The 72,089-nt window shown below is 39.5% G+C and overlaps 1 long non-coding RNA gene across 2 annotated transcripts; it reads left to right on the top strand.

Moving 5' to 3' along the window:
- The first annotated feature begins 12,270 nt into the window (after window positions 1-12,270).
- LOC138739141 (uncharacterized) lies at window positions 12,271-44,066 on the top strand. 2 transcript variants are annotated; one of them, XR_011342036.1, is made up of 3 exons: window positions 12,271-12,356; window positions 21,259-21,464; window positions 34,392-44,066. It is a non-coding gene; the product is annotated as an uncharacterized lncRNA (long non-coding RNA). The 2 variants fall into 2 exon arrangements; XR_011342035.1 differs by lacking the exon at window positions 12,271-12,356 and adding an exon at window positions 12,745-12,887.
- The last annotated feature ends 28,023 nt before the right edge of the window (window positions 44,067-72,089 follow it).

Raw genomic sequence — 72,089 nt, 5'->3', positions numbered from 1 at the left:
GCTATGATAGGTATCTATTCTGAAGTCCACCTTAAGATCAAATGAACTGAGTTTAAATTAGGCTCCACAGTGTACTGCTATTGATCTGTAAATAGATTCATAACATTATCCCATGCAAGACACCTTGAAAGGCACTGCTGTAAAATTGTTGGGAATGTAGAGAAGACTTGATCCCCAAATATGGGTTAACATCAAGGCTCAGATTTTCCGCAGCAGATATTAACAAATACAATCTCTTTTGAATCTGCCCTTGACACTTGTAATGTGTTGTCTCAAGAAGGCAGCCAACATCATAAATGACACACATCACAACATTTTCATGTTGCTACCTATGGCGGAAAAGATACAAAGGCCAGCACCTCAAGGTTCAAGAACAGTTTATTCCAACAGCTTGAACCTCCACATTACAGTGATCATAGACCACTCTGACACCACAATAAAGCTTGTTTGGACCACTTTTTTTGTACAGTGTTAACAGTGAATATTTATGATCCATCTATCTTTTTGGCATGCACTGTAGTAGAAAAAAAATAAATAGGCAAACTATTTTTCAAATGGGAGAAAATTGTAATTACCCAGATGCAAAGGGTTCTGGGAAACCTCGTGCAGATTAGCCTGAAAGTAATCTTGCATGTTGAGTCAGCGATGAAGAAGGCAAATGCAACGCTGGGATTCATTTTAAAAGAAATCGAATATAAGAGCAGGGATGTGATGTTGAGGCTTTATAAGGCACTGGTGAGAATTCGCTTGGAGTATTGTGAGCTGTTTTGGGTTTCACATTTAAGAAAGGATGTGCTGACATTGGAGAGAGTTCAGAGGAGGTTCACAAGGATGATTCCAGGGAAGGGTTATCATATGAGGAGTGTTTGACAGCTCTTAGCCCATACTCATGGAAATGTAAGAGAATATTGTGGGGTGGGGTGGGGGGGGGGTGGGGTGTGGGAATCTCATTGAAACATTATGAATGTTAAAAGGCATGCACAGAGTAGATATAGAAAAGTTGTTTCCCATGGTGGGAGAGTCTAGGAAAAGAGGGCATAATTTCAGAAATGAAGGGTGTCCACTTAGAACAGAGTTTTGGAGGAATTTCTTCATGTGGAATTTGTTGCCACATGCAGTTGTGGAGGCCAGGTCATTGGATGTATTTAAGGTAAAGATTGATAGGTTCTTGATTAGCCAGGGCTTTAAACATTATGGGGAGAAAACTGGGCAGTGGTGCTGAGAGGAAAAATAGATCAGGTCATGGATTAAATGACAGGGCAGACTTGATGGGCTCAATAGCCTATTTCAGCTGTTGTGCCTTATGATCTTAATTACATTTAATGTACGCTATTGGAGTTGGTTTTTTTTTAGAAGTACCGGTCTTGCGGCACCAAAATAAGAATTTTGGTGCATCTTTTCAATGTAGATGACAATATCATTATCATTCAGTTCAAGACTACTTTCAGATTTGGAAACAATGTTTTTAAACAAAATGAACAAGGGGGAAACCCTTACAGGGAAATTAGATGGTGATGCACTGTAATGTTGCCAGGGTAGTCAAACACACTGAAATGAAGAAACAACATGTCTTCGCTAGTGAGCTTAGTTATTCAGATATCACAGCATTGGGAGTGATGAAACTGGAAATTTAATGAAACCAGAATATCTAAGATATATCTGAGCCTTGATGCTTAAAGTAAGAGATTAGCACATCCTAGCTTCCCGCAGTGACTGTGCTCTAATTATGAGGTAGTATTTTACTATTTTGCAAGTTAAATTCAGAACAAAAGAATGAGAAAAGAGCCAATTTGCCAGTAGCACTGTCAGTCTAGTTCTGTGGAATAAATCTTTGCAAGCTTGCTGTGTAGAGGGTTGTGGGTTCAAATTCTTTGAAAAATTGTCCTTATATTGACTACATGAACTGCAGAAAGCAGTTTGATTGCTGCTGGGTATGATCTATTACAATGTCTTCCTTGCTTCAGTAATTGACAAAATGAAGCCAAGTGCACTTAGTATTTGCATTTTAGTTTACTTATTCTGAGGACCCAAGTATTGACTGTTGCAGGCAGTGATTATTTAGAAGTTTGAACTTTCATTTTGCACACATTCATGCAACTCGTGCTTTGACATTATTGATGATTGCCTCAGATTCTCCCTCTGCATTCCTGGGGTGGATAGGCTAGAAAATGGCACTACTTGGCATCTGATTTCAAGCATAAACAATATTTCTTTGTTGTCATGTAATAATAACTAAAAGAAATAAATAATTCATAAAACAGCCAAGCACATGCAAAGAGCAGCCTGTGTTGGTGTGAGACCTATTGTGAAATTTCTTGGCCCCTGAACAGCCATCCTAAACAGCATCATGTTTTTCTAGCAACACTGTGATGTCAACCCAGTTTAAGATAAATGCTGTGAAGATGTGGAGCAGAAGCACATTCTCAAAACTGTAATAATTTTGACTTGTCTCCCTTCCCTTCTCAATCATACCTCCTTCTGCAATGTACTTGAGTACAGCTAACACCAAAGTTACTAACTCAGAATTGATTCTTCATAGCAGGAGATGTGAAAACTCTTTCTGAATATGAGTGAAGAATTAATAAATAACTTCCAGATAATGCTGAAACCTTTGGGTGTGCATGCAATGCACAAGTAGAACTAAGATGAGACTCCAAAGCAGGCCCAGGCTAATTTTAAGTTGTGGCCTGTGGTAGTGATTTGTCCTTTAGGTGACAGGTACAGTAAAAGATGTATGGTCAGGCTTTCCAGCTGTGCAGCTGAGATCAATCGTGTTTGAATAAAAAACAATGCTAGAGACCCTCCTCAGGTCCCGCAGCGTCCATAGGAGGCAAGGAAATATAACCAAAGTTTCAGGCTTGAGCCCTTCATCAAAGTACAAGCAAAAAGCAGACAGGCACAAATAAAAAGATAGGGGGAGGAGGGAAAAAGAGGCACAGGCCAACAACCAAGATGGAGAAGGATGGGTGGGCAGGAAAGAAAAGGTGGGAATTTAACAGGGGAAGGGAATAGCTCTGTGAATTTGGAGTTGGAAGAAAGGAGATAGAGGGATACAGAAAGAGCGAGAAAAGGGAGGGAAGCTTGAGAAAAGGAGACATAGGGATAAGGAATGAGTAAGGAACAAGAGAGACACATGGTGGGGTGAGGGGTGGGGTTTGGGGCTAACAGAAACTGGAGTTGATATTAATGCCATCGAATTGAAAGGTGCCCAGACGGAATATAAGTTTATGTTCCTCCAATTTGCAGGAGGCTTCAGCAGGGCATTGAATGAGACCATGGACAGACATGTCAACATGAGAATGGGGCAGGGAATTGAAATAGTTTGTCATTGGGAGTTCCCCACTATTACAGCAGTCAAAATGAAGGTGCTGAACAAAGAGATCTCCAAGTCTGCATACAGTCTCTCTGATGTAGAGGAGACCACAACAGGAGCATCAGATGCAGTAGATGACTCCTACAGATTCTCAAGGAAGGTGTTGCATCACTTGGAAGAACTGTTTGGGGCCTGAATGGTAGAGAGAAAGGAGGTGTGGGTGCAACTACAGGATTTTCTGCAGAAGCCTGAAAGGGGAGCAGAGGGGAAATTGTGTCTGGACTTTAAAGGTGTGGAGGATGCTATTTTACTTATAGAGGCTGGAGGCATGGTAGGTAAGGATGAAACCAATCTTGACTTCCATCTGTATTCACACACATCTGTTTTCCAGGAGTGGCCTCTTAATTATTTGAGAGGTGGTTTTGTTTTATGAAGAGACATTGAAGCCACTGTTAGAAGTTTATAATTCTCTCAGCTAAATTGTTCTATTAGACCAAGGGCCATCAATGACCTCACTTTTGAAATTATGATATCACATCATTTTATAAAAGATATTTGCCAAACACCACATAGTTTACTTGCATATACTCTGTGCACCATGAGCATCTAATATATAATTTCAATTGTGAATCTAGATATGTAAAAGGACTGTTTGGCTTGAGTTTGTCAGATGTGTTCAGGGAAGTTTTCTAAATCAATATAAAGAGGTACAAATGAGAGAAGATGCATTACTTGATCTATTAGGGAACCAAACAAGTCAGGTAGAAAAATATGCGTAGGCGAACATTTTGGGTCCAGTGACCATAATGTCATTAGTTTCAAGTTAATTATGGAAAAGGATACGTCTGGTCCTCAAGGTGACATCCCAATTTGGAGAAAGGCCAATTTTGTGGAAATGAGAAAGGATCTAGGAAGAGTAGATGTGTTCAGTAAGTGGAAGGCCTTCAAATGAGAAATTTTAAGAGTGCAGTGTTTGCATGTTCCTTTCAGGATTAAAGGCGAAGTTAACAGGCACAGGGACCCTTGGATTTCAAGGGATATTGGCAATCTGCTAAAGAGGAAGAGAGAGGTGTATAGCAGGTTTTGGCAACAAGAAGCAAATGAAGTATTAGAAGAGTTTGGAAAATGTAAAAGAATACATAAGCAGGTAATCAGGAAAGCAAACAGAAGACATGAGGTTGCTTTGGAAGATAATGTGAAGGTAAACACAAAGGGTTTCTACAAGTATATTAAGAGTAAAAGAATAGTAAGGGACAAAATTAGTCCTCTAGAAGATTAGAGTGGTCATCTATGTGATAAGATGGGGGAGATTTTAAGCACATTTTGTAACAGTATTTACTCAGGAAACTGGCATGGTGCACAAGGAAGGAAGGGAAACAAGCAATTGTGGCATGGAACATGTAGAGATTAATGAGGAGGAGGTACTTGCTGTCTTACAGTGAATAAAGGTAGATAAATTCCCCAGGCTTGACATGATATTCCCTTAGACCTTGAGGGAGACTAGTATAGAAATTGCAGAGGACCTGGCAGAAAATGTTTAAATATCTTCAACCATGAAAGATTAAGGGTACCTCATGTTGGTCCATTGTTTACAGAAGGCGCCAAAAGTAAACCTGAAAATAACATGCTGCTTGACATCAGTAGTGGGTAAATTATTGGAGGGTGTTCTGTGAGATAGGATTTGGACAGTCATGGGCTGATTAAGGATAGTCAGCATGGTTTTGTGCATGTTAGGTTGTGTTTAATGAATGTTATAGAGTTTTTTTGTCAGGAGGTTACCAACAGAGTAGATGTGGATGTTGTCTATATGGACTTTAGTAAGGCCTTTGACAAGGTTCCATATGAGAGGTTAGTTCAGAAGGTTCAGACACTAGGTATCCATGAAAAAGATATAAACTGGATTTGAAATGGGCTGAATGGGAGAAGAGGATGTGGTAGAGGATGAATGCTTTTCAGACTGGAGGCTGGTGATTAGTGGTGTGCCTTAGGGATCAGTGCTGGGTCCATTGTTGAAAGTTGTCTATATCAATTATCTTGATGATAATGTAATGAATTACATCAGCAAGTTTGCTGATGACATTACAATTGGAGGCATTGTGGACAGCAAAGAAGGCTTTCAAAGCTTGCAGAGGGATCTGAACCAACTGGAAAAATGGGCCAGAAAATGGCAGATGGAGACAAGTGTGAGGTGTTGCATTTTAGAAGGACAAACCAAGAAGAACATACATAGTAAATGGTAGGAATCTGGCAAGTGTGGAGGAACAAAAGGATCTGTGAATACAGATACACAGTTCCCTGAAAGTAGTGTCACAGGTAGACAGGATTGTAAATAAAGCTTTTGGCACCTTGGCCTTCATAAATCAAAGTACTGAGTGCAGGAGTTGGGATGTTATGGTGAGGTTATACAAGACATTGGTGAGGCCAAATTTGGAGTATTGTGTGCAGTTCTGGTCACAAAACTACAGGAGGAATATCAGTAAGATTGAGAGAGTGCAGAGAGATTTACTAGGATGTTGTCAATACTTCCAGGGAAAGATTAAACAGGTTGGGACTTTATTCCTTAGAGTGTAAGAGAATTAAGGGATATTTGATAGAAGTTTACAAAATGATGAGGGGAATAGACAGAGTAAATGCATATAGTTTCTTTGTACTTAAATTGGGAGAGATAAATATGAGAGGACATTGTTTTAGGTTGAAAGGGTAAAGGTTTCAGGTGAAAATTAGGGGGAACTTCTTCACTCTGAAAGTAGTGGGAGTTTGGAAATGGCTGCCATTTTACATAGTAAATGTGGGCTCATTCTTAAGTGTTAACAATAAATTGGATTGATACATGGATGGGAGAGGTCTGCAGGGTTATAGAATGGGTACATGTCAGTTAGACTAGAGGAATGATGTTTCAACACAGACTAGAGGGCCAAATGGCCTATTTTCTGTGCTATAGTTTTCGATGGATCTATGGTCCAATCTATTGCAAATAGTTAGATTGCTCATTTTTGAAGAAATACAAATAATTTAATTTATATATAGCTGTTGACCTCGAGAGATCCCACAGTATTTATCAATCAGTTTTGAACATAATCTACTTGCATAAGCAAATTCATGCAAACAAGAATAAAATCATAATCAGATAACATTGTGATGATGAGGTTATTATTTTTATTTTGGCCTGGATATTTGAAACTCTCCTGCTTTTCCCTGAAAAATATTAAAGGCATTTGGGAGGGCAGAGATTTCTTGGCTGAACCAAAAGAAAGCATCACCAATGCTATAGCCTCCAGTAATACTGCTTTGAAGAAGCAGTCTCATCACTGAGCTCCTGAGTAATGCCTGAAATGAATTACATGCACCTGAAGAGCATATCTTGAGAGGATTTCATCATAATACCACAGAAAGTACATTTAAAAACCTACTTCCTTCTCCACTTGCCTAATTTTATAATTTGAAATTAATTTTCTTTACCTCAAGAACAGTTAAAATATGCATCTTCATCATAATCCTGTGTTTCCTTGTTGCATTTTTGACATTAACGAACCAATTGAATTATTGGTGGCTATGAATTTGCTTTATTGTCAGTGAATCTGACTTTCCACAACACAAGATCAATGCAATGCTTGAAATTCATTCCTGGTTGCTAATTGAGAACAAAGCAATCCACAGTCAGAAATGATTGTTCCTGCTTGAAGTGTTTCCTTCTCTGTTGAATACCCTGTTTCAGAGCTTTAACAAATAAGGTCGCTTCAGTGAATCAGAAAGTGCCATTATATTCACACTGTGCTTCTGTCATCATCTGAAAAATTAGTTCAGCTGGTCGGATGAATGGCTTGTAGCTGACTGAAGCTGACAGGTAGTTTTGGAGCTTGAATTCACATTGGCACCAGGGTTATCAATAAATAAGGTATAGCACTGTGAATGTGATGTTTGGATCATTTCTTTTTCAGTAAATCAAAAAAAATTTACTCAGTTTCCAACATTGTAAAAAACATCATTTGAAATCTGGAAAGCTACTTGTGGAAATATCAAATGCTCAATCATATTTATTGTATACTGGTAACAAAGTACAAATAAACACCACAAGGTGGGGAAATGAACAGTGTTTGAAACTGTTTTAAACAGAGATGATTATGGTGATCTTTGTTGGTGAATACTGAACCTATTTAACATGGTCACAAATTCTACCTGGAAAATAATGAAGAGGCAAAATATCAGTTTGGATTTAACGTATAAGAAGTGGAAATCTAAAACCGTTTCCTTAAAACACAACTGAGACTAACTCATTTTAAAAATTCCAAAACTGATAGATATTATTAAGGGTTTCAGTATCAAAGCAGATAATAATCACTTGCTCCGGCAGCTCGTACCACATACTGATTACCCTCTGTGTCAAAAAGGTGCTCCTCAGGACCCATTAAAATTTTTTTGACTCCCACCTTAAATCTATGGCCTCTAACTTTAGAGTCCCCTAACCCAGGCAAAAGATCATAAGTTCTTATAAACTGCAGCACCTGGGTAGCCCTCCTGGGACCCAAGTCCAATTACTGGAGCAAAAATGCTAGAAGCATCTTTTAAACTGCAGGGGGGGGGAATCGACCCATTAAATTGCCAACCCTGAGATTTCAGGGGGATCCTACCCCCACAATGACATGGTAATTAAAGCATTGCACACTCACAGGGACTATTGGTTAGTCTTCCCTGCCCCCCCCCAATGGCCATCAGTCACCACTCCTGTCTGTCGATCCCCCGTTAGTCACCAAACCCACCGTCAATCAACACCCACCCCATCAATCGTACACCCGCTCCCTCAGCAACAACTCACTGCCATGAACATTGAGCTGTCACTGTGAACCAAAGTGACACTCGCAGCAGCAGTATTTCGCGGACCCCCACTCTTCTCATCCCCATGGCAGTGACCCCTTTCCCCCAGTGGCAGTGACCCCTCTGTCCCGATCCCTCTCCCCCCTGCAGCAGCGACCCTCTCTCTCTCTCTCTCTCCCACCACTGCAGCAGGGATTTCAGCCAGGTGTTGCACTGTGACGCCTGCACGCAAGCGCGGACATCACAGGAGTAACTGAGTCGGCCATTTTCCTGTTCAAATTGCTGGCGGCTGCAACCTAGGTAATTTTAACTGGGTTCCCTGACTAACTCTAAGGTAGACCAGGGACCTGGTTGGATTAGGACCAGGCTGACTGCCGCATAAGTGGGGGGCTAACTGGGCAAATTGTCCAGTTAACCTAATTTTACATGGCAGTTTGAAAGACCCTCATCACTATCTACCTTATCTATGCTATTTATAAGCCCCTCCAGTCTCCCATGCTCCAAGGAAAAATGTCCTAACAATGATGCCATTCTCGATCACGTAGCCAAGGATAGCCAGATGTTTTGTCCTGAACACACACTTGTTAGAGTTGTAAGTGAGGTTCGCTGCATGGAGAAATCTCTAGCAGTTGGCGTCACGATCTTCCAAGGTATGGCCAACGATGATGATGCTATTGACGTAGGCTAAGGTAGGCTTTAACCCATACTCATCTACCATTCTGTTCATTTGTCTCTTGAAGATAGAAACCCTGTTAGTGATACCAAAAGGGACCATCCAGAATTGTTAGAGTCAACCATTAGCATCAAATGTCGTATATAGATGTTCTCGGAACATATTGGGAGCTGGTGATAAACAGCTTTCAGGTCAATGGTCGAATAGACCCGATGCTGTGCAATATCATTCACTCTATCCAAAATTCAAGGGAGGGGCTATGCATCCAGGAGTGTATACCAATTAATAATTTGACTATAGTCGATTACGAGTCTGGACTTGTTTACCCTCTTAAACACTACAACTTGTGCTTTCCGTGGGCTGGTGCTCGGTTCACCGAAACCTTCGTCAAGCAGACGTTATGTCTCAGACTTTGTGAAATCTTTGTCTGCTGTGCTGTAGCTCCTGCTCTTGGTAGCAATAGGTTTGTAGTCAGAGGATAGATTCAGGAAGAGAGGTGGTGGGGGCTGGGGATTGATATTCAGTGTGGAGAGGCTATATGTGGGTTCTGATTTTAGGGGCGCTCCTTTCTAAACTATTACAGAGGGAGGGGACCAGAATAGTCCAAGGTCATGCTTTTAAGGTGGCACAGAAAGTCCAGACCCAACAACACCGGAGCACACAGTTCGTCAAGGCGAACCTTCCAGAATTTTCCCCCTTTCAAATGACAGATGTATAATACAATATTTATGAATACTCGTAGAATGCAAATGAGATGCAAGGCATATGTGATAATTGAAAGGATACATTTTTAGGTTGCACTCTTGCACTGTCCGTGAGTAGATGGCACAGGTTGTTACCCTGTTTTGGTTATATCAAGAATGCAAACAAGGATTCAATGATTACTAACACAAATTATTTAAGGTAAACTGCTCAGATAAAGATTTAATGTGGATTAAAAAGGGACCTGAGAATGCTCCTCCTTCACATAAAGGGTGATGGCTCTATGGAACAAGCTGCCAGTGGAAGTGGTAGAGTGGGGTCAATTATGACATTTAAAAGACATTTAGACAGCTAAACAGATGGGAAATACTGTATATGGAAGGATATGGATCAAAAGCAGGAAAATGAAACTAACTTGGTCAGCAGACAAAAGTTGAGCTGAAGGTCCTATTTCTGTGTTGTAGAACTCTATGACCTATGGAACATAGATTCTGTGTAATGTAGAAAGTCTTGCACCCTTCCTGTGCCCTCATTACTGCAGGTGTAAGAAGTGGAGTAACTTTAGGAATTTAACCCTCAAGTTTATGATTTTGAACAACTGCTGGTGTAACAATGGTCTTCATGATTCATGTGTAAATTATCACAAGTGATTACCCCCTGAATCTCATCAGTGGAGAAAAAGAGGAACAGTATAACTACCAGATCTGTAAAAAAAAAGACCATAGCTCAAGAGACACTTTAACATAGCATTTTCCTGTATTCATATTCATTTCTGACCACTGATGGGGAAGAATGCCTCTCTGGGAATGCTGAGTAATTCTGGAAAGTAGGTTGAGATCAATAGGGATAATTTGGGGATCAGATGGACATTTCTGCTGGTCACAGACAGGAGGCCAGGATGGCATGTTATGTTGGGGTGAAGTATATCACAGGGAAACTGCAGGGCATTTTAGAAGGTGAGGATGAATAGATAGAGATTAAAGATCAAAAATTTATCCAACAAAATACATGGGGATTTCTACCCCTTACAATTAACCCAAACTCTCAGAATGCATTTAGAGTTTAGGAAAACAAAGTCAGCAAGCACTTGCTACATCTGAAGATGTTTCCTTCATCTCAATCCAACTCTAGAAGTAATAATTAATGAGCAATGTGTCCTTTCAGAAACCATAAAAATAATGACTTTGCTCTTCACCTTGGTTTCATCAGGTGAAAAGAATGTGCATTAATTGAACACGTCTCATGCTTTTCAAGTACAATACCACAATGCACTTCAGAGCCAATGAATGTCTCAAGGAAAATATGCTTCTTATTTTTGGCTGAAAGCCAATGCTGATAAACAGGAGTTCACGGAAACTATCCATGTTATTGTTGCTAACAAAGTAACCAATATGGAGAATAACTCATAAGAATAAAAATAAAACATTTCTGTGAATCAAGTAAATAATATCTCATCATGCTCCCTTCAGTCGGGTTTCTGATTGTAAAAGAAAATCTGAATTCTCCTTCTAATGCAGAACAATAATGTATTTGGGTGTTCAATGGTTAAGAGGCAAGACAAGAGAGCAATTCACAGATTCAGGACTCAGCCCCTGATGATCAGACAGAATAATGTGAAAGTAGTTTATCAAAGGAGGGTAATCAGCCTGACTAATGAAGCCCAAACCTTGCAGAATCTAAACCTCTGTGATTACTCTTCTGGAAAGAATTATATTGTAACTAGCAACTCATCACATTTGAAGATAACTGCAAACCCAGACAACCCCATGCTCATCACTGATGATAGAAAAAGTGATGAAGACATCTCTGCAAGGCTCCACTTGAATTTCCTAAGCATTTGCCTAATTAAAGATCACCATGATAAATTATCAATGAAATGGAAATTATTCTGAAGGGTGCTGGGCTGATTCAAATGCTGGCATTCAGCTGCTCCCATCTCAGTAAATTCCAGATTTAAATGGCCCTGCCATGAATGACAGATGACCAGGTATCTGTCACTTACCCTGGCTCTGCAGGAATTCTCCAGAAAACACTATTGAATCTGCGACTCCATTCAGATGCTAACCAGTTCTGGTGCAGAATTGGAGCCCATCCACATGATTGTGGGTTTCCTACTTTGATATTAGAAACAGAAACCTGCATGCTTTTTACTTAATTAATTTTAATATGTTAATGCATTTAAAGTATTTATTTAATTTCTTTCACTTTATGTCAATTTTAATCATGTTTAAATGTTTCTGATATCAAAGTATTTCAAAATCATTGCATAGCCTCAATAGCTTTGATAGAAGGTGAGGCTCCAGTCTCATGGGAAGCCAGAGCCTTCTGAAGATAAGGCAATGGACAAATCCTGGTCTGGGACTGATCATCAGGAAATCCTTCTTTCACCTCACTGGATATTCCCTAAGTGCAAAGGGTCAAGTTCCAGATGTGAAACACTGAGGGAGTGTAGGGGGCACTGAATCCACACCATAGCTGATTCCAGATGATTTGGATGAGATTGTTCTGCAAATTAAGACAAACATAAAGAAAGTATCTCCATTCAGAGGGAACCTCTCATTAATTCAGGAAGAACTTCAGAAGATTAGTCACTGTTATAATGGTACTGTAATGAAGTATTCTAAACTGAGTTGCTAGAGACATCAGTGTACATATTGTCAAGTTGCTATATACACTGGGAGTCTAGTGCAAGATTGACACCTCCAGGCTTGTATGCTGGGCTTATAGACATCATATGGACAGGAAGTGACATCATCTGTTATGTCATCAACCCAGATAAAAGCCGATGTTGGATGCAAGTCAATTTCCTGCATTTTCCACAGCACATCACCATTTTGGAAGCCAGTTTTCTTGCTGGTAAGTGGGTCGCCACAATACTTATTTATACATCAAAAGTTTTCACAAATAGGACAAAAATGATGAGGATCACAGATTGGGAGAAGAGGAAGGATAAATATTGGTAGAGTTACAGAGTTCTGTGTTGTGTATTGGCCTATGTGTTGTGTGGTTTTATGTTAAAAGTGACAGTTTCCCTTAGAGAGCCAAGGTGAAGGTAGTCTGCTGAGAGAGTCGGAGACCCACTGAGCATGTGCAAAAAAATGATCTAAAAATTTCTGGACTTGGACGATAAACCACCACTGGGTGGTGCTGTGGAGTGAAAGAAGGCCCAGAGCATGAGTCATAGTCTGGAGGACAGTTTAGAATGCTGGGATTTCAAAGAGGATGAACATTCCGAAGGCAGCCAGAAGGATCCGGACGAAGCCAGTGCTTCCTCTCTCTGCAAGGAGCACAAGACAAATTAAAATTTTTTTGGTTTCAGTTTACCAAACAAACTGAATTTTGTTTATGATCTTTGCTTCAGTTGAGATCAAAGTTTGTGAGTCTTGTGTATGTTTTGTGTCTAACTTTTTTCTGTGGGCTGGTTGGAAGTGTAGCTTAGACTTGAATTACCTATGTTATATTTAGGTTGGGAAATTTATAAGTTTTACACTGTTATAGAATATTGCATAGTAACCACTGGGCATTGTTATAAAAGGTGGGATTTTGAATTAAAGTTTGAAGGTGAATTTTTTTGTTAATAAAGTAATGGTTCATCTTTACCCCTGTGTAATATGCCGCCTTTGTGGTTGCTGGTTTGATCTTGTAACAGTAGACACCAAGAACCTCATTCTTTTACACTCCTCACCCCCCATTCTACTTCTCCACCCACTTATCTTCCCATGGGATTGAATAAATTGGCCACCTGAAGGAGTTGTTTAATACATTATGAGGAAGGTGTTACCTTTGTTAGTCTGGATGACATTTTAGTGTGGCAGCCTAGATTACATAATGAAGTGTCGGCAATAAAGCTGTCTCCATAACCTATCAATGCATTAGCCAGACTGTACCCATCAATATCTAATACTACCTTGTCTAGATCCCTAATGGCTCTCGCAAAGAAATCTGGCTGGGAAATTTTAAGTCTTTCACCTGTGCATTTAAAGTTACATTTGGGTGATTAGTAACCTGTAATTTTCTAAATCTGTTCTTACTTTGAGAGCTACTTTTTGCCAATGTGGCTAATGGGAAGAGTAACTGAAGAAAAATAGAACGTTGTCAGCCAAAAACTCCAGATTGCAAAGAGTTGGCCAAGTTTAATTTGACACCGGTTTAAATAGCAAGGAGAAGTATCCTGTTGTACAATCACTTCACTGCCTCCTAGTTTGTCATTTTATGCCGAGGGCTCTCATTATATCAAGTTTGTTTGAGGAAATAAAACAGAATAATTTTTAACACCCACTCATGGACAGTTTGTGATGTACAATAACTATGCTGACATAAGTTTTTTCTTCCTTGTCATTAGTTGGGGACAACCCTTCCAAATTAATCTTTATTTTTAATGCTGTTAGTACCCTTGCAGTGAAACATAAAAGTTTGTGCATGCTATGAATGTAGAAAAAACACAGAAGAGCTGGAGGAACTCAGCAGGTCACACAGCTTCACAAGGACATAAAGACCTATAACCATTGGGCCCAAAATATTGGTTATCTATCTTTACCTTCCATGGATGCTGCTTGACCTGCTGAGTTCCTCCAGCATTTTTTATCTTTTGACTAGTTCCCTTGGAATTGGTTTTACAATCAATGGATTTTCTTCACACAAGTTAAATTGAGATGAAAAAGTGTGTACATTTTGGGGAAAAAAAGTTCAGCAGAAGTCTCAAAAAATTTGTAAGTTGTGTCATCAGCATATTAATTTGATTGTACATATTTAGATTATTTTGTTTCTTAGGTAACTGACAAATTGGTAGTTTTTTTCAAACGAGTTATCAAACTGAGGCCCTGTTAACCCATGCTTGTCTTCATGATGGCTAAAGAGTACATTGAGATATCCTAAGGTTATGCTAAATATATCCAAATACTTTACTCAATGCCTTTACTGCAGATGTAATTTTGTTTACGGATAAATTCTTTTTTTTTCTTCTTCTTCTTTGGCTTGGCTTCGCGGACGAAGATTTATGGAGGGGGTAAAAAGTCCACGTCAGCTGCAGGCTCGTTTGTGGCTGACAAGTCCGATGCGGGACAGGCAGACACGATTGCAGCGGTTGCAAGGGAAAATTGGTTGGTTGGGGTTGGGTGTTGGGTTTTTCCTCCTTTGCCTTTTGTCAGTGAGGTGGGCTCTGCGGTCTTCTTCAAAGGAGGTTGCTGCCCGCCAAACTGTGAGGCGCCAAGATGCACGGTTTGAGGCGTTATCAGCCCACTGGCGGTGGTCAATGTGGCAGGCACCAAGAGATTTCTTTAGGCAGTCCTTGTACCTTTTCTTTGGTGCACCTCTGTCACGGTGGCCAGTGGAGAGCTCGCCATATAACACGATCTTGGGAAGGCGATGGTCCTCCATTCTGGAGACGTGACCCATCCAGCGCAGCTGGATCTTCAGCAGCGTGGACTCGATGCTGTCGACCTCTGCCATCTCGAGTACTTCGACACTTAAACTGAGTTTTCTTTTTACTGAAGTCTTCAAAACAAAACTGGGGAGGAGGGAGAGGTGTGGAGGGATCCTATGAATAACAGATGGCTTGCCCTGCTACAACTGTTTAGTGCTGCTATTTAAATTGTACCTCCTATTGTCTCTGTACTTTAATGGAGCTGTTGAATGTTTAATAGACTGATGCCAGGAAATTTTTCTTCACCTTCAATGCTCACACTTGTAATGTCTTCTGTGCAACAGGATGAAGAAAACCTTGGGATTAAAGAAGAAAGAATTAAGTGTGGCAAAGTGAATTAATTCCAACCAAGTTGTTTTCTGTGTTGTATGAAAAAAAATTAAGCTTCCAAGAATATATCAAGAGAACTAGAAGTGAAGAAAATATTGTTATAATAAAGCTAAATGTATGATCACAAGCCTTCATAAGATATAGGAGCAGAAGTGAGCCCATTGGCCTATCGAGTTTGCTTTGCCATTTTGATCCATCCACTCAGTCCCACTCCCTGGCGTGGCCCCTTAACCCTTGATGTACTGACTAATACCTGTTAATTTCTGCCTTTAACACAACCAGCATCCTTGTTACCACAGCTTCCTGTGGCAACGTTCCATAGACTTACAACCCTCTGACTAAAGAATTTTTTTCCCACATTTCTGTTTTAAATTGACCCCTTTTTATCCTGCACATATGCACTCTGTCCTAGACTCCCCTACCATGGGAAATATCCTTGCAACTTCTACTCTATTCATGCCTTTCAGCATTAAAATGCCTCTTAAAGCACCCCCCTCGTTCTTCTGAACCCCAACAAGTACAGTCCTAGAGCCTTTGAATGTTCTTCATAGGCTAACCCTTTCATTGCTGGTATAATTCTCGTAAATCTTACCTGAACCCTCTCCAATGCCAGCATGTTTTTTCTCAATTAAGGTGCAAACAAAATGGACGCACTACTCCAAGTGAGGTCTCACCAATACTTTATAGAGTCTCAACATCACATCTCTGCTCTTGTATGCTAGTCTTCTAGAAATTAATGCATTGGGTTCACCTCTGACTCAATCTGTAGGTTCACCTTTAGGGTATTCTGTATGAGGGCTCTTAATTCCATTTGAACCTCAGAATTTTGAATTTTCTCCCCATCTAAATAATAGTCTGCCCATCTATTTTTTTCTACCTAAGTGCATGACTTTCCAACATTGTATTTCATCTTTTATATCTTTGCCCATTCTCCTAATTTATCTAAGTTTCTCTGCAGCCTTTCATCTCAGCATTACCTACTCTATTTGACACATCTCAGCATCACCTGCTCTACTACCTATTTTGGTATCATCTACAAAGTTATCCACAAAGTCATTCATTCCATAATCCAAAGTAAAAAAAGAGACAGCCCTAACACCACCCAATGCTCTACTTTATGCTAGTATCCTTCCTGTAATTATACGTGCTCTAATCTTGTTTAGCAGCCTTATGTGTGGTACCTTGTCGAAGGCCTTTTGAAAGTCCTCTGTCTAGCATCTCCCCTGATTAGCCTATTTTTAATCTCTTCAGAAATTCCAATAGGTTTGTCAAGCATGTTTTCCTTAAGGAAACTCTGCTGACTTGGGGCTATCTTTTCATGCACCTCCAGGTATTTCATAACCTCATCATTAAAAATTGACTCCAATGGCTTCCCAACCACTAACAGCAGGCTAATAGGTCTATCATTTCCTTTCTGCTGCCTTGTTCCCTTCTTTATTAGTGGTGTGACATTTGCGATCCTCCGTTCCACTAAAACTATAGCACAATCCATTGATTCCTTGAAATCATTACCATTACATCCATAATCTCTACAGCATCTTCCTTCAGAGCTCGAGGGTGCATTCCACCTGGTCTGGGAGACTTCTACCCTGAGATTAATTTGCTTCCTAAGTACCTTCTCTCTCATGATCTTGACTGCACTCGCTTCTCTTCAGAGAGAGCCGTGAGAGTCTGGTGTGCTACTAATATCTTCCACAGGAAAGATTGATACAAAATATTCATTCATTTCCTCTGTTATCTCCTCGTCTCCCATTACAATTTCTCCAGCATTGTTTTACATGGTCCTATGTCTACTTTGGTGACCCTTTTAATCTCCATATATTTAAAAAAGCTCTTAATATCCTCTTTGATATTATTTGCTCACCTCCTTTCATAATCCATCTTCTTCCTCATCACCTTCTTAGCTGTCTTCTCTCATTTTTTTTGTTTCCCAATCGTCTCTCTTCTCACTTATTTTTGCCTCCTTGTCTGCCTCTCTTTTGCTTTTACTTTGATTTTAACTTCCCTCGTCGGCCATAACTGTCTCATTTTTCCATTCACAATTTTTTGGGGGGTATATACCTTTCCTGTATTCCCTATTAGTGTGCTTTTCCAGTAAAACTGAAAATAAAATTATAATTGTCCCATATAATTGTGGTTTCATTTTTAAAGTGGGAATATTAAACTGTAGATCAGTGCTTTCAACCTTTTTCTTTGCACTCACATACCATTTTAAGTAATCCTTATGCCATCAGTGCTCTGTGATTAGTAAGGGATTACTTAAATGGTATGTGAGTGGGAAAGGAAGGTTGATATCACTGCTCTAGACCCAATTGTTACTGAAATATTTTGCTTGAGAAAAATTGTCATTGTGCAATGCTACTCAAGCTAATTTACCTTTCCACAAAAACTCTCGTACTGCTTTATTCAAATCCTGAAAAATTCTCTTTGAAAGCAAAAGTATTGATTGAAATAAATAATGAATTCAAGGAAAGATATTCATCTTAATACAATTAACACATCCAATTAGAGTTAATGGGAGATCTTTTCATTTGGTTAAGTTTGCTTTAATCTGCCTCAATATAGGTACATAATTTAATTGATATAACAATTGATAGTCATTGTCCACAAACACACCTCAGTATTGATTTTATTTGTCCATCTTAATTTTGTAATATTTTTAAATTCAGAATAATCTTCTACTCCAATTGGCAAAATGTCACTTTTATCCCAGTTAACTTTATATCCCAACAATTCTCCAAATTTCGATAAACACTCCTGTAACTGTTGCAATGATCTATCAGGCTCTATCAAATATATCAACACATTATCTGCAAATAGATTAATTTTATATCCTTCATCCTTAATCCTCATTCCTCTAATATCCTCATTTTGTCTAATAGCCTGTGCTAACGGTTCTATAGCCAATGCAAATAGGGCTGGTGACAATGGGCAGCCCTGACAAGTTGATTGAGTCCATTTAAAAGGTAAAGATGTCTGTCCTTTTGTCACCACCCTAGCAATCAGATTCATATATAAAGCCTTAACCCAACCAATAAAGAAAGGGCCAAATTTAAATTTCTCTAATACCTTAAGTAAAAAGTCCCATTCAACCTGATCAAAAGTTTTTTCAGCATCTAGTGCAACTACCATAGGATGATTAGGTTGCTGCCGATAAGCATTGTTCAAAGTAAGCAATCAAAGTATATTATCTGAGGCATTTCTATTCTTAATAAAACCTGTTAGATCAATATGCACTAATTTAGGTAAATATTTAGCAAGTCTATTAGCTAATACTTTTGCCATAATTTTATAGTCTACATTCAATAAAGAAATAGGTCTATATGAATATACCTGTAAAGGATCTCTATCTCTCTTTGGGATAACAGTTATTAAAGCACTCAAACACGTTTCCGGTAACTTCTGATCTTCAGTAACTTGATTTAACACTTCCCCAAATATATTAGAAAATTCATCATAAAAAAGTTTATAGAATTCCACAGGAAACCCATCATCTCCTGGGGACTTTCCATTAGGCATTTCCCGAATACCTTCCTTGATTCAAAATGGAGATTGCAACTCCTGAATATCTTTCTCATCTAGTACTGGTAATGTTAATTTAGATAAGTAAGAATCAATAGAAGCATTATCCTGTTTCCCCTCAGAAGTTTTTTTTTTGATAAAATGAATAAAACTGGTCATTAATTTCCTGAGGCTTGTAGGTAATTATTGAATTCTTCTTAATAGCATTAATAGTCCAAGATGCCTGTTCAGCATTCAACTGCCAGGCAAGTACCTTGTGAGCCCTTTCCCCCAACTCATAATAATGTTGTTTATATCTATTAAGTGATCAAATTGGTAAGTTTGTAAAATATTATAGTGTAATTTTAACTTCATTAATAGGGCTTTTTTTTCTCTTCTATCTTTCTGAAAGTCCTTCTCTAGTTCAGCCATCTGATTTTCCAACTGTAAACTTTTTGCCATATATTGTTTCTTAACTTTCATAGAATAGCTAATGATCTGTCCCCTCAAATAAGCTTTTAAAGCATCCCATACTACAAAATAACTCTTTACAGAATTTACATTTTAGGTCAAAAATAAAGAAATATGCTCTTTTACAAAGGTAACAAACTCTGTTTTTTTTCAATAACATTGCATTAAACTTCCATCTATACGTTGAATGTACTATCTCCGAACTTTCACAAGAAAAAAATTAATAACGAATGATCTGATATAATTCTACTTTTATATTCAGTTTGCAGTACCCTACCCTGAAGATGTGCTGATACCAAAAATAAATCAATTCTGGAAAATGAGTCATACTTGGAAAGATGCATTGGGTGGCTTACAACTGTCACATTTTCAAAATTATTATGAGGCAGCTCAGTTGAAGTTTATTAGTAGACTGATGGATTTGGATCAACCTCCTAGTTAGGCTAAGGTGGAGATATCATGTCTACCTAGAATGGAGATATATGAATTTAAATTCTGTTGGAATTTGATTTTATTACAGGAATATGATATGCCAATACTGAAAGATTTGGGTTTTTTTAAAAATTAGGGTCGAAAGATAAATTGCCAATTTTAACTCCATTATCCAATAATTGGCTTATTCCTTTTTCAATGTTTAATAGTTATTTAAAGATTTGGAATGCTAAAGGTATAAAGACAATACAGGACTGTTTTGTAGAGGGACAATTTCTTTCTTTTATCCATTTGAGAGAACGATTTGAAATATCTTTAAATTCTTTATTTGTGTATTATCAGCTTAGGGCTTTGGTGAAAGATAACTATGGTAGAGAGATGTATTTATGTACTTTGTCAAAATTTGAATCTTTGACTTCTACTATACCAAAGAAGGGTTATGTTTCAGTTATGTATAATTTATTAGAGGACAGTATGGATAAACCAGATTGGGAAAAATCAAAACTTAAATGGAAAACGGACTTAGTGTTTACTTTTCCTGAAGATGATTGGGTGAACATGTGTCAGGACAATGTAATTAAATTGACTAATGTAAGATATGGTATGGTCAATTGTAATTTTTTTTAACATCAATTGTATTTGACCCTGGAAAAGTTTTTTAAAAAAGTGTTTAGTAATTCAGATTCTTTCTTTAGATGTGGTTTGTGTATTGGTACTTTTTTACATGCTGTTTGGACTTGTGTGAAATTCCAACCATTTTGGCAAGAAATTAAAATAGTTTTGGAAAAATGGTATAATTTTAAACTACATTTGGATCCAATGATTTTTTGTTGGGAGATTTGTATTCATAAAGGGGAATGGGTTTGGATAAAGTTCAAAATGCTTTGTTTGGTGTTGTCGGTTGCGTGTAAATGCATTGCTAGTACTTGGAAAGATGATGTAGAAATTAAAATAATATGTTGGAATAATGAATTGAAAGCTTATATTGTTATGGAAAAAAATACTTATCATTTACATGACAATTATTCTTTTTTTGTTTGTTGATAAGTGGTCTCCATATTTGAAATGTATGCAATTGGATGTATTTTGAACTGTTATTAACATTTATTTAAAAAAAATATATATATTATTTATATTTTTGGCTCCCTTAAGGGAGCTAGCTGAAGGGGTGGGACAGGGGGGGAAAGGGTTTTTCCTCTTTTTAAAAAAATTATTTAAATTCTTTTTAATGTTTGTTGTGTTTTGTTCTTTTTTATATATAAATCTTTGTAAAATTACTTTGTTTGAATATTTAGATTGTATGGTATACTTTTTACTTATATTTTAAATAAAGTTTAAAAAAAAAAGAAAAATTGTCATTGGCCCATTTCCTTTGGAGTTATGAAACCATGCACAGAATGAGTCAATTAGGTACGATTAAAACAGTGGTTTTTAAACTTTTTCTTTCCACCCACATATCACATTACTTATCATAGAGCAGCTATGGTATAGGGAATACTTAAAGTGGTATGTGAATGGAAAGAAAAAGGCTGACAACACTGCTGTAGATATTGGTGGATAATTGAAGATGTTCTTAACTTATTTTGTGTGTGTGTTTCACAGAAATGTACAAATCTCTGCATTCCAAAGAGAGCATGCCTGTCATGAACTTGCACACATTTCATCACTCCTGTCACCCTGAAAGACGTAGAAAATTGGACTGGAGTTCAAAAATCTCTTGAAAAATCTGTTCACTGATTCTACCTAAATATTTCTTTTGAAGATGCTGTTCATTTCAGTACTGAAGAATGGGGAAATGCAAAACAAAGGTCTGTGATACAGATATTTTACTTTTGTTCTATTTTAGTTCTTTTAAATGTATTGTTTTAAAATATCAATCACATCTTCAAGATTCTTTTTGAAATGACAGGTTTAATTTTCAATTGTTTTTGAATGTTTGTGAATGTCACAGATAGATATAAAATAATACATATCTTTGACAACTTTGGCACCCAATTATGCCCAGATTTAGACCTTAAGTTGTAAGAGTAGAATAAGGCCATTTAGCCTAATTCTTCTCCATCACTCAAAACGTTACTGATGGATTTTTCCTCTCAACTCTATTGCCCTGATTTGAGTCTTAACCAGCTGTCAAAGCAATTGAATGTATTCTCCCAAGTGTACTTCAAAACAGTGTCACATGAAGTCACGATTGAGATATCACCAATTTGTTTGAGTTGACTTCCTTCAAGGCAATCCTGGCCACAACCCACAAGAACAAATTTGGTGGATAGTTTTATAAACACCAAGGGTCATAAGTTCTCCTGGAACTACTGTTCATTGCACAAATTGTTCTCAGGTCGTGTAGAAACAAATAATCAAATATAAAAAGAATGCTTCAAATAATAGATTTACAGATTCAAGCAATTTTCTTGCAATACAACTGAAATATTGGGTAACATGATTGTGAATGAGTCTGTTTCTCCCTGTGTATGGTGTTATTGCATACTGCCTGTACCACTGGCCAATGTGAATGTGAGATTTTGTCTAATTGAAGGTCCTGGAAATGTAATTGCTTGACATGTACTTTTTTTAAGCACTCCAGAACTTAAATAGCATGCACAATTTTTAGAGGATCATAAATATCAGCTTATCAGTCATGTTTTGAATAATAGAATGCCTAATTGCATCTTCTTGTATTTTTTACATAAATGCACTTTACACCTTACTGTGGCAGCTCGTGGCTGTCCCCTCAAACCAAGGCAGAAGATGCCGTTTGAACACAGCATTTGAGCAGGCTGCACGAGGTATTAGTGGCCTGTCCCTATAGGCTGCTGCAAAATGGGCTTTGTCAGTCAATCACTGGTGATGGATTGCGAAAGGGCCAAATTGGCGCTCAGGGTGGCACAAACTACACCCGTCTATGATGCTGCGGCAAAATGGGCAGATCCAGCCAATTGCCCATGGCAGGTTGTGAGGACACCAATCAGATCCTGAAGGGACATGGGTCATGCCCGTCATTCACATGGCAGCCAGGGTTTGCCTGATTGCATAAAAGAGAGCACCCAGTTCATTAAATCAGCACTTGGTGTGTGTGTCTTATTTCCAAGCTCTAACCTTGAGACGTGCAACAGTGGTAACCCCGACTTTCCCAATTGGCATTTTTGGACCCAATGCTGGATATTGAGATGGAGGATCAACCTTCAAACAACATGTTCTCCCTGAAGCTGCCAAGCTTCTGGACGTTGCAGCCATGGATGCGGTTCCAGCAAGCCGAGGCACAATTCACCTTTCTCTGGGTCTCCGAAAATGACAAGCGCTACTATGTAGTAAGCATCCTCAACCAGGACACTGCAGCCCAGATCATAACTTCCTTCAGCAGCCCCCCAGAACAAGGGAGGTATGTGGCTATCAAGGAGCTACTAACCCACATTTTTGGGCTTCGAAACGCAAGTGCATGGCCTGACTGTTGCATTTGGATGGTTTGGAGGACTGGGCCACTTCTGCCCTCTTGAGAGACATGCTCACTCTCAAATATGACCACAGCTCTTGCCCACTGTTTCAGCAGATCTTTCTGGAGAGGCTGCCTGAAGACATCAGGCTGCTCATCACAGAAGATTTTGATGACCCCAGAAATGTAGCTGCCTGAGCAGACATGCTCGGGGCAGTGAAGAGAGATGCCTGTGCTATGCTGGAACAGGTGATGATGCCTCGACAACAGTGACCATCCAGGAAGCCCGCCAACTGACTGACCAGCCAAACAACGGACCCCACCAGTGAGCTGTACTGTATTTATCATCAGTGTTGGTGTTCAGAGGCCAATTGATGCCACTCCCTCTGCTTTTTCCTGGGAAATGCCAGAGCCAGCTGTCATTGGCGGCTTCCACAGCCGGTATAAATCAACGACTGCTTTATGTACGAGACTCCTTATCGGGCCGCCAGTTCCTGGTCGACACTGCGGCTGAAGTCAGTGTGCTTTACCCCACCCCGCCTCTGATGCCCGCAGCCAAAAGATGGGCCAAGAACTAAGGGCTGCCAATAACTCAAACATTCACATCTTTGGCACCCACACAATTCCCCTTCATTTCGGCAACTGCTATTTTACCTGGAGGTTCACTTTGGCATCCATTTGACAGCCATTCCTGGGGGACAACTTCCTCAAGCCAACTCTCAACTGGAGGACATTAAGTGACAGAGGCTGGCACACGCAAAGATTTCCCAGTCCCTTTCACTCAGTGGCACTAGGCTCACACCAACATTCTGTGACTACTGTTAACAATGTGTTTCCACACATTATTGCTGAGTTTCCTTCCAATTCAATGCCGCATTTCACTTCTACAACACCCAAACATGGGATGTGGCACCATATCCTCACTAAGGATCCATGCCAGGCGTGGCACCTGCCAACTGAGAAACGTAACCTGGTAAAGGAGGAATTCCATAAAATAGAGGAGCTTGGAATTGTACCGACAGTCTGTGGGTCTTGCTGCTCCACATGTTGCTCAAAGCATCGGGAGGGTTGAACATAGGAACATAGGAAGTAGGAACAGGAGAAGACCAAAAATGGCCCATCGAGCCTTCTCCGCCATTCAATACGATCATGGCTGATCTAATTTATGACCTAACTACACCTACCTGCCTTCTCCCCATATCCCCTAATTCCTCTATCATGTAAAAATTTATCTAACCGAATTTTAAATATGTTTAATGAGGCAGCCTCAACCACTTCACTGGTTAGAGAATTCCAAACATTCACTACTCTCTGGGAAAAACTATTTTTCCTAATCTCTGTCCTAAATCTACTCCCCCGAATCTTGAGAATGTGTCCTCTTGTTTTAGTTTCCCTGGCCAGCTCAAAAAACCTTCCTACATCTATCCTATCCATATCCTTCATAATCCTATAAGTTTCTATAACATCTCCTCTCATTCTTCTGAACTCGAGCGAATACAATCCTAGACGATTTAATCTTTCATCATAAGTCAACCCCTTCATCCCAGGGATCAACCTAGTAAACCTCCTCTGGACCATCTCCAAAGCCAGTATATCCTTCCTCAAATATGGAGACCACAACTGGACACAGTACTCCAGGTGCGGTCTCACCAATACCTTATACAGTTGCAACATTACCTCCCTACTCCTGAATTCAATTCCTCTAGCGATGAAGGCCAACATTCCATTTACCTTCTTAATAACCTGCTGCACCTGCAACCTAACTTTTTGCGATTCATGCACAAGCACTCCCAAGTCCCTCTGCACAACAGCATGCTATAGTTTTTCACAATTTTCTCAATTTGCTCTTGGCTACACCACATTTTCTCCCCTCCTCCAAGTCATCAATGTAAATGATGAACAGTTGTGGGCCTAACACTGACCCCTGCGGCACCCCACTTACCACTCTCTGCCAACCTGAAAAATTCCCATTTATCCCGATTCTCTGCCTCCTGTCAGACAACCAATTTTCAATCCAGGCCAATATACTTCCCCGGACTCCACTTTCCTGTAACTTAATGATAAGTCTCTTGTGCGGCACCTTATCAAACGCTTTCTGGAAATCCAAATATACAACATCAACCTGTTCCCCTCTATCCACTGCATCCATTATATCCTCAAAGAATCCTAACAAGTTTGTCAAACAAGATCTTCCCTTTCGAAAACCATGCTGCGTCTGCCTGATTGAACCCTTACGTTCCAAAAGTTTCACTATTTCATCTTTAATGATGGCTTCAAACATTTTTCCAACCACAGACGTCAAGCTAATTGGCCGATAATTTCCAGTCTTCTGCCTTCATCCCTTCTTAAATAGTGGCATGACATTTGCTGTCTTCCAGTCTGCCGGGACCTGCCCAGAATCCAAAGAATTTTGGTATATGACCACCAATGCATCAACTATAACTTCTGCCATTTCCTTCGGAACCCTTGGATGCATATCGTCAGGACCAGGTGATTTGTCTGGCTTTAGTCCCATTAGTTTCTCCATCACTACTTCCATTGTAACAACTATTTTATCAAGGCCCTCCCCAACATTCGCATCCTTAACTCCGCACTTGGGCATGCTGGACGTGTCTTCCATCATGAAGACTGACACAAAATATTTGTTTAATGCCTTGGCCATTTCATAATTTTTTGCTACCAGTTTTCCTTTCTCATCCTCCAATGGTCCTATGTTAACTATGGCCACTCTCTTCCATTTTATATATTTATAAAATATTTTGCTTTCTGTTTTTATATTTTGTGCCAATTTACTTTCATAATCCTTTTTCCCATTTCTTATTACCCGCTTTGTAACCCCTTGTTGTCTCTTAAAGTTTTCCCAATCTTCCAGTTTCCCACTGCTCTTTGCAGCTTTGTACACCTGCGCCCTCAATTTTATACTCTCCTTTATTTCCTTTGTTAACCACGGTTGATTTTTTTCCTCCCTTGCTGCCCTTTTTCCTGACCGGAATATATTTTTGTTGAGCATTACAAAATATTTTTTTGAAAATCTTCCACTGTTCCTCAACTGTTTCATCAATTAGCCTGTGCTCCCAGACCACTCTGCCCAATTCCTCCCTCATCCTATGGTAGTCACCCCTTTTTAAGCATAATATATTAGTTTTAGACCTAACTATTTCCCCTTCCATCTGAATGAGAAATTCAATCATACTATGATCGCTATTTCCCAGATGGTCTCTGACTATTACATCATTTACTCTACCTATCTCATTGCACAACACTGGATCCAGGAGAGCATTTTCTCTTGTGGGTTCTTTAACATGCTGCTCAAGAAATCTATCGCAGATGCATTCTATGAAGTCCTCTTTCAGACTCCCACGACCAACTTGATTTTCCCAATCTATGTGGAAGTTAAAATCCCCCATAACTACTGCTGTATCATTATTACATGCCTCACTTATCTCTCTATTTATTTCCTGTGCCATGTGGAAACTACCAATGCCTCAACAATGCCTCACTTATCTCTATTTATTTCCTGTGCCATGTGGAAACTACCAATGCCTCAGCAATGTCTCCACACCCAACAGGTATCCGGTCCCTCACATACCAGATTTCACTGCTAACCTTCAGAGGGCCCAGATATTCTCAAAAGTTGACAATCCTCGGCTATCATCAAATCCAGGTCCACCGGATGATATCCCTAAGACTGCTATTATCACCCCCTTTCGACTTCTTGAGTTCCTCTGAATGCCTTTTGGATTAAAAAACGTAGCTCAAACCTTCCAGAGGTTAATGGATGCAGTGGGTCGGGATCTCAAATTGGTTTTCATCTATCTCGATGACATCCTGATAGCTAGCTGTGACCACACCAAGCACGCTACTCACTTAAGACTTTTGTGCACTTGCCTGAGTGAGCATGGGTTGACTATTAACCCAGCAAGATGCCAGTTCGGCCATGAGACTATCGACTTCTTGGGGCACTTGATTAATATAGATGAGGCCAACCCACTGCCCGAGAAGGTACAGGCCATTCAGTCATTTTCTAGGCCAAATACATCAAGGGGTTGGCATGATCATGGCTAGCTATCAGAATATCATCGAATAATAGCTTCACACAGATTAAAATCTGCATTTCTGAATGAAGAAACTGTGAAGTATCATTAACTTGGAGGAAGTCTTAGCAGCACTTCATAATTGTAAAAGGAAATATTGTAACATTAATAAAGGTACTTTTATTTATGGTTATATTGTACAAATGTAAAATCATTTTTACACTTTAACCCACCATCCATTTTCAATAAGCTGTTTTGTGAAACTTCACATAAAATTAGGTAGTCACAAAATTAGAAATCATAAATACCTTCAAAGTTTCCAGCCTTTCAATTGGTTTTGAATAGACTATAAATAGGTCTTTGACCAACAATAATAAAACTTGACAGTAGACTCTGACACAACCAGTCTCCAAGGTTCAGAGGTTTATTTTATTGTTATATAATAATACATTAAAGATGCATGATATACTTCAACCTTTGTCTGCTGTAAGGCAAACAAAGATTTGCCATGGGCATTGGCCAAGCACCCCAAACAATGGGAGAAAAAGAAGTAAAAGAGAGTCCCTTTAAAGTTACTGAGTGTTCGGAGATTCTCCTCCAGTGCTCCTGCTGCCTCTGCACAGACTCCAGTTCAAAACATTGACAACCTGAGCTCCAGATCCATTGTGATAAGGGAGCTTTCAGTGCTCTAACCCTTCTTGACCTCAGCACCCTATTAAATCCTGGATACAGTACCTGATTCCCTTGAGCCAGTTGCCAGTCTCCAGCAGCTCACAGCCTATGTAGTCCTTCGGCTTCTGAGCCCCTAACCTGTCCTCTGCTGTGGTCACCACCCTAAAGGGTTCTCTCCTATGCTCCTCTTCTCAATAGGCGGTGTTTTCCCATTTTTGGTGTCCTGCACTGGTGCCTAAATATTTCTAAAAGAACTTTTGGCTAGAAAATTTAATTCAATATTTTTCACTTTCCATTTCTCAATCCCATTAATTCTAAAATCTTATTTTTAGAAAACATGTACAATCAGCTGTTTTCTCAACACTGATTTCCAGATCAGTTTTCAAGCAAAGATTCTGGATAATACATAAGATTGTGTGAGAATCACTGACAAATGCATTAACTTTAGCAAAGGAAGGAGCATTACAGATATTATCACATTTGTTTTAATAAGAATTAGACACTTATGTACTATTTATAATAATATCTCTATCACAATGTTGAATAAAATGGGGTATAGCAAACCTTCCCACTTCACACCATTTTTTTTTATAAAGGAATAAATTATTTTGTAATTTTCTTGTCATCAATCAGTATCGTGGTTGAGTTTAAACAAGATTCCTATGGGGATCAATAACAATTTTAACACTGCTAATGCATATGCTATTAACTTGGATCCAATAGTAAAGATTTTTGTTAAATGAACAAAAACATCAGTTTGATTCACTGATTCCTCTTTTTCATCCTTCAATAACAAAAAATATATGGCTGTCTGATTATCAGGGTTACTAAAGGGAGACCCTCTCGGTAAGTATTAAAATGATAATCTCTGTCAATTTCTTGGCTAATCCTAGGTAATTTGGAATGAATAGTGATAGTTTTCCAGTTGTCTATATTTTAAGCTTCACCAGATAGTCAAATGTAGGTATCTGGACTGACCTGCTTTCTTTGAGGCCTTTTGGTACTACTGATACTAACTAAAATTATTAAAACTCCACTAAAATTTAAATATTAAAGTTCAGATTTTCAATGAATTTAATCTATCTGGACCAAAGTGGCTAATATCCATTTTTAAAGTTTTTCCAACCCTCAGCAATTTCAATTGAATTTAATATCCCTTTCATGATTTAACCAATTTAATAGTCAGTCTAATTATTGCTAACTGCAGTCTGAGATCGCTAAAATTCATATAAAATGCAAACTTCTAACAGGGATGGCCTCAACCAATGCCAGTTTGTTTTCCAAAAATCATTTCGAAGTTCTACAAAAATAATTTCACTGGCCTCAGAATTTCTTTTATTTCTTCACACACCCTGCTTTAAATTGTTATTAAAACACCTCACTGACAAAAGGCAAAGGAGGAAAAACCCAACACCCAACCCCAACCAACCATTTTTCCCCTGCAGCCGCTGCAACCGTGTCTGCCTGTCCCGCATCGGACTTGCCAGCCACAAACGAGCCTGCAGCTGACGTGGACTTTTACCTCCTCCATAAATCTTCGTCCGCGAAGCCGAGCCAAAGAAGAAAACAGTTACAACCAGCATTGTCATCTTTATCAAGGGTCTTATAAATACATTTGAAATCCTTGACAGCATTTCAACATATTGCAATCTAAGACATATATCTTTCATTTCTACCAGAATATATATCACATTGGGGGATGAGTAAGAGAAAGCCATCTTCAATCTTTATATTGTTACAAAATGCTGTTCTCCCACCAGGAGACCCAGCCACATCCATTCCAATACACCAAATACCAAACTTAACATCAACAGGAACTTCTACTTCTTCACAACTTTTCTCATTGTTAATGACCTCAGTCTTGTTATTTACATCTATATTCCATTCATGGATCAGCTGCCAATAAAACATTTCCATTTGCCGTTTTTTGAAATCAACGGGATAACCCTTCAATCTGTATCAATTTGCAAAGCTCATGTTTGAAAAATAAGCATGCTAATGTTGCTTTTTCCTGTAAACTTGTACTTGTTCTATCAATGTGGTAGTCTATCCTCAGACCAAACTAACGAGGATATATCCTTATTATCAGCCCCACTGACAAATCTGCTCAAGTAGTCAAATTCAGTCATGCCGAGTGCTTTCAAATCAATTTTCAAATCAAAGGGGGTTCATTTTCTTATGCTATTCCAATCTAATCTACCACATTCACACCAGAGTCGGTACATTGAAAGGACCCTGCCATATTCTGTCCTTCAATGGACTCACCTTACCTGACCATAAAATGTACAAGGTCATAGGCTAATTGGGAAGCACAGGTCTCAATGCCAGAATTGGCTTCTTCTGTGTTTTAAATTAAAAATAGGTGAAAAAATTGTGAAAAATCCAGCAATTACATCTCATACATTGGATGATATGTATCTTACTCAAATCTTTTCTCTCAGAATGTAACTAAAAGTTATCACATGCTTGAAACCCTTCATGACATCAATCATAGAGTAAAATAACACAGTAATAAGTCCTTTGGCTCAACATGTCTATACCAACTAACGTATACTCATTCAATTCCCTAGCATTGGTCCATAGCCTAATAATATATGCCTTGTTGAAAGATGTATTCATCGAGATACTTTTCAAATATCACAACATTATTTGCCTTCATCATTTTGGTCAATGCAATCCAGACATAATTACCATCTAGGTGAAAAACATTCTTCCTCATGTTTCCTCTAAACTTCTTACTCCCCACCTTAAACCTACGTCTTCTACTCTTGAACACTGCCATTGGCCATAGATATCTACCCCATCTATGCCTCTCTATCATATCTCTCCTCAGCTTCCTCTACTTGAAGCAAAAGAAATCCAGTCTATGCAGTCTCTCCTCAAAACCAAAACATTTCATCCCAGGCAACATCTCCAGTGTAATCACTTCCTACAAATTGATGACCAGACATTGGTGACTTCAGGGGTTTTTACGAGGCTCTAAAGGCTGTGTACGGCCCCTCAGCCAAGTCCAAAGCCTGCTGCGCAGCTCAGATGGCAAAGTCCTCCTCAGCGACAAGATCTCCATCCTCAACCGATGGTCAGAACACTTCCAATCTCTTTTCAGTGCCAACCGCTCAGTCCAAGAATCCGCCCTGCTCCAGCTCCCTCAACAGCCCCTAAGGCTAGAGCTGGATGAAGTCCTCACCCAGAAAGAGATATATAAGGCAATTGAACAACTGAAAAGTGGCAAAGCAGCAGGTATGGATGGAATCCCCCCAGAGGTCTGGAAGGCTGGCGGCAAAACTCTGCATGCCAACTGCATGAGTTTTTCAAGCTCTGCTGGGACCAAGGAAAGTTGCCTCAGGACCTGCATGCCAAACTGCATGGGTTTTTCAAGCTCTGCTGGGACCAAGGAAAGCTGCCTCAGGACATTCGTGATGCCATCATCATCACCCTGTACAAAAACAAAGGCGAGAAATCAGACTGTTCAAACTACAGTGGAATCACGCTGCTCTCCATTGCAGGCAAAATCTTCGCTAGGATTCTCCTAAATAGAATAATACCAAGTCTCACCGAGAATGTTCTCCCAGAATCACAGTGCGGCTTTCGCGCAAACAGAGAAACTACTGACATGGTCTTTGCCCTCAGACAGCTCCAAGAAAAGTGCAGAGAACAAAACAAAGGACTCTACATCACCTTTGTTGACCCCACCAAAGCCTTCGGCACCATGAGCAGGAAAGGGCTTTGGCAAATACTAGAGCGCCTCGGATGCCCCCCAAAGTTCCTCAACATGGTTATCCAACTGCACGAAAACCAACAAGGTCGGGTCAGATACAGCAATGAGCTCTCTGAACCCTTCTCCATTAACAATGGCATGAAGCAAGGCTGCGTTCTTGCACCAACCCTCTTTTCAATCTTCTTCAGCATGATGCTGAAACAAGCCATGAAAGACTTCAACAATAAAAACGCTGTTTACATCCGGTTACGCACGGATGGCAGTCTCTTCAATCTGAGGCGCCTGCAAGCTCACACCAAGACACAAGAGCAACTTGTCCGTGAACTACTCTTTGCAGGCATGCCGCTTTAGTTGCCCATTCAGAGCCAGTTCTTCAGCGGTTGACGTCCTGTTTTGCAGAAACTGCCAAAATGTTTGGCCTGGAAGTCAGCCTGAAGAAAACTGAGGTCCTCCATCAGCCAGCTCCCCACCATGACTACCAGCCCCACCCCCCACAACTCCATCGGGCATACAAAACTCAAAACGGTCAACCAGTTTACCTATCTCGGCTGCACCATTTCATCGGATGCAAGGATCGACAACAAGATAGACAACAGACTCGCCAAGGCAAATAGCCCCTTTGGAAGACTACACAAAAGAGTCTGGAAAAACAACCAACTGAAAAACCTCACAAAGATTAGCGTATACAGAGCCGTTGTCATACCCACACTCCTGTTCGGCTCCGAATCATGGGTCCTATACCGGCATCACCTACGGCTCCGATAACACTTCCACCAGTGTTGTCTCCGCTCCATCCTCAACATTCATTGGAGCGACTTCATCTCCAACATTGAAGTACTCGAGATGGCAGAGGCCGACAGTATCGAATCCACACTGCTGAAGATCAAACTGCGCTGGGTAGGTCACATCTCCAGAATGGAGGACCATCGCCTTCCCAAGATTGTGTTATATGGCGAGCTCTCCACTGGCCACCGAGACAGAGCTGCAACAAAGAAGAGGTACAAGGACTGCCTAAAGAAATCTCTTGGTGCCTGCCACATTGACCACCGCCAGTGGGCTGATTTCACCTCAAACAGTGCATCTTGGCGCCTCACAGTTCAGCGGGCAGCAACCTCCTTTGAAGAAGACCGCAGAGCCCACCTCACTGACAAAAGACAAAGGAGGAAATACCCAACACCCAACCCCAACCAACCAATTTTCCCCTGCAACCGCTGCAACCATGTCTTCCTGTCCCACATCGGACTTCTCAGCCATAAACGAGCCTGCAGCTGACGTGGACATTACCCCTCCATAAATCTTCATCCGCGAAGCCAAGCCAAAGAAGAAAGAAAGAAGAAGAAGACTCGCTCGTGGCCTACTATTTATTTACATATATATATCTGCCTTTAAATTATACCCCAAAATGCATTTCAGAATTGATTTTCATGAACAAGTCATTAAATTTGGTGTTTAGCAGCAACATCATAATGCAATCATTCTTATTATAACCATCTTACAACATTAATGTAAAAAAAAGTTAAATAATAGTGCACGAAATGTAAGGCAGTATCTTTGGTTCATTGGTTATTCAGGAGTCCATGCACTTGTAAGTGGCCATCTTGTTTCTCTAGGATTCACCCTTTGGATGTGTCAGCCCCACTAAGGAGGCCACTCATCAATCCGTTTCCCAAGGGTTGGCTGTTTTACACGTTACCCAATGAATTCTAACTTGCCAACATGGTTGGCAAAGCTGTTGCCCAGGAGGAACAACAGCTCCTGTTGGTGGGATTTGCCAGGTCATGTCATAAAAGTTCACAAAATCCTAATCAGTATTGTCCTTGATGAGTGATGCTACTATCTACTGTTTGTACATTTGCCAACTTGCTTATTATAAGCAATTAACTTTTAAGTTCATTGTTGATTTCTTTTATACTTTTGTTAGTTGGTTAGAAACTCAGTTAGAGAAAGTTGGAGTCACCTTTGAACTGCACGGGTTAGCAAAGTGGTTAGCACAACATAATTACAGCACCACTGACCTGGATTTGAATCCACTGCTGTCTGTAATTCATTTGTATATTCTCTCCATGGTCATGTGGATTTATTCCAAGTTACTCTCGCATTTAAAATATATATGGGGTCATATAGGAGGAACGGGCTTATGGACCAGAAGGGCTATTTACCGTGCTGCATCTCTGAATTAAAATTTAACATTCTGGAGCTACTTTTTTTAACCAACTAGTTGGCAATCTGTGTCTGGTGTGGTAGCATTGGCATTAATCCTTGGGTCCCACCCATGCACAACCTATATTCATAGCTAGGCTATGTGGGGAGGTAGGGGCGATCAAATTCATATTTCAAGTTTGCTTTTGAGACTAAGTGAGATGAGATTATGAGAAAAGAGGAGGATGTAAATAAGATACAGACTACTGAAATGAGTGGGTGTGAACATGGCAGATGGAATATAACTGAAAAATGAAAACTCATCTACCTTTAATGGAAAAACCAAGAGCAGAGTAGTTTGGGTTAAATGAGAGATATTGAATAACAGTGATGTTCAATGGGATCTGGCTGTCCTCGAACACAAGCCATTGAAAACAAAATGTAGGAGGAACTAATAATTAGCAAGGAAATGTCATGATCTATGTTACAAAAATATTTGAATTCTGGAGTAATGATGACTTTTGACAATGATTGAGGACCTCAGTGAGACTGCACCTCTGCAGCTTTGGTCGCCTTATCTAGCACACAAAAAAAATCCACTTGCTACAAGGGAAGCACAGTTGAGATTTAGTGCAGTGGTTCCTGGAATGATGTGTTTACTGCAAGAGAAGAGATTTAGCAGGCCTCTAGAGTTAAGAAGAAAGAAAGGTGATCTTGTTGAAATTTATCAAATTCTTTCCAGGCTTAAACGACAGAGAGGATATTTTCTTCAGCTGACAAGATTGGAACCCAGTACAGGTATTGGAACGTAGAATATGGAAGACCATTTCAGACCGTGATGCTGAGAAATTCCTTCACTCAGAGGGTAGCTAATTTTTGTAATTGTCAATAGCAGAAGACTGTTGTTTTATATTTTTAAATTTTAAAATAACTAATTTTGTTTTTAAAATGTAAACATACAGCATGGTAACAGGACCTTTCGGCACATGAGTCTGTGCTGTCCAATTGCACCTAATTGACACAACCCCTGGTACGTTTTGCAGGGTGGGAGGAAACTGGAGCGCTCAGAGGAAACCTATGCAGACATGGGGAGAACATGTATGCTTTTTACATACAGCAATAGATTTGAACCCCGGTCTCAGTTGCTGGCACTGAAACAGTGCTTCGTTAACCATGCTGTCCATTTTGCACTTACACAAACGATTACCAGATTTCTGATTATTAGGATAATAGTGCAGGAAAATGATGACATTAATGAATGGTGAAGTAGGTTCAAGGGTCCCAATAGTCACTTATACACTAAATTCACGTTCTTCTTTCCCTCTGATTGAAAAAAAAATAGCCTCAAGATCATACAATAATTTGGTGAGTAAACAAAAAAATTGCAATTAATTTATTTTGGAATATATCCATCTTCTCCTATACAATACATTAATCAGGACTACTGAAGACACAATCTTCCTCTCTCCAGTTGCTCCTGTCCATGGATGCCTAACACCAATCCTCAAAGCTGGTGAGCATCTGTCAATCTTTGTCTCTCTCCAGTCTGTGACGAAGAGTGAAAATCAAAGGCTAAAGATCTGATGTTCAAAGGTTTTTATCTTTGAAAAATCTTTAAATCGTGCAGTTCACATTGAATTGTGAAAACATTGCACCTATCGAGTGCTCTTACAAAGGGGAAATCAGAAATAATGAAAAATTTAAAAAAATGCATCAACATTAGAGCTAATTGGCAACCTCTGAATTTTACAATATGCCAATAAACTAAAGTGTTTCAGAGAAGGAAACAACAATGATAGAGAAGAGGTTAAGAAGGAATTGGAAGACGAAAGTTACATTTCAATGTTTTAGAAGTCTGAAGAATAATGAAGGAGCAAGGGATGATGGGTAGCTGATCTTACAGGGCAGATATTCAGTGGGGAAAATGCCACTGATCACAAGCTGAGGGGCTTCAAATTTTTGAGCATATTTTATGGTTTCTAGAAAATATTGTAAATATGTTAACTGTGAAAAATATATTACATCTGCAAAATCCACATTTTTTTTCTGGAATAAATGCCTCATATAAAAGCATCCTTCAGAGATGCAAGCAGCTTGAAATTTTGGTAAAAACAAATGATGCTTTATAACTTTAAGAAGTCAAATATTTAACTTATCAATATTAGTTTCCACTGACCATTGGGATGATGAAATGACCTGGTAAAATAAATTCTAACTCATTTTCAAACAAGCAGGATTTCCGAGGAAGTTCAACGTAGTCAGTACCTGTCAGAACAAGGAAACTGACAGTAGTGTGAACAATTGTAAGACTATAGATCTGAGGCTCAGAAAATGGACCAGCAGTGGGAAGAGCAGAAGATAAACATGGCAGTAATAGGGCATTCTATCATTAGGGAATAGATAATGTGCTCTGCAGCCAAGAGCAAAACTCCCAAATGTGCACTGGTTCTCAGATATGGGTCATCTCACAGCAAGAGAGGAACTTGGAAAGAGAAATAGTATCATGTCAAAATAAGCAACATAGATAAGAAATGGAGGATTCTTGTTGATGGAGTATCAAGGGTTAGGCTCTAAATTAAATAGCAGGGCTTAGGAAGATAAATAGCATTTTATTATAGTACAAAACCAGGAACACACCCTTCAGCCCAAGATGTCTGCGCAGAATATGATGACCAAATTAAACAAAATCACTTCTCTCTGTACAGGATCCATATCCCTTCATTTCCTTGCATATTCATATATCTATTAAAACATATCTTAAATGCTGCTATTTTATCTGGCTCCACCACTATCCTGGCAGTCCATTCCAGACACCTACAACTCAGTGTAAAAAAAAATTACTCATGCAACTCTTTTAAACTTTCCTTAAATGCATATCCACATTTTAACCCAGAAAACAATTTTCACTGTCTACACTATTCATGCTTCGTATAATTTTATAAGCTCCTCTCAGGTCTTCCCTCTGCTTCCAATGCACCAGAGAAAACAACCCAAGTGTGTTCAATCTGATATTCCATAATCCAGGCAATAACCTTGTAAATCTCATCTATTCCCTTTCCAGAGCTCCACATCCTTCCTGCAATTGCACACAGTTATGACTTTGCATCATGTACAAATTAGTATCAGCGTAACAACATAGGGAATGACAAATTATAACATTCAAAATAGATTGCGGATAATGACAAGAAGGTAGTGTAGTGCAGTCAGGGAAAACAATGAAAGACATGTATAATAACGTCAAAGTTAAAATACCTTTGGATAGAGATTAAAGATAGCAAAAGATCAATTATGATTAGGAATAGTCTAGAGATCACTGGAGTAAGAAACATGTAGACAAGTTAAGGAACTTAATTTAAAAAGAATAATAATTAAGGGGGATTTAAACAACACTGATATTAATCAGATAGATGAGATAGATGATGGCAAAGGGGCAGTAGATTCCTGCACTGCGTCACAAGATGACAAGACAAAAGAACAAAAGTAGACCATTTGGCCCATCATGTCTGCTCTGCCACTCCACCATGAGGTAAACCATTTTCCATCTAGTTCCAAATTCTGGCCCATTCCCCCATATCCCTTGATACCTAGATTCCTATCAATCTCCTCCTTAAACTCCCCCAATGATTGTGCCTCCACAGCTGTATGTGGCAATGAATTCCACAAATCCACGACCCTCTGGTTAAAGAAATTTCTCCTCATCTCTGTTTTAAATGGGTCCCCTCTAATTCTAAGACTGTGCCTTCTTGTCCTTTACTCACCCACCAAAGGAAACAACTTATTCACAATACTCTGACCAATCTATGAGATCCCCTCTCATTCTTCTATACTCCAATAAATACAGTCCAAGTGTTGATATACTCTCCTCGTATGTTAGCCCTTACATTCTGGGAATCATCCTCGTGAACCTTCAATGAACTTTTCCAACATCACTACGTCCCTTTTAAGATAAGGGGTCCAAAACTGCACTCAGTACTCCAAATTAGACATCAAGACTAATAGGCCTGTAATTTTACTTTTTCTGCCTCCCTCCTTTCTTAAACAATGGCATCACATTTGTGACTTTCCAGTCTTCTACAGCTAGGATATGGATCCTGTACAGTCCTATCTGGTCTGGAAGATTTATCTAACCTTAGTCCATTTAGCTTACTAAGCACTTCCTCTCTAGTAATCTTGACCGTATCTAATTCTATTCCCTGAGACCTTTGACTATCAGGTATTTTGCTAATGTCTTCCACAGTGAAGACTGATGCAAAATATCCATTTAGTTCCTCTGCCATCTCCCTGTTGCCCATTATAATTTCTCCAGCATCATATTGAATCAGTCCTCTATTTACCTGTCTATTTTTAAATTCCTTATATATTTAAAAATACTTAGTATCCTTTTGTATATTATTTGCCAACTTCCTTTCATAATTCATCATTTCTTTCCAAATTATTTTCTGAGTTTTTTTTCTATAGGTTTACCAGTCCTCTGTTTTCCCATTAATTTTTGCTTCCTTGTATGCCCTCCATTTTGCTTTCACTTTGGCCTTAACCTCTTTTGTTAACTACATTTGTGTCATATTTCCATTCATAATTTTCTTTTTTCTTGGAAAATATCTAACCTGCACTTTCCTTATTTCTTGAAGAAATATCATCCTATTCTGCTCTGCTGTCCCTCCATCAAGCTTACATTTCCAGTCTCCTTGGGCCAGTTTCTTCCTAAACCACTGTAGTTTACTTTTCCTTTTCAAATTTGAAACTGAATTCAATCATATTTTGATCACTATTTATGAAGGGTTCCATCACCTTTAGTTCCCCAATCACCTCAGGTTCATTGCACATCACTCAATCCAAAACCACCAATTCCCTGGGGGGCTTATCGACAAGCTGCTCCAAAAAGCCATCCTGTAGGCATTCTACAAACTCTCTCTCCTGAGACACAGAACCTTTTTGACTTTCCTAATCCCCCTTCATGTTAAAATATTCCATAATTATCTTGACATTTTCCTTCTGACATTTTTTTCTATTTCCATCTGTAACTTGTAATTCACCTCCCTGCTGCTGTTCAGGATCCTTTATATAACTTAAAGTTCTTTTACCCTTGCTATTTCTTAATGCAACCCATAAAGATTCTAACTCTTCTGGTCCTTTTATCCCTTCTCTGGTGATTTAATGTCATTGCTTACCATCAGGGCCACATCACCCCCTTTACCAACTGCCTATCTTTCCTATTCACTGTGTACCCTTGGACATTCAGCTCCCAATCACATCCATCATTAAACCATATCTCAGAGATGACCACAAATGTCATATCTTTTAATCTGTAGCTATACGACAAGGTCATCTGCTTTATTTCTAATGCATTTCAGTCAGTACACTTAGACCAGTATCTCTTACTGATTTTGCTGTATTTCTATTGCACATAAAATTATCCTGTCTTTTTATCTGCCTGTCCTTTTTGCCATTTTTTTCTGCACAGCATCTTTGACTTTTTTCACTTTTCCTCTTTCATGACCCTAACACCCTCATTTTCTTCCCCCTGCCAATTTAGTTTAAGCCCTCCCTAATACCTCTATTAAACTTCCCTGCCAGGTACTCTTTGAGTTCAGGTGCATTCCATCCTTTTTCAATAGGTTATACCTCCCCCAAAATAGATCCCAATGATCTAAGAACTTGAAATCCTGTCTCCTGAACCAGTCTCATAGCCACACATTCATCTGCCTAATTTTGCTATTTTTGTCTTCATTAGTACGTGGCACAGACAGCAATCCTGAGATCACCACCCTGCAGGTCCTGTTTAACTTTCTTCTCAACACCTTATAATTTTCTTTCAGGATCCCTTCTCTTATTCTATGTCCTTTCTAATCCAGTATGTACAAAAGCAAAAGATGGATTCACAATTACATCTGCTAATCAAGAATGAACAAAATTAGAGAAAGAAAGCAAGAAAGGGAATGGGAAATGTAATACAGTACAAAACATTTTAAGGTGATAAAAGAGAATTATATTAATATGATAAAAATCAGATTAGTAGACTGGAGAATGTTTGAATTTTAAGCATCTAATGATAGAATATGGCACAATAAAATGTTAAACCACACAGACCGACAATGGAAAGTTGGTGTTCAACAGAGTGTAGGAACAAAACATTCCTAGAAGGAAAGAACACACTAAAGAATAAAACTGCAGGGATAGATGAAGATATTAGGGTAAAAATGAATATAAGGAAAAGGTTAAATATTTAAAAAAAACAAAGAATATGGGAAGTGTTTAGAAAAGTAATTTAACAAGCATGGAAGACAGAGGAACTTTAAAATTAAATTAATAAGAAGTGTAGAAAATAGAGCTAACTTGCAGAAACACAAGTAAATAAGATTGGGAAAACTGAGGGTGTAAGAAAGGATATAATGGGGGGGGGGGTTGCAGAAAATTAAATAGTTTTATTTTAGGTTTTACCAGCAATGGTAGAAAAGATGGATATTTCACTATATGGCAAATGAGAAAAATAAAATATTCAAAATGGAAAGATGGGGTACATTAAATCTACATCAAACTGAGTGAGGATAAAATCCCTGATCCAGGTGGATTTCATCCCCATGTCTTGAAAGAATCAAGATGGTAGAAAAATTATTGCATACATTTAGAAATTCATTGGAAGCAAAACAATATATCTGTGGACTGGAGGATATGAGAAGAGGAATAGAAACTTCTGAAGAAACACTTAGCAGATCAGCAGGGAAAAAAAATAGAATTACCATAAAGAGAATAAGGGAACATCTAGCAATACAAAAGTATTAATAATAAATATTATTTGCAAGAGGGAAAACCTTGTATGATGAATCTATTTACATATTTGAGGTATGGAAATAGATGGTAATTTAGTAGACATAATTTACCAATAATTTTTAAAAGGCCTTCAATAAGACACCCTGTAATATTACAATGAAGATTAGAGAACTTAGTCACCAGCAGGATGGATTGCTAGTTAGCATCAGAGCAGAAAGCAAAGCATAGCAGTAAAGATGGATCTGTATTGGAGGAAAGTAGATTGTTGTGACGGTTAATGATTAGAACCGGGAACACCTCTGTTCACAATTTATAGTAATATAGCAACCACAACCATCATTTCTAAGTTGATGGTATGTAGTAAATCAAGGAAGATAGCTGATACTGAAGAAGATTCCAATAAATTGCAGAAGGCCAATTGGGAAAATTATTATCAATGAAGTTAATTCTCGTAAGTGTTAAGGAGTAGATATTGTATGACAAATAAAAGCAATCACTTATTCCTTAGAAGGTAGAGAGAAGCAGCAATTACTAAATGTTTCACCAGAGATTTAAAAAGGCATAAAAATATTGGAGCTATTTCTATCAGGATGAAATTGAAGAATAGGCAACTATGCTAATTCTGCAATAAATCATGGTTCTGGTTCTGGTGGCTACATTATGAAAAGGATATGGATGCACTCAGTACACAGAGGAGATTTATAAGGACAAAAACAGATATTTGAGGGTAAGGGCATCAGGAAAAGATAAACATACTGGATTATTCTACATGAGAAAATATGCTAAGAAGACCAAACTGAAATCTTTAAAATAGTGCATAGCTTTAACTGAACCATAGACATTATGGCATAAAAAAAAAAGATCTTTGGCACGTGTAGTCAATGCCAATTTATTTATTCCACCTAGTCCCATCAACCTCAACCCGGATCATAGTCCTCCATATCTCTCCCCTCCATGTTCCTGTCCAATCTTCTCTTAAACATCAAAATGTCCAAATACACTTCCTTCATTGGCAGTTTGTTTCACTCTCACCACCCTCTGAGTGAAAAAGTTCCTCCAAATGTTCCCCTTAAATATTTAACTTTTCACCATTGTTACAAACTAATAGACCCTTATTAGTACTAACAAAGGAACAGCAATGGAAAATTAACCAGACAATGGTGAATTCAAAATAATAGTTTTTAATTAAACTATTAATAACATAACATTTCTTACTTGTCTCTTACATAACTCTAAATTTAACTACACTATGCACAAATGTAAATGTGTGTGTGTATTAAAGTCCAAAATCATTACAGTTTAAACTTGATTCTGAAAAAGTCAATTTTAAAGTCGAGTTTCAAATAACTTGTTGATTTCAGGATCCTTTAAAATAGCAGTGCAGAAGTAATAATAAAGCACTTTTAAACATTATATTTTCAGGTCTCTTTAAAATCACAAATGTTTTGTTGAGCTGTCTTTCAGAAAAGTATTCTTCAAAAAGGAGTGACCATCCTCTCGACACAAATGAGGCTGCATTCTTTATTTTCAAAACAGCAGTCTCCCTTTCAAAATCAATTTTTTGCTGTATTCACTTTTTAGGTGTAACACATAACAGCACCTATTCCGGTTACTGTAAATTAACCTTGTATTTCATAACAGTCCAACACCTGTGTGTGTCCCACAAAGTCTTGACTTCTGAACTGAATCAAAAATGTCTGAATTTACCAATATATTTCTCAAAATCATGTGACATTACATTATCAATTAGGTCATCTCAATTTTTGTAAGCCGTGTGACCAGGTACTGGAATCATTAATAGCTCCAGTTTCTTGGAAACCACATGAACTTCATAACTCTGGCTTCTAGATGTCATGACTCTAGAAGATGACCTCACTTATGAATGTATTGTATAGGTGTGTGTAACCCTGTGCCGGCCCACAGCTAAATTAATAAGAATGCATGTACAATATTTTAACTCTATAACTTACTTTACTAAGATATTTTTATATGAAATATAGCTTAACATTTTAACCTAAATATTAATATTAACACAGATCTATTACATCATTAACCCATGATCTCTAGTTTTTAATCTTATCCATCCTCTGTGTAAAATGCTCACTTGAATTTACCCTATCTAACCCCTTCATAATTTTGTATGCTTCTATCAAATCTCCCCTCATTTTCCAAATCTCCAGGAATTAAGTCCAGATTTCTTCAATCTTTCCCTTTAACACAGCTCTTCAAGTCTCAGCAACATTCTTATTTTTTTTTCTGCTCTCTTTCAAACTTATTGATACTTTTCCTGAAGGTAGCTGTCCAAAACTGCGCACAATACTTCAGATTTGGCCTCACCAATATCTTATACTACTTCAACATAATATTCTAACTCCTATACTCAAGGCAGAGTGGATGCATAGAGAATATTTTCATTCGTGGGGATAAGTGTAATTAGGGATCATTATTATTTGGTAATAATGAAGAAATAAAATAAGGAATTAACATTTTAAAAATTCCCAAAAGTGGTGGGAATTTGTAACTTACTACATTAGAGAAGATTTAAACACCAGGAGAAAATAATGTTTTTGGAAGTATTGCATTTGACATCAGATATTAAATAGAAGTGGAATCCATCTGTTGGCTAGATGTAAAAGATTGCATGGCTCTATTCAAATAAGAATATAGGCCTTCTCCTTGGTATCTTGACTAGATATTACATCTCAACCAAAATCATTCAATTACATAGATTTTTGTCATCATTATTTAGATGTTGTTTGCATGGATGTTGTTATCTAAGCATTGGGCTCTGTAACTAAAAATTTTACCACTCAACCGACAGCTTCTTAGGATGTGGTCAAATCTTCATATCTATTCACAAATGAGTTGAATCTTTTCACTTGAACTAGCTGAACATCTGATTAGCATAGATCAAATGATGTCACAGCAGATTTTATCCTCCATAAATAAGATTTGAATTGATACTCAAGTCTAATAAAATATGGAGATAAAAAATGTTTTTTAGGTTTTCTTCCAAAGGTCCAGTATGTAGTAAAAGTTTTTTTTAAATTGTAGCTCACAACTGCTTTGCGAGAAGAGAGTCGATTCATTCCCCAGTCTAGAAATGAAATAGCCAAGTAGTTTTGAGCTTTATTCAGTCATGAAGTTTTACCTGTTCATAAATCAAAATCTGCAAAATACAGAAAAAACGTTTTGTATCAATACCTTCAGCACAGAGCATAGGGATTCTGCTGCATCTGTGAAGGCATTTTTCAATTTATTGTTAATGGTTTGATGTCCCATTGTAAATAGTTACAGTTTTGAAATTAAATACAGAATAAAAAGTTATTTGACCCATTTTTCAAGTTGAAGTTTATTATCATTTGACTGCATATATACATATGGGGTGTCTCTTTGGCACAAATATATAATTAGTTCCTTTCCCCTGCTATTTCCCTCTAGATCTGAAATTGGTTTCTGTCCATCATTTATCTGGTTCTCTTCTGAATGTTACCATTAAATCTCCTTCCTCTTTGCTGTCAGGAATTACTTGTGCAAAGCACAATTTCCAGCTAATTTTCAATTGCCTTTAATATATAAACTCTGTTATGCAGTAAAATGTGCATTCCCACATTTTGTTCATATTTTGATGAAGGGCTCAAGCCTGAAACATTCATGATGTATCTTTATCATTGCTATATAAAGTACACTGTTTGACCTGCAAAATTTCTCCAGCATTGTGTTTTTACTCTCTGCAGAGGGAGAGCATCTCTCTCCTAAGTTTTCCGGTTTAGAGTTGAAATTTGTGGGAGTTGCTCTCACTCCTGTGGTTCCATAAATTTTGTTGCCATAATTGCCTCTACAATGAAATCCACTACCTCCTGCAGCCATAATGAACCCTCCCTTTCCAGGTGCAAGATGAATTTAATAATTGCAGGCAAGATCAAATCTCAATCTTTGGACCTGGCTTTGAGGCATTAAAGCCACTTGACACTGTTAATACTGATGGGTTGCTGAAGTCGTGGATATTAACAGGCAGCACAACTTTTCTTTAATGCTATCATTGAAACCAACGAATGTGGGTTAATCTATGAGATTCTCAATATATGGTACTGATTATCAAACAGGTACTGATTATGCAATAAAGGAGAAAGTAAAATGCTTATTATTTAAAACAAAGAAACATAGAAAATAGGTGCAGGAGTAGGCCATTTGGCCCTTCAAGCCTACACCACCATTCATTATGATCATGGCTGATCAGTACCCGGTTCCTGCTTTCTCCCCTTACCCGCTAATCCCCTTGGCCACAAGGGCCAAATCTAACCTACACTTAAATATTAACAAGGAACCAGCCTCAACTACTTTCTGTGGCAAAGAATTCCACACATTTACCACTCTCTGCAAGAAGAATTTTTTCCTCATCTCAGTCCTAAAAAAAAATTCCCCTTATCCTTGAACTATGGCCCCTGGTTCTGATTTTTCCCAGCATTATAAACAACCTTCCTGCATCTAGTCTGTCTAAACCCTTAAGAATTTTATAAGTTTCTATGATCCCCCCTCAATTTTCTAAATTCCAGAGAATACAAGCCTAGTATATCCAACCTTTCTTCTTATGTGAGTCCCTCCATCCCTGTTATCAGCCTAGTGAACCTTCTCTGCACCCCCTCCAAGGCAAGGATATCCTTCCTCAGATAAGGCAACCAAAACTTCATGCAGTGCTCCAGGTATGGTCTCACCAGGGCCCTGTACAGCTGCAGCAGGATCTCCCTACTCCTGGACTCAAATCCTCCTGTTATGAACCGCCATCATACCATTCACCCTCTTCACTGCCTGCTCCACCTGCACGTCCACTTTCAACGACTGATGCACAGCATCTCCCCTTTTCCTAAACAGATACCATTTAAATAATAATCCTCTTTCCTGTTCTTACCTCCAAAGTGAATAACCTCACATTTATCCACATTATACTGCATCTGCCACATATTGGCCCACTCGCCTAACTTGTCCAAATCACCCTGCACTCTTCTAACATCCTCCACAGAGCTAACCCTGCCACCCAACTTCATATCGTCTGCAAATTTCGAGATACTGCTATCTATTCCCACATCTATGTCGTTGATATATATCGGAAACAACTGCGGCCCCAGCACTGAGCCCTGCGGTATCCCACTAGTCACTGGCTGCCTTTCTGAAAAGAACCCATTTATTCCTATTCTTTGCTTCCTTTCCCTCAACCACTTCTCTATCCACCTTAATACTATACCTCTATATCATGCTCTTTAAGTTTATATGCTAGTCTTTTGTGCAGAACCTTATCAAACACCTTGCTAAAGTCCAGATATACCACATCCACTGGTTCTCCCCTATCCACTCTACTGGCTACATCCTCAAAAAAACTCTTAGATTTGTCAGACATGATTTCCCCTTCACAAAACCATGCTGACTCTGTGCGATGATACGACTACTTTCCAAATATACTGCAATTGCATCTTTATTAACCAACTCTAGCACCTTCCCTGCTACCAATGTCAGGCTAACTGGTCTGTAGTTTCCCGATTTCTCTCTCCATCCCTTCTTAAAGAGTGGGGTTACGTTGACCACCCTCCAATCCTCAGGAACAAATCCAGTATCCAAAGAGGTTTGAAACATTATCACCAACGCATCCAGTATTTCCTGGGCTACTTCCTTCAGCATTCTCGGATGCAGACTATCCGGCCCTGGGGATTTATCCGCCTTTAATTCCTGCAATTTAACTAAAAGAGCATGTTCTTGCATGTTGAGTGTAAAAGAAAATAATGTTCCAAAAGATTGAAAGATGGATACTCTGGAAAAATTATTTAAATGATAAATCTAGTGAACAAATTTTTAAATAATGTTTTCAGTATCACAATTACATTAAATTATATAATAATATGATAAATCTACAGCCTTAGGTAATTTACACAGAACTATGATCAACTTTTAAATAGATTATATTACCTGTGAATTATATTTGTATTGAGATTGGGTCAGTCTTTTGCTTAGGTTTTTTTCTCAGTTGATGCAAGTTAAATCTGTATACTTCAGTCTTCTGTCTCTACTAAGCCCTGAAAAGTTATTTATGTTTAACATGTATGCTGCACTTGAACTGTCATAAAAGGCCTTTTCAAGCAAGGGAAATGCCCAACTGTAAAGGTGGAAGTTCTCCGCCCTTACGTATAGAGACCTACCTTTCTGGTTGTGCCATGGCTGGCTCTGAGGCGCCAAAAGGCTAACACAGTTAATCTAGATGTTGTTAGATGGGACATTAATTTCATTTTATTTCAGTCATCGATTGATTCTCAATGTATTTAAATACATTTTAATTTTTTTTGTTATTGGAAAAATTGACAAATGAAGGAAAGTACCTACCACTGTAGTCACCCAGTAAACAGACTTCAACTCAATTATATTTTTACAAGTGAACTGTGTCTGTTAGTTATGACTATTCCCACTAATGAAGTAAGAGGCCACAAGGAAACCGGGACTTTGGGTGGAGTCGACAGTGCATCTTCAGGATGCTTGAGCCCAGACTCTATAGCTGACTCCTTGGATAAGAAGGATATCAAACTAGAAGATGCAAAATGGAGGCTTGCAAGTGTTCCTCATCCGAGGTTGATCTGGTTCCCTTCCAAAATCTGATAAAGAACCCAAAGTAAGAAGAATCAAAATTTTGCTTGTCACATAGATATGTCAGCCTGGGTAAATTTTAATTGTGAGAATAATTTTGGAAATCAGGCTAGGGAAATAGGACAAACTATGGACAAAAGTGATAGGGGCACCCCAGTATAACAAATATGTTATTTGTATCTGAACGATGTTAAGGATTGCTGTCAATTTTTGGCAGCTTTGATTAAAAGAGTAGGAAATGAGGACTTGGTAAATTAAGAGTAGGAATTTAATAATTCAGGTTAGAGTGTTTCAAATTGGACAGCAACTTGCACAGCTCAGTAGAGAAGATAGGAATTGATCAGGAGGCCAGAAAAACGGCTGGCTGGGTAAATTTAAATGGTAAATTTATAATAGTAGATTGTGAGTATGGGACAGAGTTAAAGTGGTTCTTTGGTGAAGGCAATTTGTGATTTTCCCCAGGAAGATGTGAAGTATTTAAGAATATTAAGTTTAGAGGAGTCACATGATGGAGTAGTGGCCAGTAGGGGAATACATGCCCTCTCCAGAAAAGAAGAAATAAAGTGAAGAAAATACAAAGTTCAAGAAATATAAAATATAACAAATAAAAGATAAAGTTGTAGAGAAAAGAAAGAAAATGGCACCCAAGAAGTAAAAAGTAAAAACAAGGGGGAAAAAAAGAAGAAAATATGGCGGAAGAGAAAAGAGAAGGCCTTACCTGCATGAAGAAACAGGGATTCATCATGGAGAAGAGACCCTGTTCTCCGAGGTTGGTGACAACCCCACAGAGTCATGATTCCCTGACCGCTGGACTGCAAAAATGGCTCTCTGAGCCAAACAAATGTGCGCAACTGTGCATGCGCGAGGAGTCACACATGCGCAGTGCACTTACTAAGGGGAAGGAGAACTCCGACAGGAGGGGGGCTCCGCAGAGGAGCAGGCAAACACAATGCGACCAACTGAAGGATGCCCGACACTAGGGCTCTCAGCTGGAATAAGAGGAAAGTGACAGGAAAGGAAGTGAAAGGAAAGACAAGCAGCAACAGGAGGCCCAGAAGATGAGTAGCCCAGAAGAAGAGGAACATCAGCAAGAAGCCAAGCAAGAAGAAGGCCAGCAAAGTGAGACAAGCAACTCTTCATAAAAATCAGAAGAGACACAGATACAAGGAAGAGAAGAAGAAGACACAAACACAGGTACAGACACAGAAGAAGAGGAAGAAGAAGACCAAGATCTGCACAGAGAAATAGAAGGTAAAACAGATGGACAGAATATAGATAAAGTTTTTTTTTCAAGAACAAATGAAAGCATTAAAAGAATGTTTGACATTAGAATTTAGTGAAATTAAAAGAAAAATGAAAAGTACAAAAGATAAAGTGAATAGATTAGAGCTGGTCATGACAGAAATAGGAAAAAGATTAGAATATGTGGAAGAATGAGAAATGGCTGTAGAAATAGAAGTGAATGACTTAAGAAGAAAATTGGAAGAAAGTGATAAAAAAGTTAGAGTTACAAGAGTTGTTAGCTCAGAAATTGATATGTTGGAAAATTATAGTAGGCGAAACAACATAAAAATAGTGGGCCTAAAGAAAGATGAAGAAGGCACAGATATGAAGGAATTTATAAAAGAATGGATCCCAAGGGTCCTGGGAATGACAGAAATCCAGGAAGGAATGGAAATAGAAAGGGCACACAGAACACTACCACCGAAACCACAGACACATCAAAAACCAAGATCTGTTTTAGTAAAATTTTGAGACATACAACAAGAGAAAATATACTGGAGTGGGCAAGGAATAAAATTAGAGAAGACAATAAACCATTGGAATACAAAGGTCAAAAAAGATTTTTTTTACCCAGACTTAAGGTTTGAATTCTTAAAGAAGAGGAAGGAGTTTAATACAGCAAAATCGATCCTATGGAAAAAAGATTACAAATTTATGTTAAGACATCCAGTTGTGCTTAAAATATTTATCCCTGGGGAGCAAAACAGACTGTTCTCAGATCAGAAGGAAGCACGTGAATTTGCAGAATGCCTGCAGGACAGAAGGAGAGATGAAGAGTTGTAACAAGAGTAAAGGACGGCGATAAAATATATATAAAGATGTAAAAATAATGTATATGTAAGAACTAAAGAAGGGAAAGAGAAGGGAAGAAAGGAAGTAAGGGAAAAAAAAGAGGGTGAACTTTGATGTATGTGTAAACAAAAAGTATTTTCTGGGGGACGTTGGGTGGGAGAGAATAACCGTCACTGCAAAATCAGTTGACGCTTGCGAGCGGGTTCACAATCCAAATGGAGAGAGGAGTTGTGGTTGCACGGCAAAGGATAAGGGGCAACTCAAAGAGCATGGGATATTTGGGGTTAAGGGAATATTGGATGTGGGGAGTTGTTGAAGTATTTTATGTTTAAAATGTGTTGTGATACATTGAATTTAAAAAGGGAAAACTGAGAGATGATAATGGGGAAAAGGGGGATGGTGATGGTGAGGAAGCGGAAATGAGGTGTAAACAGGTTATGAGATGGCCATGTTGAATTATATGACCAAATTAAAAGGAAGAGGCTATTACATTTACTGAAAAAAGAAAAAAATAGACATAGCATTTGTGCAAGAAACACATCTAACTGAAGTGGAACAAAATAAATTAAGGAGAGACTGGGTAGGGCACGTAGTGGCAGCATCATATAATTCAAAAGCTAGAAGTGTAGCTATGTTAATTAATAAAAATGTACCAATCAAAATAGAGGAGGAAATAAAAGATCCAAAAGGGAGTTATGTAATGATAAAGTGTCAGATATATTCAGAATTTTGGAATTTGATCAATATATATGCACCTACTGAAGAGGATCAAAAGTTTATGCAAGATTTTTTTTGAAGATTGTAGATACGCAAAGGAATATAATGATAGGAGGGGATTTTAACCTTAATTTGGATCCAATGTTGGATAAAACTGGACAAAGGACTAGCAAAAAGAATAAAGTGGCCAAAATTATGGTTAAATAATGCAGGAAATGAAACTTATGGATATATGGAGGAGACAGCACCCAAGGGAGAAGGAATACTCATATTATTTGAGTAGGCATAAAACATACTCAAGGATTGATATGTTTTTGTTGTTGGCCCATATTCAAGGGAGAGTTAGGAAAACTGAATATAAAGCTAGATCGCTATCTGATCATTCACCCCTGTTGTTAGCAATAGAACTGGAGGTCATCCCACCAAGAACATACAGATGGAGGTTAAACTCTATGCTAATTAAAAGGCAGGAATTTAGAGAGTTTATTGAACGCCAAATTAAAATGTACTTTGAAATAAAAACGGAATCAGTGAAAGACAAATTTATATTATGGGATGCAATGAAAGCTTTCATTAGAGGGTAGATAATAAGTTATGTAACTAAGATGAAAAAGGACTACAATCGGGAAATAGAACAGTTGGAAAGGGAAATAGTACAGAAAAGGAACTAGCAAAAAGGGATGATATAACAAAAAGAGAATTGGCAGACAAAAAAATAAAATACGAAACATTATATACATATAAGGTGGAGAAGAACATAATGAAAATAAAGGAAAAGTATTATGAACTAGGAGAAAAAAAACACACAAAATAGAACAAGCTAAAATAACTATATTGGCATCAAGGAAAAAGGACAAACAAATTACATATAACCCAACAGAGATCAATGAAAACTTCAAGGAATTTTATGAACAATTATACCAAACTGAGAATGAGGGGACAGATGATAAAATAGAAGAGTTTTTAGCTAAAATTGAACTGCCAAAATTGCAAGAAGAGAAACAAAACAAACTGATAAAACCATTTGAAATAGAGGAAGTACAGCATATATTAAAAAAGCTGCTGAACAATAAAACACCTGGAGAGGATGGATTCCCAATAGAATTCTATAAAACATTTAAAGAGTTATTAATTCCTCCTCCCCTGGAAGTAATGAACCAAATAAAAGAAACACAAAACTTGCCAGATTCATGTAAGACAGCAATAATTACAGTAATACAAAAGACATGGAAGGATCCACTAACACCAGCATCATATAGACCAATATCTCTACTTAATTCAGATTATAAAATAATAGCAAAATTATTAGGAAACAGATTGGCTAATTGTATACCAAAAATAGTAAAACAAGATCAAACTGGATTTATTAAGAAAAGACGAACAGCAGATAATGTCTGTAAATTTATTAATTTAATTCATGCAGTTCAAGGAAATAAGTTGCCAACAGTGGGTATGGCTTTAGATGCAGAAAAAGCCTTTGACAGGGTGGAATGAAATTATTTATTCAAAGTATTACAAGGTTCAATCTACCAGAAAAATATATTAATTTGATTAAAGCATTATATAATGGACCATTGATGAAGGTAACAGTAAATGGATATGTATTGAACCAATTTAAATTAAGTAGATCAACTAGGCAGGGATGTCCATTATCTCCCTCACTGTTCACTTTAGCAATAGAACCATTGGCAGAACTGATAAGAACAGAAAATAAAATAAAATGGATAAAAATAAAGGAGAAGGAGTATAAAATCAGTTTATTTGCAGATGACATCATAGTATACTTAATAGAACCAGAAATATCAATAAAAGAACTACAAAAGAAATTGAAGGAGTATGGAGAAATATCAGGGTACAAGATCAATGCAAATAAAAGTGAAGTAATGCCAATAAGTAATGTGGATTATGCAGAATTTAAAAAGAATCACCATTTAAATGGCAAACACAAACAATCCGATACCTAGGTATTAGGTTAGATACTAATTTAAGCCACATGTACAAATTAAATTATCAGCCACTAATAAAGAAATTTCAGGAAGACTTAGAACATTGGAAAGAATTACCACTAATGTTGATAGGGAGGATAAATTGCATTAAAATGAATGTCTTCCCAAGGATACAATACTTATTTCAATGGTTACCATTTCCCTTGACAGAGAAATTATTTAATGAACTAAAGAGAATAATAAGGAAATTTTTGTGGAAAGGGGGAAACCAAGGATAGTGTTAGATAAATTAACAGAGAGGTACAACCAAGGTGGTTTGCAGTTTCCAAACTTTAAAAATTATTATAGAGCAGCACAATTAAGGTATTTATCAGATTTTTATCAGACAAGGGAAAAACCAGACTGGACTAGGATAGAGCTAGATAAAATAGGGGAGAAGGTATACTTTATAAGTGGGATGAAAAGCTGGTTCAATATAAAAGCTCACCAGTATTGCATCATTTACTCAATATATGGAAGAAGATTCACCTAGAAAGGAAAAGAAAACTAATTACCAAATACCAAAATTATTATTGACACAAAATCAGCTAATCCCTTTTACAATGGATAATCTTTCCTTTGGAGAATGGGAGAGAAAAGGAATTAAAAGAATAGAAAATTGTTCTTTGGGAAACAATTTATTAACATTTGAACAAATGAAATACAAATATGAAATAACTCACGGTACAATGTTTGCATACCATCAACTGAAAACCTACTTAAAGGATTAACTGGGAAACAGACCGAGATTACCAGAAGGAAGCAGCTTTGGATATGTGATTACAGACACAATGATAATTAAAAGATTTATAATGAATATGTACATCAAGCTGCAAGAGAATGAAAATGATGAAATAAGCTATAAACCCAAACAAAAGTGGGAAAAGGATTCAAACATAAAGATAAAAAATGAAACACTTTGGAAAAATTATGTTCTGGAACTATGAAGAATAAAATAAACACAAGGTTACGCATGATATTTTATATATCACGCCCCAAATGTTAAAAAAATGTGATCCAACATCATCAGATAGATGTTTTCGCTGTAAGAAGGAAATGGGAACAACACTACAAGCAATTTGGACATGTGAAAAAGTTTTGGGAAGATTTAAATCAGGTATTAAATAAAATCACAAAAAAAACAACATACCAAAAAATCCAGAGATCTTTCTTCTAAGTAATATAAGAAGTAAAGAATTAGGCCTCAAACTGGAAGAAGCGCAAAAAAGATTTATTATGATAGTCTTAGTTGTAGCAAAAAAATGTATAATGTTGACTTGGAAATCAGAAAAGAGCCTGAGAGTACACCAATGGTACTTGGAAATGAATAAATGTATTCCATTGGAAAAAATAACATATAATTTAAAAAATAAATTTGGGAACCGTACATGGAACATAACATGCCTCGGACCTCCACCCCCTAAAATGATAAGAAGACAATATGGCTTGATTTAGTGTGTAAAAATAAATGACTAAATTTTCTTGTTTATTTTTCATGTGTAATGACATTGTTTAATGTTTTTATTGTATTGTATATGTTGAATGTTTATTGGTTTTGGAGGTGGATAGGAAGGAGGGAGGGAAGGTAGGGGAAAAAAGGGGGAGAAAATGCCACTGTGTATATTTAAGAGGAAATGTTTGTTTGTACTTTGGTTGATATGGTTCACAGAGTGAAAAAAAAATAAAAAAAAAGAATGTTAAATTTGACCCTAACAAAAGATTTTGGGAACAGAAACAAAAGGAGGAACTTAGTTTATAGATATAGATTATGTGATCAGAGGGACAAATAAGTGTAGACAAAAGATGTAGCAAATAAATGGAAAAATTATGAAAAATGAAATGATGAGACAATCCAGAGGAGAGATAAAACTATGGTGGCCAGCAGGAGGAATAACATGTGAGAGAGAAAAGCACAAAAAGTTGAAAAAGAAAGGTAAAAATGAATAGAGAAAAAGAACGCACTTTGGGATCCCAACTGCATGTCTGGCATAACGACTGTTCAGTGAGCGTAGTGGAGCTGAAAATGATCGGCAGGTTCCACCCTATCTATCAGTCCCTGTGCAGTATTTTTTTAAGATTCTGAAATCAAACTTTTCTCCAGGAATTACATATACTGTCTATGCAACTATATATTTAAAAATATTCAACAAATACCTGTTTGAAATTATATTTTGTTCTTTAATTATACCAATAATGTTGATTTAGGAAATTCAAGAGGAGCAATTTAACTAAATTATTTGGATATCAAACTAGAATATGCTAAGTGGGGACTTGCAAGCATCATAATTCGAGTCCTGTAGTATGCATTACTCAATAGTGATTAATATAGAAATAAAAATCATATGGGATATTTAATACCCACCAGTGGTTAAAATTGAAATAAAGATCATGATATTCTGATAATATTCCGTAGTCTAGCAGCATCAACAGAACGTGAACCTGAATTAGCATTTCAGATTAAAGACCTGGTATTTGCTATAAAAATAGTAGCAGGAATAACACGCAAACATGCACATTTTATGGTGAGTGTAGGAAAGTGGTCGCGGGAATAAAACATATATACGCACAAGTTATAGACAAACATAGAAAAAAATTGCACCAGGGATGAAATACAAATGTAAACAATTTATAGAAGATATGTGGGTAGATCACAACAGGGATAAAATAAACACACACACACACACACACACACACACACACACACACACACACACAACATACTGGGTACATACAACAATCAAGGAAAAGATACGGATAATTTTTTTTAGGTATAAAATGAATTGATTTATCAGTGCCCATTTGCTTGCTTCTGAAACTTTAATACATTAATTCAATGTGTTAGAAGGGGAGCACTCTTGTCTGATCATCAGGTTTGCTCTTCTATAGACATTTATTGCTTTCAGAAGGTTAACAACTTTGGAACTCTTCTTCAAATGACAGAGTAAGCAGAGTGTTTGAGTATTAAGGCAGAGGTGTTGGAATATTTGTTCTATGGGTGAGATGTGTCATATTAATTATTTGGAGCAGAACAATGTTGCTATCAATTGAATTGTGGGAATCATTTGAAATGCAACATGACAACTTTTCAAATTTAGAATTGGAACTCTTTTTCATTACAAGCTTAACGGCATGCTGTAGTTTTCCCCGCTGTAGCTTTGCAGGGAAATGCCTTGGATAAAAGTATTTTTCTATTTGGTTGTTTTGACCTAGACTGCCCAAATGAGGACATTACAAAGGGGTTCAGATTGAGACACACCCGTGTTGAGAAAACATTTCAAAATGCTTGCTGCAGTGTAGTTTTTTTTACTGTTTCAACTCAGAATATTCACTTCTAAACCACCATTGTTTTTGTTAAAAAAACAATTTTCTTTAAGCTAATGACCCTTTAAACTCTAGTCTATTCCCCTTTGAAGCATAAACCTTCGTTCAAATAGAACTTCAAACATTCAATCAGAACTTATTGTTCCTGCAAACTTTCAAAGGTAATCCAGTCAGTAAGTAGTAAAGTTAAACAATCATATTTGCATGTCATTAAAATGCAGCAACAGGAGACAAAACCAAAGAGAAAATGCAAACAGCAAGTTTTGTGCACAAATGATAAATTAGAAGAGTAAAAGCAAAACATGTCAACTATGAATGTGGGACAGAAAATGAGAATATGGGGAATATTGTCAAAATGCAGCAGTAGGCAGTTGAGGTGTGGGATAATTAGCTGAAATGAGAAAAGATGTGAGTGATGAGCAGTAGTTTTGTCAGTAAGAAACATTGCTCATATTAACAATATATTATATGGATAAAGCAATCATAATAGTGTATTAGAAAGTTCAAGTATGCAGACAATCTGTTAAATTAATAGAAATATGTTATTTGTTGGCATAAACTTGGGAATCTAGGGAGATTTTCAAGTTCAGAATGGGAAGATGGGCAAAGTGACCAGGAGTGAATGACAGTCCAGAGGTGCAAAAGTATTTACATTTTCAGGGACTGCAGAAGCACTGCATAATCCTTAGCTTTTCTATATTCCCAAAGTTCTTTTTTTTTTAAAGACTTTATTTAAAATTTTATAACATGAATACAATAGAGAATTACATTTAAAGAAAAATAAAAAAAATTAAAATGGTATGATTACAATATTACATCAGAAAACTACACAAAATAACACCCCCCCATTAATTTTAACACAATATTAGTAATCTAACTTAAAATTAGTCCAACCCTCCCCCCCCAAAATAAAGAGTGAAGAGTTAATAAAATTAACAATATTATATATGGAAAAAAAAATACCCACTTACAAAAAAAAGATAAAACTTAACCTAAAATAAATTCTAACAATATTTTTTTTATCAATACTAAAATATCACGCTTAAACATATATTTAAATCAAACTTAAATGCATATAATTAGCAAACGGAGTCCACTTTAACTTATAAAAAGACATCCTATCCTGAATTGAAAAAGATATCCTTTCCATAGTCAAACAAAATTTCATCTCCAAATACCACTTATCTATATTTTTATCTTTCCAAGTAAGTGCTATACATTTCTTAGCCACGACTAAAGCTAAATAGATAAAGGAAATCTGATAATCCTCTAAACCTAAATCAATTAATGATTGCATGTTCCCTAACAAAAATATATCGGAATCTAATACAAGACGGATATTATATAAACTGTTAAAAACAGATTGAATACCTTTCCAAAACTGTTGCAATCAATCACAAAGCCAAACAGTATGCAAAAAAGTATTGGCCGTCTGATAACATCGAAAACAAGAATCCAACTTACTAAGACCAAATTTTTTAAGTTTCTCCGGCGTTAAATATAGCTGATGAATAAAATTATAATTAATCATCGCAAGTCTAGCGTTAATTAATTTCCGAATACTATTCTGACAAATTTTTATCCAAGCTTCTTCAGCTATTTTATGTCCTAAATCTTTTTCCCATTACAACTTATCTTTATCCCAGTCTTTTTTTACTATCAATTTCTTGTAAAATACAATACAAATCAGATATTTGGTATTGAAAGTACATATTCTTCAAAACTATTCCCAAAGTTCTTCACAGAGCTTTCAATTTTTCAGTATGTGAATTATTCACTTCATTCAATCTGCATTCTTTTGCCTGTAAATGACAGAAAAGCCTGAATGGGAGGTCCCATGCGGTGGGAGGTGGTGATAAACAGCCTTCTTTACAGTTAGTTGACAGACAGGATTTGCCAGACATGTAACAAGTGCACGATCAGCAGAGGGGCATCTCTGCCAGTGATGGACAACAATGGGAATAGATCGGCTGCGCTCTACACCCCAATACTCAATTATGGGTTATGCCGGCCAGCCAAATATGTGTACCTGATATTTTTTACCCCTGTTATTAATTAAGTGCATACTCATACCCTCCTGGTCAAGGAGGGAACAAGAAATACCTTACTGCAGACATGGAGAAATCCAAATTTTAGTGAAGCATCTGTAAAAAGAGCAAAGAGATGCTTTTGCCAATAACACAGCATGTCAGAAGGGAAGTACCCCTTACCAGGAGGCCACTTTTCTTATTTATAATCAGATTTTATTGAATTATCATGTGTGCATTGCTGTAAATATTGTTTGGTGATAGTAGATGTTTTAGACAGTGGATTGAGGCTATCTCAACCACAAACAATACTGCTTTGACTGTTAGTTAAGATTTTGTTAAGGGAAATGATTCCCTGCTGTGGACTGCCTGAGGCATTGAGTTCAGATAATGATCCTCACTTTGTAGTCAAGATAAATTAAGAATTTATGTAAAGAATGGTGATCCAGTAGCAGTTCCATCACACCCAAGCAGCAGGAATAGTGGAATGTACAAATTAAACACTAAAAAGTAAGCTTACAAAATTCACTGAGGAAATAGGGCTGGATTGGCTAAAAGTGCTACCTCCCGCACTGTTTAATATACAGGTGACATTGCAGGCTGAATTGGGGCTACCTGCTGCAGAGATGGTCTATGGATGGCTAATGCAGACACCTTTGGGGGGGGGGCGGGAGTGGGAAAGCCTGCACCACGTAGGGATGGATTTATAACTACTAGGTGATGACATAAGCAAATAATTGAGTAATCTAACTAAAACATTTTGAGCTGTACATTCGCAGTTACACCAAATCCACCTAAAGGAGGGTGATCCAATGGATTGAAGTGTGAATATCCTAACTTCGAGCCTGGAAATTAGGTCCTAATAAAGGATTGGGATCAGAAGAAATTGTGACCTCAGCAGAAAGGGCCATCCCAGGTCCCATTAATAACATTGACTGCAATAAAGCTTGAAGGACAGCCTTGCTGGATACACGAACAGACTGAAAAAAAAGAGCCCACCCAAAACATAAAAACTTTATTGTTAAGCCTTTAATTACGTGGACATTTGAACTGAATGCCAGAGTTGTGAATGAAAAGAGGAATTTTTGGCAGAAGCATAAGATCTTTCTGAATGGGTCTTCCTTCTATGCTGATAAGATGAATGTTTCTTGCTGTTGAATCTACTCTCATATTCCAACCAGCTCAATGGGAGGTATCCTCTCAAGACCCAGCCCCTACCCCATCCAGGAAGTGATAGAATGGATTTTGAGACAGAACCAATTACAGACAAGTGGAAGTGAGGATATAAACATGTGTAGGTCAGCAGGGTATAACAACATGTTTTATTAAATGGTACCCGCCGTTAAGCTGGGAGAATGTTGATGTAAAACTTTTATTGTAAACAATGAAACTAATTTTATTTTTGGCATAAGGCATATCCATGGCTGACTGCTAATTGGACGGGGTCCTATTATTTGAGATATGTTGTTCCGTCTATACATCATGTACAGAGGCTACACCAATACCCTGACTGGCCAGATGTAACTGGGTTCAGGACAAAGAGAAGTATCTCTAAGATGCAGCCTGATCCTTTTCCCCTTTTATGGTACAGGAAAGACATCCAAAGAGTTGATTTTACCAGCCTCAGCTTTAGAGCTTCGAGTAATGACATGGCTAAGAAGCTCCAAGATGCTGGGGAGGCAGTTTCTCAATTGTCAGTGGAGATGGTTTCCATCTGTACTGTGGTGATCCAGATGTTATTCTGGCTGATCATGGGGACGCCTGTAAAATTATAGGTCAAGCCTGCTTTACATATATTCCTGATAGCTCTGACAACATCACTAATTTGGTGAGCCACATGCAAAAATAAATACAGGATTTATGAGAATCTGGTGTGAATATTCATGGTTATTACAGGTACCCCTTTGCACAATGCTTTGGCACTAGGTGGATCCAGTGGCTGGGAAAAAGTTTTATTATACTCCTAGCTATTCTTACAGATTTTCTGTTTTTATGCTCTGTAGCGCGGTCGAATGACTCAAAGACTTGTTGACTCAAACCAAGGCTTTTATTAACAAAAGACTGAAGCGTAGTACATCGAGGTCGACCAGTCCAGACTGACCTGGGTCTGGTTAGGAGCAGCCCTTTATGACCTGCCAGTAGGCGTGGCTACAGCTCTCAGCCAATTACTATATGTAAATATATATATTGGTGGTAGTATCCTGTACTATCACATGCTCTCTTTGTAAAAGTGTGTTGCAATAAATATCCTCCACAGTCGTTTTGTGGTTATCATGGAATGATAAAAGGAGGGAATGTAAAAAAATTATAAAAAGTCACACAGGAATAACAAACATTAAAAAAAGGAGCTACTGCTTTATGTGGACAGATAAAGAAAAGATTTGTTAGCCTTACAGATAAACAATTACCATAAATATAACAAGAAAGGAGCCACAACTTTATGTGACTGATAAAAGATCTGTTAGCTTTACTGATTGACAATTACCATTCATAAAGAAGAATTCAACATACCACAGGAATGTCAAACTCTCAGGGAAATTTTGTGTGTGTGTGTGTGTGTGTGTGTGTGTGTGTGTGTGTGTGTGTGTGTGTGTGTGTGTGTGTGTGTGTGTGTGTGTGTGTGTGTGTGTGTGTGTGTGTGTGTGAAAAATTTGATTTACCCTGCCGATAAATAATTAGCAGTGGACAACGAGATCAAAACCAAAGCGACACAGAAACAGAGGTGTTGATATATATTAGAAACAAACCTTCAGGATGTCACCTCAAATATGCAAGGACCAAAATTTAAATGGGATTAACTATTAATGTGATTAACTGTTTGATGTCAGTAATTTAACTTCCTAAGAAAAAAAATCACAAAGACAGATGCTCATAAAAAACAGGAACAATCAACTTCAAAACAACCTGATTAACAATTTGTGAAACATACATCACCAAAAAATACATACAAGGTGTGCCAAAATATTGTGCAATTTGAGTGAGTCTCAGTGCAGGAAGGAGTGACCCCCATCTACTCTTTCTTGCCATCCCTCGCTCTTGCTAATGTAATATAATAAAGCTGGCTGCATGCTCTGTGGATCTGCTGTGTGTGTCGTGTTGTTACAGCACAGGCCGTCTATCACAAAGGGACTATGCTTGTTGACTTCATTTTTCTTTAAAACTGTTTGTTTTGATAAATGAAGCATGCCTTGTTTGCTAATGAATAAACTATCAAAATTTACTTTTTCATCTCTTCTCTGTTCCTTCTTAAATTTGAAATTAAAAAGTGCTGCCTGAGTATCTGGAAAATCTGAACCGACTCAATCCCAGAGCAGTCCAGATTGTCAAAATTCTACTGCAAATATATAGATAACACCACTAACCTCATGAACCTGGCTGCAGAGCCATGGGAATCACAGGAGGGAAAATATACTATTGTACAACTCCAATTATCTAACATGGTCATGACTGGGCCCATTTTGGATAAAAGGTTTTTATTTTCAGAGGACAGGTCATTTTTTAAAAAGCAGCCTAGTAGCAACAGCAAATCACTTGCAACATTGTTTAAATAACAACCAACAACAAGGGAAGGCTTTTTAAGCATTAAAATAATGTTTAATTCTCACTGAGGCCCCACCTTTGCCAGGAGGCTAAGGGTCCTGCTCCTGCTTGGGAGCTTGAGGTTCCTGCTGCCACTGCTGGGAGCCCAGCATCTCTGGTCAGCTCAGCTCTGAAAAAGTTTTGAATAACTGAGTATTTTGGATAATTGTCTCTTTGGCTTGGCTTCGCGGACGAAGATTTATGGAGGGGGTAAAAGTCCACGTCACCTGCAGGCTCGTTTGTGGCTGACAAGTCCGATGCGGGACAGGCAGACACGGTGGCAGCGGCTGCAGGGGAAAATTGGTTGGTTGGGGTTGGGTGTTGGGTTTTTCCTCCTTTGCCTTTTGTCAGTGAGGTGGGCTCTGCGGTCTTCTTCAAAGGAGGTTGCTGCCCGCCAAACTGTGAGGCACCAAGATGCACGGTTTGAGGCGATATCAGCCCACTGGCGGTGGTCAATGTGGCAGGCACCAAGAGATTTCTTTAGGCAGTCCTTGTACCTTTTCTTTGGTGCACCTCTGTCACGGTGGCCAGTGGAGAGCACACCATATAACACGATCTTGGGAAGGTGATGGTCCTCCATTCTGGAGATGTGACCCACCCAGCGCAGCTGGATCTTCAGCAGCGTGGACTCGATGCTGTCGACCTCTGCCATCTCGAGTACTTCGACGTTAGGGATGAAAGCGCTCCAATGGATGTTGAGGATGGAGCGGAGACAACACTGGTGGAAGCGTTCTAGGAGCCGTAGGTGATGCCGGTAGAGGACCCATGATTCGGAGCCGAACAGGAGTGTGGGTATGACAACGGCTCTGTATACGCTTATCTTTGTGAGGTTTTTCAGTTGGTTGTTTTTCCAGACTCTTTTGTGTAGTCTTCCAAAGGCGCTATTTGCCTTGGCGAGTCTGTTGTCTATCTCGTTGTTGATCCTTGCATCTGATGAAATGGTGCAGCCGAGATAGGTAAACTGGTTGACCGTTTTGAGTTTTGTGTGCCCGATGGAGATGTGGGGGGGCTGGTAGTCATGGTGGGGAGCTGGCTGATGGAGGACCTCAGTTTTCTTCAGGCTGACTTCCAGGCCAAACATTTTGGCAGTTTCCGCAAAGCAGGACGTCAAGCGCTGAAGAGCTGGCTCTGAATGGGCAACTAAAGCGGCATCGTCTGCAAAGAGTAGTTCACGGACAAGTTTCTCTTGTGTCTTGGTGTGAGCTTGCAGGCGCCTCAGATTGAAGAGACTGCCATCCGTGTGGTACCGGATGTAAACAGCGTCTTCATTGTTGGGGTCTTTCATGGCTTGGTTCAGCATCATGCTGAAGAAGATTGAAAAGAGGGTTGGTGCGAGAACACAGCCTTGCTTCACGCCATTGTTAATGGAGAAGGGTTCAGAGAGCTCATTGCTGTATCTGACCCGACCTTGTTGGTTTTCGTGCAGTTGGATAATCATGTTGAGGAACGTTTGGGGACATCCAATGCGCTCTAGTATTTGCCAAAGCCCTTTCCTACTCACGGTGTCGAAGGCTTTGGTGAGGTCAACAAAGGTGATGTAGAGTCCTTTGTTTTGTTCTCTGCACTTTTCTTGGAGCTGTCTGAGGGCAAAGACCATGTCAGTAGTTCCTCTGTTTGCGCGAAAGCCGCACTGTGATTCTGGGAGAATATTCTTGGCGACACTAGGTATTATTCTATTTAGTAGAATCCTAGCAAAGATTTTGCCTGCAATGGAGAGCAGCATGATTCCCCTGTAGTTTGAGCAGTCTGATTTCTCGCCTTTGTTTTTGTACAGGGTGATGATGGTGGCATCACGAAGATCCTGAGGCAGTTTTCCTTGGTCCCAACAAAGCTTGAAAAACTGATGCAGTTTGGCATGCAGAGTTTTGCCGCCAGCCTTCCAGACCTCTGGGGGGATTCCATCCATACCTGCTGCTTTGCCACTTTTCAGTTGTTCGATTGCCTTATATGTCTCATCCAGGGTGAGGACCTCATCCAGCTCTAGCCTTAGGGGCTGTTGAGGGAGCTGGAGCAGGGCGGAATCTTGGACTGAGCGGTTGGCACTGAAAAGAGATTGGAAGTGTTCTGATCATCGGTTGAGGATGGAGATCTTGTCACTGAGGAGGACTTTGCCGTCTGAGCTGCGCAGCGGGCTTTGGACTTGGGGTGATGGACCGTACACAGCCTTTAGAGCCTCGTAGAAACCCCTGAAGTCGCCAATGTCCGCGCTGAGCTGGGTTCGTTTGGCGATGCTAGTCCACCACTCATTTTGGATCTCCCGGAGTTTGCGCTGAAGATGGCTGCATGCACGACGGAAGGCTTGTTTCTTTTCTGGACAGGACGGCTTTGTAAGGTGAGCCTGGTGGGCAGCTCGCTTCTTTGCCAGCATCTCCTGGATTTCCTGGCTGTTTTCATCAAACCAGTCCTTGTTTTTCCTGGAGGAGAAGCCCAGTACCTCTTCAGTGGATTGCAGTATGGTAGTCTTCAACTGATCCCAGAGGGTATCAGGGGACGGGTCCATGAGGCGGGTTGCATCGTCGAGCTTTGCTTTGAGGTTTGCCTGGAAGTTTCCTCTCGTTACGTCTGACTGCAGGTTTCCAACATTGAACTTCTTTCTGGGGGCTTTACTCTTCCTGGGCTTTGGCTTGAATTGAAGGTTGAGTTTGCAGCGAAACAGCCGGTGGTCAGTGTGGCATTCCGCGCTAGGCATGACCCTGGTGTGGAGCACATCTCGTTTGTCACTTTCTCGCACCAGGATGTAGTCCAGGAGGTGCCAGTGTTTGGATCGGGGATGCATCCAGGTGGTCTTAAGGCTGTCCCTCTGCTGAAAAAGGGTGTTTGTAATGACAAGCCGCTGTTCTGCGCAGAGCTCCAACAGGAGGCGCCCATTGCCGTTGCACTTGCCGACACCATGATTGCCCAGGATTCCTGGCCAGGTTTCTGAGTCTTTGCCGATACGAGCGTTGAAGTCGCCCAGGCTGACAACCTTGTCGGCTGTAGGGGTGCGTTGGATGAAGTTGCGCAGGTCGGTGTAGAACTTGTCCTTTTCTGCTGGTTCCGCCTGGAGGGTTGGAGCATAGACACTGATGAGGGTGATGCGACGCTTGTTTTGAAGGGGGAGTCACATGGACATGATTCGGTCCGAGAGCCCTGTCGGAAGGTTTTTGAGTTTGGAGGCAATGAAGCTCTTGACCATGAAGCCTACACCAGATAGGCGTCGTTCATCCGAAGGCTTGCCAGACCAGTAGAGTGTGTAGCCCGCGCCGCGTTCTTGGAGGCTGCCTACATTTGCCAGGCGGACTTCACTGAGAGCGGCTATGTCGATGTCAAGTCTGAGGAGTTCATGTGCAATGAGGGCAGACCGACGTTCAGGTCGGTGGCTGTCAGCCTTGTCTAGCATGGTTCTGATGTTCCAGCATGCTAGCTTGAGTTTGTGAGCATCTTTTGAGGGGGTGGACGTGGAGGGGGAGGACGTGGAGGGGGAGGACGTGGACCTGTCCTCGGGCCTGCGCAAAGGAGCTTTTAGATGGAGTGCAGTGAGCGCAGTACTGGCCCCACCCTTTACACCCTTTATATATATATATATATATATATATATATATATACACCCTTTATATGACAATAATTTGCATGAAGGCTCTGGATTCCCCAGATTCCCCATGGACAGCAATCAGACATTGGCCAGATGGGACACTGGATGTGAAAAACTGATCGGTTTAAGGAGCACGATCTGCTGCCATCTCTGAAGATCATACAATTCACAGTTGCCCTTTTGCCTTGGCATTTCCACACATTTGCCTGTCAACCATCGAGTCTATAATTCTGCTAGTTTGAGCAAGATGGCATAGTGGGGAACAGGGCCATTCCAACTTTCTATTCTTCGCAGCTTTCTTTCACTGCCATCTGCAATCACTTCCAAGAGAACAACCATGTTCCAACCAGACTGCAGCCACAAAGAGACTGCTGCCCAGATAGATTGGACAGGTGAAGATATACAGAAGAGTAACATTAAGAAAATCCACAATGGTTTGTCAATCATTGTATGGTTTTGCTCTTTAATGTTTAAAATATTGATTAACCTGATTTTGGCTTTTAAGATTCAATTTATTGTCATTTACAGAAGGGTCTTTTAAAGCAATCCAGTGCCATTATTAAAACAAGGAAGAGAAGTAAAGGAGAGTCCCTTGAGAAACATTGAGACATTGAACTCACCACCTCCTCCTACATCACTGTCTCTAGTCCTCCAACTAGCTGCTTGGCATGTTGTTCAGTGGTGGACCCAAACTTGAGGTCCTGTATCCGGATTGAACTTCCTCAATCCCTGGTTCTAGATCCCTGAAATGCAAGGAAGCCAACGATGCCCAAGAATTTTCAGAGAGCAGTCTTGCCATTGTTCCTACACAAATCCTGGACTCATTTACTGGTTCCCAAAGCCAGTTGCTATCAACCTGCAGCCTAGAGAAAGTCTTTAGCCTTCAAGGCCAAGGTAGAGTCCACAGTACCAAGGAAGCATCAGATCCATGCAGGGTACCAGAGGAGCAGTACACATTCCTGCCTCAGGAGTGATGATGTCTGCAGAGAAGGAAAGCATAGCAGTGAGACCAGGTCAGTAACTATGGAGGCATAGGAATGCTGTGCCAGGTTGCTGCGTGAAACAGATACAGTAAATATGACTGCAGTCATAACCCTGAATGTCTGGTTGCTGACTGTGAGTGCCGCCATCTTGGATATTGTCCTCCCAAGGATGTTGATGGGAAAACCTCCACTGGAAACTTTTTTAAAAAAAACAGGGTATTATACTGTGGACTGTGGACTAATGGGCAGTTGGACACTGCAAATGAGTGAGGAAAGGCCATGATGCTTCTCCTCCTCCTGAGCCAAAAACAGTAGCAATACCACTGTCACCTTGAAGCTTATTACGACAATGTAGAAAGGAGGATATTAAATTGCTATAAAAAAAATAGAAACTGGAGATTTATGTCAATATGGCAATTTAGAATTCTAGATATCTGTAATCACAAATTGGGTACAGCATTTGTTGATTGTGACAGTTTACCTTTGGAATAATGATAAGCCAAATTTCTGATTTGCTGCAGTACCAGCAGGTCAAAAAGCACGTGTGGATTGATAAACAGGGTTAATATTTCAGGTTGAAATCCCTTCATCAGTGAGAAAATAAAAAAGTCCTTGAAGAGAGGGACACGGTTAAAAAAAAATATTTGTTTTCAGGTGGAGATCAGAGTTTCCTGATTACAAAGTTGATTTTTGTGCTATTAAAGGAGGGAAATTATAGCTTGGAAGTTGTTAATCTAGGAAAGCAGCAGATCCAAGATTGTGAATGAGATTTTTCCAAGTCAGGATGTGCTATGACTTTGTCAGTGTCTTTGTTGAAAGGCTTAGGTATCAGGTAGCCTTTACTTATTATTGTATATTACCTCTGCTTGACAACAACCAGCCACATCACTTCCTCCAAATGTTCTCTGCTTTTTCTTGCCTGTTCTCACACAGAAACACCCTAGAGATCATGACTGACCAGAAAATGACCCAATCATATTCACAACTCAGATTAAAAAATGGCATACAGTGCAAGTTTGGTGTTGATTTTGGATTGTTGTGACTGTTCTTCTTGGTTCATGGTTCAATAGTATAGGGCCTGCTGTGTGCCTAAAGAGCTGGTTTTGACTTTGGACTGCATTGTTTAGTACCTTTAAGGCTTTGGAAAACATTTTCCACAATTCAAGCTTGATCCTTTTCGATGCAACAATTTGATAAGCTGTTCAGTTCTTCATTTGCCATTTGCAGCTTTAAAGATGTTTTTTGCGACCAGGGAAACAAAATGCCTGTTCCAGCTATTTTCTGTCCTCTGGTAATTTCCACAATGGTGTTATAGTAGGGGGTAAGGTGGGTATGGGAAAATATAGAATGTTAAAGGGGAAGTGACAAGCTTTCCATTGTCTGAAAATGGTCATCACTGAGCAGAAGTAACCTATCAAGGCAGCAAGATACTTGGCATGGCCTTTCTCTTTGCTTATGCAGTAAATTATTAAAGGCCAGATCAAGTCACTCATCTGAGTGCTACTGGTATCATGTAACCCAGTACTACCTGTCGCATGGTCAGGTGGTGGGCGACTAAGCTAGCTCAGGCTAGACAACATGCAGGATGAAAAACATGTCCTGTCAAAGGGTGGATGAACCCTTTCATAGGGTCAACAGCCATCTAGAAAATATGTGTCGTGAAGCACAGAAAAGGCTTCCCTTGAATCAAAGCTTGGTCTGGCCATTCACTGCAACTGAACTTCCCAGCTGTCTTGGACCTTACCATGCTGCTGGATCCAGGAGGGGACGTCAAGAGGATGGGTCTCCCTAAATCCATTCATGCACACACCTTTCCTTTCTGAGGAGTGGAGTCTCTTTGGCTGGGCTTCGCGGACGAAGATTTATGGAGGGGTATGTCCACATCTGCTGCAGGCTCGTTGGTGACTGACAAGTCTGACGTGGGACAGGCAGGCACGGTTACAGCGGTTGCAAGGGAAAATTGGTTGGTTGGGGTTGGGTGTTGGGTTTTTCCTTCTTTGTCTTTTGTCAGTGAGGTGGGCTCTGCGGTCTTCTTCAAAGGAGGTTGCTGCCCGCCAAACTGTGAGGCACCAAGATGCACGGTTTGAGGCGATATCAGCCCACTGGCAGTGGTCAATGTGGCAGGCACCAAGAGATTTCTTTAAGCAGTCCTTGTACATCTTCTTTGGTGCACCTCTGTCAGTGGAGTGCAGCTGGGTCTTCAGCAGCATGGATTGTATGCTTGCGGACTCTGCCAGCTCGAGTACTTCGATGTTGGTGATGAAGTCATTCCAATGAATGTTGAAGATGGAGTGGAGACAGCGCTGGTGGAAGCGTTCTAGGAGCCGTAGGTGATGCTGGTAGAGGACCCATGCTTCGAAGCCGAACAGGAACGTGGGTATGACAACTGCTGTGACACGCTGATCTTTGTGCGTTTCTTCAGGTGGTTGTTTTTCCAGACTCTTTTGTGTAGTGTTCCAAAGGCGCTATTTGCCTTGACGAGTCTGCTGTTTATCTCTTTGTCGATCCTTGCATCAGATGAAATGGTGCAGCTGAGGTAGGTAAACTGGTTGACTGTTTTGAGTTCAGTGTGCCCGATGGAGATGTGGCATGGCTGGTGGTCATGGTGGGGAGCTGGCTGATGGAGGACCTCAGTTTTCTTCAGGCTGACTTCCAGGCCAAACATTTTGGCAGTTTCCACAAAACAGGATGTCATGCGCTGGAGAGCTGGCTCTGAATGGGCAACTAAAGCAGCATCGTCTGCAAAGAGTAGTTCACGGACAAGTTGCTCTTATGTCTTGGTGTGAGCTTGCAGGCGCCACAGATTGAAGAGAATGCCATCCGTGCGTTACCGGATGTAAACACCATCTTCATTGTTGAGGTCTTTATTGGCTTGTTTCAGCATCATGCTGAAGAAGATAGTAAAGAGGGTTGGTGCGAGGACGCAGCCTTGCTTCACGCCGTTGTCAATGGAGAAGGGTTTGGAGAGCTCATTGCTTTATCTGACCCGACCTTATTGGTTTTCGTGCAGTTGGATAACCATGTTGAGGAACTTGGGTGGGGGGGGGGGTGGGGGGGAATCCGAGGCACTCTAGTATTTGCCAAAGCCCTTTCCTGCTCACGGTGTCAAAGGCTTTGATGAGGTCAACAAAGGTGACGTAGAGTCCTTTGTTTTGTTCTCTGGACTTTTCTTGGAGTTGTCTGAGGGCAAAGACCATGTTAGTAGTTCCTCTGTTTGCGCGAAAGCCAGACTGTGATTCTGTGAGGACATTTTCGGCGACACTAGGTATTAGTCTATTCAGGAGAATCCTAGCGAAGATTTTGCCTACAATGGAGAGCAGCGTGATTCCCCTGTAGTTTGAGCAGTCTGATTTCTTGTCTTTGGTGATGACATCACGAAGGTCCTGAGGCAGCTTTCCTTGGTCCCAGCAGAGCATGATAAACTCATGCAGTTTGGTATGCAAAGCTTTGCCGCCAGCCTTCCAGACCTCTGGGGCGGATTCCATCCATACCTGCTGCTTTGCCACTTTTCAGTTGTTCAATTGCCTTATATGTCTCTTTCCAGGTAAGGACCTCATCCAGCTCTAGCCTCAAGGGTTGTTGAGGGAGCTGGAGCAGGGCAGATTCTTGGACCAAGCGGTTGGCACTTAAAAGGGATTGGAAGTGTTCTGACCATTGATTGAGGATTGAGATCTTGTCGCTGAGGAGGACTTCGCCATCTGAGCTGCGCAGAGGGCTTTGGACTTGGGGTGAGGGGCCGTACACCGCCTTTAGTGTCTCATAAAAACCCCTGAAGTCGCCAATGTCGGCGCTAAGCTGGGTTCATTTGGCGAGGCTAGTCCATCACTCATTTTGGATCTCCTGGAGTTTGCGCTGAAGATGGTTGCATGCGAGACGGAAGGCTTATTTTTTCTCTGTCCAGGAAGGCTTTGCAAGGTGAGCCTGGTGGGCAGCTCGCTTCTTTGCCAGCAGCTCCTGGATTTCCTGGTTGTTTTCGTCAAACCAGTCCTCGTTTTTCCTGGAAGAGAAGCCCAGTACCTCTTCAGTGGATTGCAGTATGGCTGTTTTCAGCTGATCCCAGAGGGTTTCAGGAGACGTGTCCGTGAGGCAGTTTGCATCCTCGAGTTTTGCTTGGAGGTTTGCCTGGAAGTTACCTCTCACTGCATCTGACTGCAAGTTTCCAACATTGAACTTCTTTCTGTGGGCTCCACTGTTCTTGAACTTTGACTTGAAGTAAAGGTTGAGCTTGTAGCGAACAACCCAGTGGTCAGTGTGGCATTCCGTGCTGGGCATGACCCTGGTGTGGAGCACATCTCTTTTGTCTCTTCCTCGCACCAGAACATAGTCCAGGAGGTGCCAATGTTTGGATCGGGGATGCATCCAGGTAGTCTTCAGGCTGTCTCTCTGCTGGAAAAGGGTGTTAGTAATGACAAGCTGCTGTTCTGCGAAGAGTTCCGTTGTCATTGCACTTGCTGACACCATGCTTGGCAAGGATTCTTGACCAGGTTTCTGAGTCTTTCCCGCTGCGTGCATTGAAATCGCCAAGGATGACAACCTTGTCATCTGTAGGAGTGCGTTGAATGAGGTTGCGCAGATCAGTGTAGAACTTGTCCTTTTCTGCTGGTTCTGCCTGAAGGGTTGGAGCATAGACACTAATGAGGGTGATGAGTCGCTTGTTTTGAAGGGTGAGTCGCATGGACATGATCTGGTCAGAGTGGCCTGTCAGGAGGTTTACGAGTTTGGAGGCAATGGAGTTCTTGACCATGAAGCCAACACCAGATAGGCGTCGTTCAGCCTGAGGCTTGCCAGACCAGTAGAGTGTGAAGCCTGCGCCGTGTTTTTGGAGGCTGCCTACATCTGCAATGCCGACTTCACTGAGAGCGGCTATGTCGATGTCGAGTCTGAGGAGTTCATGTGCGATGAGGGCAGACCGACGTTCAGGTCGGTGGCTGTCAGCCTTGTCTAGCATGGTTCTGATGTTCCAACATGCTAGCTTGAGTTTGTGTGCATCTTTTGAGGGGGAGGACGTGGACCTGTCCTCGGGCCTGCGCAATGGAGCTTTTAGGTGGAGTGCAGTGTGCATAGTACTGGCCCCACCCTTTACACCCATGGTTCGTGTGCCATGGCCAAGCAAGCTCGGACATGGCAATGAGGTCCTTGGGTCGTAGGTTTTATATCGGAGTGACCTCCTATGCAGGTTGCCTAACCGGGCTGAAGAGGCCTGCCTCCCCTTTTAGGTCGAACCATTTCTGGAGATCTATGACCGCTGTCCCCAGTTATGGAGTGGTGCGTGCTGGAATCGGCCTGCGTGCGTTTACTCTTGCCGCGACCGAGTTGGTTGAGGATGAGAAAGAAAAGTTCTAGTAGAAAATTTTTTAAGACTGGAGAGAACTCTGCAATGGAGTTCACAGTTGTTAGTGTTTAGACTAGAGTGGAAAGAGACTGGTCGTGTTATGTAGACATAGTATTGTGCTTGTTCTCATTGACCGCTCCCGGCCTGGGGCTCGGATGCCAACGGTTGGGCTGTGTGGGCTACCGGGGTTTGCCTGGCAACAGCGGCCTGTGTTCGGTGCTCAGGCAGTGGTACGGGCAGGCCCGGTCTCGGCTGGCTGTCTCTCCCCGCAAAGTGGCCGTTACCTCTGGCGGACTCAGGCAGGACCTTGGGCCCCCCGGGTGGCAGCAGGACCTCGGGCCTCTGCCGGCGGCAGCAACATAATCACAATTACACAGGACACTAAAGACATTCACAACAAAGGGGCAAAACATATATCAGGATTTTGTGGGTTTGTCATGGCCCTGAGGCCAGAGCCCAGGCTGCTTTCTTTTCTTGACTTTACCTGGTCAGGATAAGATGTCCTTGTATCGAACCCCACAAACTGATGGAAAGGAGCCACCATCATCCTACAGGATGGATAGGCAGAAGAAGGAGAATAGTTGGAGAAATGCTCTCAAGTGAACTATTCAGTTTGGCATACCTTCCAGAGAGGAGCTCTTGTTATCATCTTCCACTATCTTTAACCTCCTCCTTCATCCTTTTAGCCCTTCCTTAGCTCTACCACCAAAGCTGTGCAGTGGACAAAAACTGTGCTATCATTACAACTGGATTGCTGAGCATGTAGCAGACCAAGGGGGCAGCAGGGATCTCTTAGGAAAGTGGTCATGGCACCCTCTGACTGCATTCCTAATGCGAGGATCTTGAAGGTATGTGCCACTGGAATTCTGAGAGCCGTTATTGTGATAATTAATACAAAGACCAGGAGTCGCACCTAGCAATATGGAGCAGAGGGTGTAGTGAGATGTGGAGAGTATGGGGAGTGGTGAGCGAATAGACTTTGTCTCTAAAGACTCTTTTGCCTGAGTGCCATGGCAAATGGCAGGCGATCACACAGCATGGTGCCTCACATTGAAAGTGCATTTCTTATAGCCATAAAATTGATCAGGAGATTCTTTTGTTGGTGATCACATATTATCTACAATTTAATGGAACAATAGCCATTGTGGTTCACTAAGAGCTGCTATGGCATTAAAAATTGTGTTGGAAAAGGCACACATATGTCTTACGCAGACTAAATGCACACATTTCAATCTTCAGTTTTGCGGAATAAAGTCAGTGCCCTCCAATTAGCAAATAAAAGTACAACAACTGATGCTCTTGTTAAATAATGGAACTGCAGGATGAGTCGGATATGAAGTTTACTTTCTTGTAAATCAGATTTCTGTGTCAGCCAAGGACAGAAACCATCAATTCAGAGCTTGTCATGGATTAATTTATTTATGCATATTGAATACATTCAGTCATCAGGCACT

This window comes from Narcine bancroftii, chromosome 7 (assembly GCF_036971445.1).
Source record: "Narcine bancroftii isolate sNarBan1 chromosome 7, sNarBan1.hap1, whole genome shotgun sequence".
NCBI classification, from domain to species: Eukaryota; Metazoa; Chordata; class Chondrichthyes; order Torpediniformes; family Narcinidae; genus Narcine; species Narcine bancroftii.
Note: the sequence above shows the minus strand (reverse complement) of the source record. Positions and strands in the feature narration are given on the sequence as shown.